Consider the following 72,089-nt stretch of genomic DNA (forward strand, 5'->3'; position numbering starts at 1 on the left):
AATTATCTAAAAAATGTTGCTGCAGAACTCACAAAGACGCTCTTTTCTAAATCGCAGACATGGCCACATTTTTAAGTTTATCTACATAAATTTCATATCGATGCGTTTACAAGGGCCGTGTATTTCAAACGGTGTAGTCGTTGTATCAATTGCATGTACGTTTGAGGATTTATTAAGCTTTGTTTGGAGGCTTAAATCATGTATTAGATCTGTGAATTAAAAGCGTTTGTAATGTTATTTCTTTCTATAAATCACTTTCCTGACCTCAGTGCAATATTCCTCCTCACTGACCTGGGGGGGAGGGGAAACCTATTGAGGGGGGAGGGGCGACCAGGAAGTCAGCATACGCTATACTTTGCAGATAGAGAAAGAAGCTGTGTGTCCTAAAGATAGTGTAGTGGTTATGGTGAATGTCTTTGGCAAGGGGCTCACCAATTAAGCTATTCAGCATTCCCACTCGCATTTTCCTCAGGAAATGCATTGTCTAGTTATATTATATTTTAATACTCCTGCTGCTGCCTCCATGCTGAGTAAAGCTTCATGACCTCTCTGGCACAGCGGATCCACCAACAGCCTCCGCTACAAGCTACCAGACCGGATCTAAACAGCAAGTGTAACTATAACAATGAACCTTATGTTAAACACTGTTTTGCGGCATTTATACTGCAACCATTGGGCTGTCTGCAAGAGCTCATCTGCATTCTCTCTCTTTCTTGCTCTCCCTCTCTCTCTCTTTGTATATATATATATATTGTTGCTTTTGTTATGTTCATTTTTCAACTGTTTATTTTGTGTTCGTCGTGTCTGTGTCGTGTGCTTTAGTTTGTCCTAGGTTACTGTTAAATAAAATAATAGTATAAAATGTTTTTGCTTATTATGAAGTTAAATGTGTTGATGTTGATTTGTTTGATGTTAAGTTAGATGTGTTGAAAAACCTACAAATCTATCTCAAAAAGAAATGAAACATTTCCAAAAAATAATATTTATTAATAAAAACATAATTTCAGATATAACTCTGATTGAGCTTCTGAAGGCGCTCCAGCTTCTCAATATTTTTTAATTGCTGCTGCTCCAGCAGCACATTTTGCTGAATAAGGTAGCGGATCTGGCGCTGATTTGCCTGGATCCTCTGGTGGGTTGTCTTTATCAGCGCGGTCTGCCTCCTCATCTTTCCTGATACTGTTAGGATATAATAAAAAAAAAAATTGGATTTAAAATAACGTTACCAAATAAATAAAATTTTTTTTTTGCTTATTAATCAATCATTATCATGTGTATACACTTGTTATGTGTCTAACACATCCCGGGAGTGCAGAATTATTAGGCAAATGAGTATTTGGACCACATCATCCTCTTTATGCATGTTGTCTTACTCCAAGTTGTATAGGCTCGAAAGCCTACTACAGATTAGGCATATTAGGTAATGTACAACTCTGTAATGAGAAGGTGTGTGGTCTAATGACATCAACACTCTATATCAGGTGTGCATAATTATTAGTCAATTTCCTTTTCTTTGTCAAAATGGGCCAAAAGAAGGATTTGACAGACTCTGAAAAGTCCAAAATAGAGAGATATCTAGCAGAGGGATGCAGCACTCTTAAAGTTGCAAAGCTTCTGAAGCGTGATCATCAAACAAAAGAAGCGTGTGGAAAAACAAAGGTGCAAAATAACTGCCCATGAACTGAGAAAAGTTAAGCGTGCAGCTGCCAAGATGCCACTTGCCACAAGATTGGCCATATTTCAGAGCTGCAACATCACTGGGGTGCCCAAAAGCACAAGGTGTGCAATACCCAGAGACATGGCCAAGGTAAGAAAGGCTGAAAGACGATGACCACTGAACAAGACACACAAGCTGCAACGTCAAGACTGTGCCAATAAATATCTCAAGAAAGATTTTTCTAAGGTTTTATGGACTGCTGAAATGAGAGTGAGTCTTGATGGGCCAGATGGAAGAGCCCGTGGCTGGATTGGTAAAGTGCAGGGAGCTCCAGTCCGACTCAGACGCCAGCAAGGTGGTGGTGGAGTACTGGTTTGGGGTGGTATCATCAAAGATGAGCTTGTGGGGCCTTTTCGGATTGAGGATGGAGTCAAGCTGAACTCCCAGTCCTACTGCCAGATTATGGAAGAGACCTTCTTCAAGCAGTGGTACAGGAAAAAGTCACCATCCTTCAAGAAAAACATGATTTTCATGCAGGACAATGCTCCATCACACGTGTCAAAGTACTCCACAGCGTGGCTGGCAAGAAAGGGTATTAAATAAAAAAAAGTAATGACATGGCCTCCTTGTTCACCTGATCTGAACCCCATTGAGAACCTGTGGTCCATCATCAAATGTGGGATTTACAAGGAGGGAAAACAGTACACCTCTCTGAACAGTGTCTGGGAGGCTGTGGTTGCTGCTGCACGCAATGTTGATGGTGAACAGATCAAAACACTGACAGAATCCATGGATGTCAGGCTTTCGAGTGTCCTTGCAAATAAAGGTGGCTATATTGGTCACTGATTTGTTTTTGTTTTGTTTTTAAATGTCAGAAATGTGTATTTGTGAATGTTGAGATGTTATATTGGTTTCACTGTTAAAAATAAATCATTGAAAAGGGTATCTATTTATTTTTTGGTTAAGTTGCCTAATAATTCTGCACAGTAATAGTAGTCACCTGCACACACAGATATCCCCCGAAAATAACTAACACTAAAAACAAACTAAAAACTACTTCCAAAAAAATTCAGCTTTGATATTAATGAGTTTTTGGGGTTCATTGAGAACATGGTTGTTGTTCAATAATAAAATGAATCCTCAAAAAATACAACTTGCCTAATAATTATGCACTACCTGTATACTTCTAGCATCAATACCATATTATGGTTCTACAATCTGACAGGTGCGCTTTATATGTTGTCCATTTTTATATCTACATTTTGTTGTTGAAATGTTATTAATCATTGTGCACATATTTACCTTCCTGAGCGAGGCTCACAGGACCGCTCTCTTCCTCCTGCTCTTCCGCTTGAGAAGTTGGGGTGGTGGGGGGGGGAATCTCCTCAGCTTGCTCCTCAGCAGGAGCTGGGGTTGGGGAGTGGGAGGGCCCTGGCTGCTCCTCTTCATCCATCTCCTCCTCTGCCGCATCCTCCTCTGCCGCATCCTCCTCCTCCTCCTCATCGGCCTGGCGCCTTCTGCGCTTGGCGCGGATAACTGGCATTGGAGCTCCTATAATAACACAATGTTCATATATTATAAAAATGTTTTCTAATGACGTATGCAAATTCTGTGTACTCTGCTGTATTGTATATGAATACAAATTGATTTATATAGACAGTTAACCAATGGGACAATGTTATATTAAAGGGTCTTGTGGGCACTACAGGGGACTGAGCGTGAGCTGGGATGCAACCATGTTAAAATGAGCTGTTTTTGTCTACTTTGTTTTGTTCAGACCATCTCATGTTAAAAAAAGGGCCTGATGGAGCACACGGGATTACTATAACAACCCCACTCCTAACACAGGAATTTAGTGGTAATCTATATATATAAAACTCAACGTGTGTGTGTGCATAAATGTATGTATGTATGTATGTATGTATGTATGTTCCAGCATCACGTACAAACGGCTAAAGATATTTATATGAAACTTGGCACACAGGTTACTTATATGTCAGCCACAAACATAGGATAGGTGGTTTAAACCTTACCCACCCCCACTTGCCATGGTCGGGGTTTTTCTTTAAAGTCCCATGCAAAGCAATGGGAAAATTATGTTCCCACATAACTTCTGTGTTCCTGTCTGCTGCCCCATGTATTTTTTCAACAGTACTATGAATACCTTGGCCGGTGGTGATATATGTTAGCACAACATGGCATCTTGGTTAACAACATCTGACCTTACATGAATTACATATGACCTTACATAACTGTCACCAAAGGAGCTGCGGTGGCTCCACGCGATTGCCACTGCACCGACAACTGATTCACCTCTGCAGCTAGGGGTTCGGATCCCGCTCTCGGCTACCTGTGAATTGAGTTTGGTGGTCTCAGCCCCGCCCCTGGTGGGTGTGCTATGCGAGGTTGGGTTGGGAGGACCCCCTCACACCCGCCATTGCCAACCGGGGCATGGAGAAAGGTGGCAGATTGCCTCTGGGGGAGGCCTCCCAACTCCTGCAGGCCGGCTCCTCTCTCTTTCGAGTTCACGCACAAAATACACTTTTTAAAAAAAAAACATAACTGTCAACAATAACTTACCTGGATGATATTTAGCCCGAAGACGTCTGACATGAACCATTTGGCGCCTCTTCAGGTCAGACCACTTCTTAACAATGGCCTTGTGGTCATGTTGGCCGCCAAAGTCAGCGATTAGGGCGCTGACCACAGCCCTTTTCTGTGGCTGCCTCCGCAGCTCATCGTATCCTGTTTCCAGGAACTTCTGCAAGATGAAGAACAAAGTATATTGTAATACTTCTGTTGACAGCCTTATGGATATATGACGTAAATGTATGCTATTCAACAATTGGAAGCATTCTCGCCTTATTAATCAATGACAGGGGTAACATGAAAGATTTTATATCCTGCCATTTCGGTCGCCACCTTTTTTGCATAAATATAGCAGCCATTATCATTTGCATAATTATGAATATATTATTAACAACACAGGATACACGTATAGGGGAGATATGCGTTGCTAACTCTTTTCCCTGTCAGGAGCCTAACGCCCCGGGGGGTCAGAGACGGGACCTTTTTCGGAGGACCACTGACGTATGTACCAGTCGCAGTTTTTTGTGATGTCACTCTTTAGGTGTGTGCCCATTTTTCACTGCATCCGGGTGGAGTTTTTGGGTTGTGTTTTGCACGCCACAGGCTTTTCAACAGGAAAAAAACAGCTGGAGGCAGAATGGTTGCAAAACACTACGTGTTTGTTACTTAACTCTGGGTTTCAAGACCAGTCCACCTCCAGCTGTTGCAAAACTACTACTCCCATCAGCCACGGTCTGTCAGTGCATGCTAAGAATTTTACTTTTGCTGCATTTAGGGTGCCACAGTTTAGAGACCCGTGCATAAAGGCCTGAAAAATGGGGGCCTGCAGAACTTACAATACTAGAAGTGCCAGCATTCCCAGGCATGCTGGAAGTTGTAGTTCTGCAACATCTAAAGGGCAATATGTATTCGAACGTCCTTGGGCCTTGAGGACACTGAAGTCAGGACGTTCGCATACGTCCTATGTCCAAAAAAATTTTAAATTCATTATGCTAAATAACAAGGAAAAGTGCCTAAATACACATTTGCCAACCAGGGTGTCTGCAGCTGTCCAGGCATGCTGGGACTTGTAGTTTTGTAAAAGCAGGAGACACATTTTTTGTGAAATACTAATATATGATCATATATACTAACTTTTAAACTAGACTTAAATGCTGGGCTGGGCTGGGACTTGTAGTTTTGTAAAAGCAGGAGACACATTTTTGGTTAAATACTAATATCTGATCATATATACTAACTTTTAAACTAGACTTAAATGCAGTTGAAGATGATGAAATAACAGTGGTCAAAATACTTACACAAATCAGCAACTTTTCCTCAGACTTAGTGAAATTGCTTCCAACCATGTTGCTGTGTGATTGCGCTGCGATCATAAGTTGGAAACTGGCAAGGCTCCAGGAAATGGTCGCGTGTTGTTCGCGTGTTGATTGCGCTGCTTGGACCGAGATGGGTCCATATGGCTTCGGCTGTATGGACCACAGTAACTCTTTTCCCTGTCAGGAGCCTAGGAGCCTAACGCCCCGGGGGGTCAGAGACGGGACCTTTTCGGAGGACCACTGACGTATGCAACCGTCGCAGTTTTTTGTGATGTCACTCTTTAGGTGTGTGCAAATTTTTCCTTGCACCGGGTGGAGTTTTTGGGTTGTGTTTTGCACGCCACAGGCTTTTCAACAGAAAATAACCAGCTGGAGGCAGAATGGTTGCAAAACACTACGGGTTTGTTACCTAACTCTGGGTTTCAAGACCAGTCCACCTCCAGCTGTTGCAAAACTACTACTCCCATCAGCCACGGTCTTTCAGTGCATGCTAAGAATTTTACTTTTGCTGCATCTAGGGTGCCACAGTTTAGAGACCCGTGCATAAAGGCCTGAAAAATGTGGGCCTGCAGAACTTACAATACTAGAAGTGCCAGCATTCCCAGGCATGCTGGAAGTTGTAGTTCTGCAACATCTAAAGGGCAATATGTATTCGAACGTCCTTGGGCCTTGAGGACACTGAAGTCAGGACGTTCGCATACGTCCTATGTCCAAAAAATTTTAAATTCATTATGCTAAATAACAAGGAAAAGTGCCTAAATACACATTTGCCAACCAGGGTGTCTGCAGCTGTCCAGGCATGCTGGGACTTGTAGTTTTGTAAAAGCAGGAGACACATTTTTGGTTAAATACTAATATCTGATCATATATACTAACTTTTAAACTAGACTTAAATGCAGTTGAAGATGATGAAATAACAGTGGTCAAAATACTTACACAAATCAGCAACTTTTCCTCAGACTTTGTGAAATTGCTTCCCACCATGTTGCTGTAATATTGGGAAACTGGCAAGGCTCCAGGAAATGGTCGCGTGTTGTTCGCGCAATTGCGCATGCGCGATCGAAAAATCGCAATCGCAATATGTATTTTGGTTAAAATATCATACATATTCGATTTCAGAGTGCTGCTACAGCAGTTTTCGAAATATCTGCAATAAATTTCGCATTCGCATGTTGCGATATTTCGATAAAATATCAGGAATATTCTGAGCCAATCAGAGCGCTCCTCCAGCATATCTCGAAATTGCGCAATAAATATCGCATTCGCATGTTGCGATATTTCGATAAAATATCAGGAATATTCTGAGCCAATCAGAGCGCTCCTCCAGCATATCTCGAAATTGCGCAATAAATATCGCATTCGCATGTTGCGATATTTAGATAAAATATCACGAATATTCTGAGCCAATCAGAGCGCTCCTCCAGCATATCTCGAAATTGCGCAATAAATATCGCATTCGCATGTTGCGATATTTCGATAAAATATCACGAATATTCTGAGCCAATCAGAACGCTCCTCCAGCATATCTCGAAATTGCGCAATAAATATCGCATTCGCATGTTGCGATATTTCGATAAAATATCACGAATATTCTAAGCCAATCAGAGCGCTCCTACCGCAGTTATTAAAAAAATCGCAATTATTTTCGCATTCGCAATAGCGAAAAATCGCATTCAATTAATTTCGATAAAATATCACGAATATTCGAATTTAGCGAATATATCTCGAATATTCGAATATATATTCGAGATATATCGCGAAATCGAATATGGCATATTCTGCTCAACACTAGTGGATAGGTGGGTTTCCTGGAGTAGGGCGATGTCAGTCTTAAGTCGTTGTATCGGTGGTGTGCGGTAGTAGTTGGTGGTATATGGACAACATGTGTAAAAGAGTGATGGAGCCAAGGCTATCTGAGTATGTAGGTTGAGGTGCAATTGGTGCGCATGTGGTATAGAGCAGAGAAAAATGCGAGGGGAGGTGGAAGAGAGGGGGGTGTTGAAAACATACAAACTGAAAAACACAATCAAGGAACTTCTCTTTTTTCGCATGGAGTCACTGAGTAGGCCAACTCCCAACACAGGACTCGTTACGCTGTAGTCTACCCACAGTGTAGGGAATAAGCAGTCAGCAGCTAGAGTCGTGTGTGGAGAGAGAGGACCAGGCAGGGATGCCAGGGGGAAAGAAATCAAGTATAGGTTGCAACCGTAAACAGTATGAGGCATTCCAATGATACATAAAACAGTGGAAAGTGAAAAAAAAATTCTCGGCCTACCGGGAGCCTTGATGATCGATGGGGAGGAGGGAGCAAGGCTACGATAGGCCTAAGTCCTGGGGTGAACCAGATCGGTCGATTGAAGAGACCGATAGTCCAGTAGAAGCGTGGTTGAAAGTACGTTAATAAGGAGAGAGTCGTTGTTGATCTGGACCAGAGGCTCTGAATCTTTTTGGAGAGTCTTTACGTGGACTTCTGTGTTCCAGGGCACGGTTGGTGGGGGCTGATCTGGGAGAAGGACTAAGCTGTGGGCTTAAGTGTTGCGATCTCAGGAAGGCCTCCGCTGCAGACGGTTCGTGAAAAGAGAGTTGGTCACCGTTGGGGGCTTTAAGCCGGAGAGTAGCTGGGAATGCCAGGGTGAATTTGATTTGTAGTCGGTGTAGCTCTGAGCAGATCTGTTGGAAAGCTTTTCTTTTCTTGGATACTTCAATGGAGTAGTCCGCAAAAATCTGGATCTTTATTCCGTCGACCTGGAGAGATCTGAACTGCCTGAATTTCTGTAGGATAAGAGCTTTGTCCGAGTAGTTGAGGTACTTGGCGATAATGGGGCGAGATGATTTGTGATCGGAATTAAAGGTTCCCGTACGGTGGGCGCGCTTGACTGTGCAGGGGCCTGGGAGGCCTAATGCTTCAGGAATGCGAGCATAGATCCGTAAGTGCCAAAGGTTGTAGCGATTCTGGGATGCCCACGAAACGCAGGTTGCTCCTTCTGGACCTATTTTCTAAATCGTCCAGCTTGTCAAGGATATACCTGTTCGTCTTGTCTTGGGCCTGCTCTGTGGACTGGGCCTGGTACAATTCTTCCTCTATATTAGCAATGTTCAGCCTCATTCAATCTGGAGGCGTGCTCCCCTAACTGGGCCTGGAGCTTCTGCATGCTTGTGCTGATGGCCTTCTCAACAGAGGCCGAGATCATTGGGGACAGAAGAACTGCCACTGCCTGGGCGATGAGCTGGAGGAGCTGTGACAGCCTGTGGGGAGGAGGGGGGGTCAAAGCATCGCTTACCTCCATTGCGGGAGCCGTTTCAGCGGAAGGTTCCGTGCAGGCCAAAGCTGGGGCCTCGATTTGCGGCTGTACCGTTCGCGCCGTTGATCACCGCTTTTTTCCACAAATCGGTCCATCCTCTGGCCAGGGGTTGGCTGATGGTGCTGCCGGTGATCGGTGGTGTGTCTGTTGGCTTTATAGGCCGTTTGAGGGTCTCGCTGCGGGAGCTGAGGTGAGGGGCAGCTAGTCCATGCGGCGCCGGAACCAGAAGTAACGCAAACTATTTATGTATGTACTTTTAACTCAGAAAAATACCTTCTATTGCTTTTGCTCTCAGTCTACTCAAAATCTCCAAATTCATTTTTTTTGTCTTTTTTACCTGCTGTGATCAAACTTCCTGTTAAAGGGTGACTATTTTTGTTCTCCATGGTCCCACTGTATATAGAAGGCAGTCATCCTCTCTTGCTTGCTCCTCAGCTGGACTAGGGACCATGGACTATGGTATTTTTAGTGTGCATTCAGCAGTGCACTTGACTTCGACTAATATGCACTGCTCGTTTCAAACAAACAGAAATGTGAGATTTTGAATCTCACTGAGAAAGTTACAAGGAAAAGATAGCGAGAAATTATTTCAATAAAATTAGATTACATGACCATTAAGAAATGAATGTGCATGGATTACCATTTAGTGTCATTTCAAGCCTTTTTGGACAGGCCGCAATTTCGTAAAGATTATGCAGGCATATTGCATCTGAAAAGAAAACAAAATCGTCTAGTTGTTTGAAATTTAAAAGAAAACAATTGCACAGATTTACAGCATACCTATAAAGTCTTTAATAGGTCCAAAATTCTGAGAGCTGACAGATCACATCTGGAGAAAAAAATGTTCTATTTTAAAAAAGAAAAATATAATTGATTTGAAGTACACGTTTTAAGCCTTTTTGGACAGACTACTTATTTTTAGGTTAAGAGCAGGCAGATTTCATCCATAAATATAAAATTAGTCAAAGTCTTTACAGATTTGCAGCAGGGAATCTACTCTTTATAATGGGATAATAATTTTGAGGCAGGGATTAGGCCTATTTCAGTCAGGAATATTAGCTGAAACATTGTTTCAGACACAGGTCTTAAAAATTGCACATATCTGCAGAACAAAGTATCATTGTTTGTAATTGGAGCTACATTTAGAGGCAGAGAGTTGGTTTGCTTTAGTCAGAAATATGAATAACAAATTTATTTTTTATAAAGACGCTCAATGAAAAATGTATGGATTATATAAAAAAAATAATAAAATGGGAGCTAATCTTGGAGGGGTTATTCCTATTTCAGCATTAAAAAAGGAAATTAAAGTGTATTTTTTAAGACACCACATGTAATGTATTTGGATTCACTTAACAGGATCTTATACTTTTCTATGGGAGATAATTTGGGAGGCAGTGAGTTGGCATATTTCAGCCATAAATAAAGTGAAACTTTTTTCCCAGAGGCACTTGTACACACTTGAAGTACATAATCTCATACTTTAAAATGTCAATTTGGCCAGCAGGGAGTAGACATTTTTTTTGCCAGAAATATGAAATGAAAATGTAGTCCCATAACAAAATTCCAGCCTGTAACTGAGTTTTTATGCTGGGCAGTGGTATGCAACAGGGATGTACTCTTTCCCTCTCACTGTTTGCACTAGCAATGAAACTTTTGCCATTATCAAACACACATATATCAAAGGTTACTTGGGCATTCTCAATTTAAATTATGCATGTATGCTGATGACGTTATGCTTTTTTTAACTCAACCTTTGATATTGTAATCCAATTTGTTATTGGTATTACGTGATATAGCTGCCTTAAAGGGGTTGTCTGTTAAAGTGTCTAAATCCTCTGCAATGCTAATTAATATTACCTCTGCCCAGTGTGAAATCCTTAGAACGCTCTTCCCATTTTTATGGTTGAAAGATGCTGTCTCTGTAGGGGTTATTCTTACATCCAATATTACATCCTTTTACTAGTAACTACTTCCCTGCATGTCACCTTTTTACAATTAGGGGAGGGAATGGAGAACAGTCTGGCCCAAGCATGGGGACAAGGTGCTTTGGGATGTGGGGTGAGGGCATGTGTTCTGGTATGGTTCAGGAAGGGCATGCTCGCTCATCCCCCCTTTCCTGACCTGCCAGGCTGCATGCCCAGATAATTGTCTGGTATGGATATTGGGGGGGGACCCTAAGGGCCTGTTATGTATTGTGGGGTACCTTTGGAGGGCAATTTAAACTGTTCCAATCTTTCTTTGTAAATGTAACTTTTGCAGTAGCACATCCTAAAGCAAGAATGAAAAAAAGTGTGTAGAGTCCCCCCCAAATGCATACCAGACCCTTTGGAATTGGTTTACTCAAACTGGAGTGTGCAAAATCAGGTGCAGTTCTGCACAGAAACGAATCAGCCTCCAGGTTTTGTTTGTCAAAGCTTAATTGAACAAGTTGAAGTTAGAAGCTTATTGGCTAATATGCACAGCTGCACCAGATTTTGCACTCTGTAGTTTTAGTAAATCAATCCCCTTGTTTCTGGTATTCATTTCAAAGGGGCTACCTCATGCAACAAATTACTCTAATTTAATGTATAGTTTTTATTTTATTTATGCTATTTAATATATACTTTTTTGCCTTGGTAGATAATACCACATCAGGAGTTGTTTTGCTGCCAATACATCATACTTCTAAGTAACCCCTTTGTTAGTGGGTGGGTGCATGCATGACTAAATAGTGGTGTGGAATAAGTCCATGGAAGAAAGCATCCAGCATGCTGATTGAAAATCCAGATACTAAAATTTACTAAAGCCCCATATCAGAAGAGCAGGTACTCTGATGTTTTGGGGGCAATGCAGCCCCTCTTTTGAAAGTGACAAGTAAAAGCAATCATATAAATGTTGTGCAAATAAGTGGGTTATGAGTGGGTTATTGCACAAATGAATGATTCTCATTTTCTGGAGTGGTGACTATACCACTCAGGGACCAGAAGTTCACTCTGCCCATGCTCAGATGCCAACTTCCTGTAAATTTTGTGTAAGCAGATCTAGCATTATTTTGAAGGGGCATTGTAATATATGTAATAAAGTGAAAATAAAAAAAAAATAAAAATAAACAATGAGCATGGAAAAAGTACAATTAATTTCATGATTAGATATGAGCCATTTGTATTTTGAAAAACATTTAGAGTGCTTAACAGTTAGAAATATTGTATAGCATCACTGTATATTATGTATGCACTTTTACTGGGCAACTATGTTAGAGAACTAGAAGGGGAAGCTTTATTGTGAAAAAAAGATACAATTTGCTAAGTCAGAGTCAAGAGCCAGAAATATTGCCCTGACACACGGCAAAAAATATAACAATTTTTATTAGGCTGCTGTAGAAGGGAGAGACTAGGAGAGTTTAATCGTGAAATTAACAATTTGGGTGGGGGGCTTTTTTTCTGAGACTTAAGACAGAAAAATAGTACATACAGTAATTATGCCCCCTGGCACAGGTAAATCTAGCCTCTGATGCAGCTAATGTTCCAGCGAAACTGTTTTCTCTGACCTAGACCCCCCTCCTCCTGCCTGTTAACCTTAATATTAATGGACTGATACATACAATGCTGTGAAAAAGTATTTTCCCCCTTTCTGATTTTATTATTTTTTTGCATATGTGTCAAACTTAAATGACTCGGGTCATCAAACAAATGTCATTATTACACAAAGATAACCTGAGTATACATAATGCAGTTTTTAAAAGCTGGTTTCATTTATTAAGACAAAAAGCTGTCCAAACCTGCCTGGCTTTTTGTGAAAAAGTAATTTCCCCCAAAACTTAATAACTGGTTGTCCCACTCTTGGCGGCAACAATTGCAATCAAGCATTTGCGATAACTGGCAATGAGTCTTTCACATTGCTGTGGAGCAATTTTGGCCCACTCTTCTTTACAGAATTGTTTTAATTCAGCCACATTGGAGGGTTTTCTAGCACAAACGGCCTGTGTAAGGTCATGATACAGCATCTTAATTCGATTTAAGTCCGGGCTTTGACTAGGCCACTCCAAAACCTACATTTTGCTTTATTTAATCCATTTGGAGGTGGACTTGCTGTTGTGTTTTGGATCATTGTCCTGCTGCATAAGCCAAGTGCACTTGAGCTTGAGGTCACACATTGATGGCCGGACATTCTCATTTAGGATTTTCTGATAGAACTCAGAATTCATGGTTCTATCAATTATGGTAAGTCGCCCAGGTCCTGAAACTGCAAAGCAGCCCCAGACCATCACGTTTCCACCACCATGATTGAGTGTTGGCATGGTTTTCTTGTTATGAAATGCTGAGAGAGGGGAGTTTTGGGACTTTAAATGAGGCACAATAAATGTACCTCCATCCCGGGTTAAAGTAAATAGCAAAGGAATGCGGGACTTTGAATGAGGCAATTGATTTGTGGAGGTAGAGTGGTTGGTAAACATTATTTTTTTGTAACAATGGTATGAAACAAGTAAAAACGTATTTTTATATATATATATATATACACATGCACACATGGCATGAACATAATAGATACATGTATGTCAGCTTGGCAGCACATGAAAGTTAATAAACATTAGTAAAATATAATACAAGGTATTTCCTATTAACAGGCATTGGTACACCATATAAAACAGAGCTGCTGTAAAACTAAAGAAGAAGGATACACCTACACATTAGTAGTTGCATAGTACTCAATATTTTGATTGTATACAGGATATATATGGGCAGGTGAATAGGTAATGAGCCAGGCTTGACTGAGCACCCCATGGAAACTTGACGCGTTCCATGACTATATGCCATTCATCAGGAATTGGGTACAGAAATACTGTAAATACAAATGGATATGTAGTATTGGTTAGTATGTTCTACCCCATAAGGGGAGAAAAGACCTTGTGGGAAGAAAGAAATCTATACTCACAGGTCGGCTAGAGCACTGTGACTAGTATCAAGAAAGATGGGACCCAAAAATGGTTGTCTGTTCCAGAGCTGAGGCAAGGAACCCCACCCCAGCCAAGAAAACATCCACACGGCATGCCCAATCGCCACAACACATCCCATATATGTGGGGGTGATTGCCAATATAGTGTTCTGGAAAAGATGCATAAAAATATGTGGAAAATTTGTATAAAGAAAGTGAAAAAAATGAAAAAACATGAACATGAAACACCAACGTCATGCACAATGTCGAATGAGACGTTATGCATGACATTGGTTGGGGAGCCGCCCCACACCTGGATTACATAAGCAAATGAGCTTGATTGCCTTAACATTTTACTATGTGGTTTACACCAGGGAGGTAACACACACAGCCCATTCACTGGATACAAACACACGTAAGTTATGCACATTTTTTCTTGGCCCTCTCTTTTTTTGACACATGCAACATACCCATTTATATTGGTGTGTGTTGTGTATATATATATATATATATATATATATATATATATATATATATATATATATATAAACACTCATTACAAAGATATATTTTTATATATATATTTTTTTTCCTCAAACACTCATCATGTTTTTTCACTTTTCCAATTTTTTTCACTTTTCTTTGGATCGACCGTGTGTACGCGGCCTAACATGTGAGAGTTAAGGCCCATACACTCGATCTGACTTTTTGACAAATAACTTCAAAATGACCAGGTTTTTCAGAAAATCCGACTGTGTGTATCGGACAAACTTTTTCAGTTTTCATCGGACAAATGTTCGCTCTGCAAACATACAAACTTTCCGGCAACAAAAGTCAGATGGAACAAAGTCCGATCCTGTGTACAGAAGTCCATCGGACTTAAGTCCAAAGTACAAACACACATGCTCAGAACCAATGCAAAAGATCAACCAGCAATAGCTGAAGTTGCTCAAACGGTGGCACTAAAGAGCAGAAAAAACACGTAGTACGTCAATGTCAGGGAAATGGCCGAAGAAGGACTGGCAATTCCGCCCAAGACAATCATGGCCGCCATGGTGACTAAGGTGGGCGGTACTTCCTCCTTGTAACCTGAACAGATCACATGACTAACTTCCTGGTCTATTTAAGCCTGCTGCTGGAGCTGCTCATTGCTGGATTATCTATTCAGTCTCCTGTGCACCTTGACCTTGTCTCCTGATCCATGCTTATCCGTTGTGACCCGACTTGTCTTAACCTTGCTTCCTGATCTCCTGTGTTTGACCCTCGGCCTGCTTCTTGACTCTGCTTCTGCTTCCTGACCACCCGGCTTGACCCCCGGCTTGTACTTGGACCCTGCTCGTGTATGACCTTGGCTCGCCCCTGTATATGCTCTGGACTGACCTACCTGTGTTTAACCCCAGGCCTGGCTTCTGGTATCTCTGTTCATTTAAATACAAGCTCAGTTCTGCCTGCCTCAGCCATCCCTCAGTGGCTGAGCTCATCAGACTGAAAGCAAGCACCTGGCCTACCGTGCTTCTGTGGGCACCGCTCTTTCTGTTTCAAACTCCAGGGTCATGCTGCACTCAGCCGCAAGGGGAGCCCTCTTAGCATCTTAATCTCTATACTCATTCCTGACAGTCAATTACATCACTACGTTCATGTTTGTTGGCTGAAAAAGTCCTGCCGTGTGTATGCATGCCAAGTTCACGGCCAACACCCTTCGAACAAAAATCCACGGAAACGTTTGTTTGAAGTCCGATCGTGTGTGTGAGGCTTAAGAAGTAACTAGAACAAGACAAAAGTCTGCTGAGGCTCACAAACAATGAACACATGGTCAGACTGGTCAAAAACACAATTTGTAAACCATGCCCCCAAAAAATAGCTTTTGAGGGCCTTAATGCAAAACTATACCAGCAAACACACAAAGCAATCATCCAACCACAGCCTTAGTGGGGTGTGGGTCAGGAATTATGCACATACCCCCCCCCAAAAAAAAATTATATATATATATATATATATATATATATATATATATATATATATATATATATTTATTTGTAAACCAATATAAGCACCGCAAACAAAGATTATGGCCTCTTCTCAGGCCAAACAACCGCCACAACTGCAGGCCTTTATATAACCTTGCTAGGATTGTTAGCACACCTCCACCCACCCAGTAAAGGACACACCCACCAGTGTACCCAACCATTGATTTTGTCTTTTCATGTATGCCTCAAGTGCTCACACCTGTTCATCAGGAACACACACTCTTTACAAATGAAAGAATGCATCAGCATATAAATCTGTGCAGGGTAAACCTAAAAATAACAAAGGCTCTGGCCATGATCAATGATACCAAAAATCTACAAATTAAACTTGTACATTGTTGGGCATGTGGAGGGTACAAAACAGGAAATTACAACTTTCTGTGAGCTGCTTCATACAAATTGTTGACAAAGCATATTCTTCATTCATCATCAGCATACAACATTAAAATATGTGTGCAGGATCACACCAGACTTATACATGCATATATTCCCCAAAACACACAGTTATGCCCTGTACACACGATTGGTTCATCTGATTAAAACGGGCCGATGGATCGGTTAAAAATAGGATCGAGTCCAACGTGGTGACGTAAAACACAACGACGTGCTGAGAAAAATTAAGTTTAATGCTTCCGAGCATGCGTCAACTTGATTCTGAGCATGCATTGATTTTTGACCCATGGATTTCCCCACAGACGATCGTTTTTTTTTTTCTATCGGTTTTTTAACCATAAGAAAAATTTAAAACAGGTTCTATTTTTTTTCACCGATGGGGAAAAAAAACGATGGGGCCCACACACGATCGGTTCACCCGATGAAAATGGTCCATCGGTCTGTTTTCATCAGACGAACCGATCGTGTGTACAGGGCATTATAGATTTGGTGCATCCCTGTGGTGTCAAACAGTCCTAAGTCCTAGGGGTGCAATAAGATAATCAATGCAGATGTCCTGTGGAAGGCCACAGAACCATTGAACAACCTGTTTCTGGCATAAGCCATCTGTTTTGAAGGCTGGGTATGGCTAATTACTGTCACCATGCTGATTATACAACTATCTCTAATTTTTTTGCTTTTTGCTTGGTAAGAGGCTGCAATTAGTGCTGGTGGGGAATTCTTAAGGCTGATTATTGTCCTTACTCATGGTAAACATATGTCACGATTTGCAATGTTGTCGAAACCATCATACACATATGAGCGCTGGACAAACTCTAGCACCTGACGGACGGCAAACGAGTTCGCTTCTCGTGCATACCATGCAAAATTTACCTGCTCAAATGTGAGTTTTTATGCTGTTTTTAATAAAATTTACCTGTTTTACTGGATTATGCGATGTGCCCTCATTCCCTCTTTTTTTCTGTGACACTGCCCCTCTAGTCACTTAGCATCCCCAGCGTGATACACGGGAGAGTCGGAGAGAGAGGTGAAGCAAGACACTGACGAGCTCGCTGCTCGTGGAGATAAGCCCCATATTTTTACACTTTATGTAAGTGCATCTAGCGCTGGTTGCGTGCTAGGCTCCCTGGTATACCAGTATTACACCATCCTGCTGTGTGTTCCTATTTTGCATGTACTGCCCTGCACTGGGACCTTAAGAACAACATCTGTTATAAAGACCAGACCTTCATATGCAAGTGTTTTCTGATCAGGCTATATATGTTAGCCGTTAGGTGAGCTGCTGGGACCACTAGAGGTGTGTGAGACTTCAAGGTGTGTGGCTTGCCTTTCTCACCAGATTTGGTTGCGGGGTCTTCTTCCATTGAGTGCTTTTCTTTACTTCCATCCATCAGTTGAATCAGACTTACCAGGGACTGTGTGGTCTTCCGTTTTTTGGACTTTCCTATTTTAGATCATATGTGTACCACCATTTTATATGTAGACTGTTCATTATATTGCTACCATATTGTAACACTTCATTTGTCTCCAGTCACTTGTGACCTTTTTCCTTTCACATTCTTATATTTTATTATTAATTAATTTTATATTTTTTCACAGCGCAGATACCTTTCACTTGTTTAATATATCACTTTTTGTCTATTAAGGTAGACCTTCCTAGTGTTTTCAGCAGTGCCCCTTCCACCTCCCCTTCCCCTTTTCAATTCACAGACAGCGCAGGAGTTTTACCTTATCCATCATACACATAAATACACAAATTCTGCATTTCTTTGGACATATACAGTATCTCACAAATGTAAGTGCACCCCTCACATTTTTGTAAATATTTTATTATAACTTTTCATGTAACAACACTGAAGAAATCACAGGTGGTGGAATGACATTTGTCAGGAGTTTTGCTTCTTGATTTAATCTGTGATATTTGGTGGTTCTTGGTGTGTGAGTGTATAATAGTGTTGGGACCCTCTAAATTTTGGGAATTACATTTTGATTTCTGATGTTGGTACACATATCACATTTTTTGGAGTAAAATTATGATCATTTGGAAATACTAAACAATACACAAAATTGTGACTCAATTTAAATTTACATCAGCAATGGTATTGTTTGTGGCTTGTGAAGACAACTGTAGGAGTTTTGGATTTGATTTTTGTGAAAAATATATGTTACCAAAACATGAAAACATTTAACATTACTAGCATTCTTAAATTTTTTTAATAAATATGAAGAACATAAAAACCCAGCAAGGACAGTTTATTCTAGAGAAATAACCAGTTCATCTCAAAATTTAAATGTATTATTTTTGTGTAAGTAACAATTGTACAATTATATTCCATGGTTGAAACTTGCATTTGGCTATATAATGCTAATTTTCACGTTCGTGGACGCATGTTTGCCAAGCGTGAATTTGTAAATTTACTATAGCACACAGGAAAAAAGGAATGGGAGTTAAATTGTGACTATTTTGAATGTCTGAGCATGTGCACTTGTGCTGGTACATAGTCGTAGAAAAAGGGGGAATTTATCTCTTCTTATGCCGCGTACACACAACCGTTTTTAGGCCGGATTCACACCTATGCGAATTGGTTGTGGCTTAAACCGCATCCAATTCGCATAACATTATAAAATACATTGTTTTCAACGAGGCTGGTTCACATATGTGCGATGCATTCGCACTGCGCATTGCCAAAAAAAGTGTGCCTTTTCTAGGCATTGCGGTGCGGCTCAGGTGCGAATTCAGGCCCATTATCTTCTATGGGCACGCATCTGATTCGCAGATGTGTTCATTTCTCTTCAGGATTTGTCTCATTCACCTCAATACACTTCCCCCCTCCCCCTCCCCTCTCCCAGGTCTCCAAATTTGCAGCTAAAACGGAGATGATCTGCTGAACAGTTCTCTTATCTCTGCAGAGATAAGAGAGCTGAAATTCACACCGCACTAGTGTGAATCCGGCCTAAATGTAATGGAAAAAACAATGTTTTTCTTGACATGATTCTTGTCAAGCCTGCCTTGCATACGCACGATCGTGAAAAAAAAATGCTCGAGCAAAGTGAGGTGACGTACAACACGTACAACGGCACTATAAAGGGGGAATTTCAATTCAGATGGCGCCACCCTTTTGGCTGCTTTTGCTAATTTCATGTTAGTAAAAGTTTAGTGAGAGATGATTCACGCTTTTCAGTCTTCGTGCTTTTCAGTCTGTTACAGTGTTACGAATGTGCTATTTCCATTACAAAGCTAGTTTTACCAGAATGAGTGCTCCCGTCTCATAACTTGCTTCTGAGCATGCACGTTTTTTCCCATCATTAAAGCCTACACACGACCGTTTTTTACGTTGTGAAAAACGACAAGAAAAATTAGTCCATGTTCTAAATTTTTAATGCCCATTTTTTACGACGATAAAAATGCTCTGGAGCCTACACACGGTCGTTTTTAATGACCAATTTAAAAAATGTTGTCATGAAAAACGGTCGTGTGTACACGGCATTAGACTTTCAATGATATTTCAATGTATACATAAATTTATTCAGCAGTTTAAACGCAGATTATTTTCAAACAACATATCAAATATTTAAGAACCATTTAGGCTATCGTATCATGCTCTAAATATTATTCCCATGTGCAATTCCTATGTTTCGATCACAAATACTGTTTTAGACGGTCTCTATTGTCTGTGACCTATAGTAAGTTAGATTTGGGACTATTTTCTCCCGAGCACTTTTGCAACTACTGTATTTATTCACGCATTTGCAAATTGTCGCTATAGTAAATAAACCCCTAAGTGTTATTTATCAGCTATAATTTATTTATTTGGATTCACCTAACTTTACCATTTATTTAAGATGACAGTCTTTTTTCGTTTATTTATAAGGTTAAGGTACACATAATTTATATATTTTTACAGTTTTTTTTTTTTTTTTTTTTTTAAAGTGTATTTTTGTGCGTGTGCTCGAGAGAGGAGCCGGACTGCAGGAGTTGGGAGTAGGCAGGCCTCCCCCAGAGGCAATCTGCCATCTTTCTCCATGCCCCGGGTGGCAATGGCGGGTGCGTGAGGGGGTCCTCCCACACAGCCCTCCCTACCTGCTTCCGCTTTGAAGCCCAACGGGGCAGAGGGACTCCCTATAAGGGAGTGAGAGGATCTAGCCCACTCAACCAGCCCCATTAGTCCTTAGCCTCTCTTTTTAGAGACCGCGTGGTCAAAGTGCGTGCATGTTAACCCAATTTCGAGTGCGTGTAAGTGTGGTGTTTTTTTGTGGGAGGGGGTGGGTGTACTAAGCGCAGGCTTACCTCGCATAGCACACCCACCGGGAGCCGGGCTGAGACCACCAAACTCAATTCACATGTAGCCGAGACCGGGATCCGAACCCCTAGCTGCAGAGGTGAATGGCTTGTCAGCGCAGTGCCAATCGCGTTGAGCCACCGCAGCTCCCCGCTAACGCTGCTTTTTATTTTTTTTACACCCTGTACACTTTGTAAAGGATGGATTTAAATGATCTGAGGACCGGCCAGGGACAGCAAATTCAGTTGGAGTAGAATGTAGAGGAGTGCCCATTTACTAATCATGTTTAAATGCAGATGCAGGCCCTTTGAACTCCATGTCCTATAATACCCTGGGTTTCTGAACACATCGGCCCGGATTCACATACATTGGCGCATATTTATGCCGGCGTAGTGCATCTAATATACGCTACGCCGACGTCGCGCAGAGAGGCAAGCACCGAATTTACAAAGCACTTGCCTCCCAAACTGCGCTGGGTTCCCTCTGCATAAGCCGTCGTAGGTGAAAGTGGGCGTGAGCCATGCTAATGAGGCATGACCCCATGCTATTGATGGGCCGAGTGCCATACAAGTACTTAAAACGAAACGGCGCATTCGCCGTCCCGTGGACGTATCCCAGTGAGCATGCTCAGAATCACATCGGAACTACTCCCTAAGATACGATGGATCACTACCTACGACGTGAACGTAACCTACGCCCAGCCCTATTCAAGTACTACGTAAACGATGTAAAATACGACGGCTGTGTTCCCTGGTCCATACCTTAGCATGAGTTGCGCCTCATATATGGGGAATAACTTTATGCCGGACGTACGACTTACGCAAACGGCGATTATTATGCGCCGGGCGCAAGTACGTTTGTGAATCGACGTATCTCCCTCATTTGCATATTTGAATACAAAATCAATGGGAGCGCCACATGCGTCCAGCGTAAATATGCGCCCACGATATGCCGGCGTAGACAAGTTACGTCAGTCGGATGAAGCCTATTTTCAGGCGTATCTAGTTTTGTGGGCACGGCGCACAGATGCGACGGCGCATATTTGCACTTACGCGGCGTATCTCGAGATACGTCAGTGTAAGTGCTTTGTGAATCCGGGCCATCAATGGAAAATACGTTCCTATGCTTCCAGGGGCGGACTGACCATTGAGTCCCTCGGGCACTGCCAGAGGGCCCCATGCCACTAGGGGGCCCCATCAGAGTTGCCAGGCTCAGTAAAACCAGGGACAGTATGTAAAAATCTGTGTTTTTTTACATCTGTCCCTGATATGTCTGAAACTGACATGCTTTTGATGTGAAAATCCAGAGATTTTAGCTGCCCCGCCTCTGCACTGCCTCCTGGCGTGGTGGCCATCTGTAAGCCCGGGGGCCCCATAATCTTCTATTGCCCGGGGGCCCCATGAGTTGTCAGTCCGCCCCTGTATGCTTCCTTTCTTTGGCAGCTCAGAGAAACCACAACTGATGAGACAGAGGTGGTTGGGAAAGTGATCTTCAGCCAGGTGAGAAGCTTCACTTTCAGAACCAGCATGCATGCAGCTGGGCTGGAGCTTTATAGCAAGCAACTTCTCCAGAAAACCCAGCTACTGTAGAGCCCCTCCCTAAGGATACCAACGTATTCCAATCTCAGTGGGATAGCTCTTTGTATTTGGGTCTTGGATCTCTCTAGTTGTTCAGTTGCATTTCCAGAGTTCCCCTGGACTTCACTGTGAGGGATGCTGTCTATGAAAGGTAATTCACAAGTACATGAGTTCTGCACTTTTTTCTGGAATAGTAATTCATAGCTTGAATCTTTAATGTTATGGAGTTCTATAGAGACTATGCTATGCAGTCACATGTTACCATGATTGAGTCACACAGAAATTGCTTTGAAATGTCCATGTCATACATTGAAGTGAAGAGTCCATGTCTGGGCAGCTTTCATGTTACAACTTCTTTCTGATCATTTAGCCAATTACTTAGACTAAAAAACATTTAAAAGACTGTTTAAGAAATATGACCTTAAAATATGTGATTAAATGGCCCAAAAAAAAGTAAATGACTTGTAAATATGTATTATTAGTTCAATGTTGCAAAAGAAACACACAATCTACAGTATATAAGTGAACACACACAACTGTTCTCTTATAAGGCAGTAATAATAGGCAGGCTGGTCTGTCAGGTTTTAGGTCCACTGAATGCTACTAAGTCGATATTAAAACATTCCCTTTGGGAAGCAAGGTATGCAACAGAATAATGATGAGCAAATGTCAGATCTTATTTCCAGACTTGTCATATTTTTAATGCATAATATTTAATCTGCTTCTTGTATCATGAATTTCAGCAGAATAAAAGTGATACAGAGTTAATGTGCAGATAATATCAAGAATACGTTAACAATCACTTTTTGCAGTTAATATCTAGCTATGGTACGGCAGTGGTTTTAAGTACTTATTTCATCTTGTGATACCTTTTAGTAATATAATTATTCACATTGGCCATTTGAGAATATCAAAAAAGTGACCAGTACACCACTTAGTGTTTTCCAAGGAAAAATCTATTACAGAAAATCTTTATGGGTAGGATAATATTTTCTCACCAGAGAGAGAAAGGCATGTTGCAGTTAGGGATGAGCCGAACACCCCCCCGTTCGGTTCGCACCAGAACCTGAAAACAGACCAAAAGTTTGTGTGAACTTTAGAACCCTATTAAAGTCTATGGGACTCGAAAGTTTTAAATCTAAAGTGCTAATTTTAAAGGCTAATATGCAAGCTATTGTCCTAAAAAGTGTTTGGGGACCTGGGTCCTGCCCCAGGGGACATGTATCAATGCAGAAAAAGTTTTAAAAACTGCATTTTTTTCGGGAGCAGTGAATTTAATAATGCTTGAAGTGAAACAATAAAAATGAAATATTCCTTTAAATTTCATACCGGGGGGGGGGAGGGTGTATAGTATGCCTGTAAAGCAGTGCTTGTTTCCCCTGCTTAGAACTGTCCCTGCTCAAAAAGTAATTTCTGAAAGAAAAAAAAACATTTAAAATCACTCGCGGCTAGAATGAATTGACGACTCCCAGCAATTCAGAGAAAAGTCATTCATAAAAAAAAAAGCGCGGAGGTCCCCCCAAATTCAATTACCAGGCCCTTCAGGTCTGGTATTGATATTAAGGGGAACCCCGCGTCAAATTTAAAAAAATAAAGACGTAGGGGTCCTCCCAAATATCCATTCCAGACCCTTCAGGTCTGGTGTGGATTTTAAGGGGAACGTCACCCCAAATTTAAAAGAAAATGGCATGGAATCCACAACAGACCCCTTATCCGAGCATGCAACCTGGCAGGCCGCAGAAAAAGAGGGGAGGACTAGAGAGCCCTCCTGAACCGTATCAGGCCACATGCCCTCAACATTAGAAGGATGCTTTGGGGGTCTGTGACCCCTCAAAGCACCATGTCCCCACATTGATGGGGATAAGGGCCTTATCCCCACAACCCTTGCCCCGGTGGTTGTGGGGGTCTGCGGGCAGGGGGCTTATCGGAATCTGGAAGACCCCTTTAACAAAGGGAACCCCCAGATCTGGCCCCCCTATGTGAATTGGTAATGGGGTACATTGTACCTCTACCATTTCACCAAGGAAGAGTAGAGAATTGTAAAAAAAAAACACACACACTGTGGAGAAAGTCCTTTATTAAAAAAATATATATACAGCGGTGGTAATCCACTCTCGGTCTCCACTCCAACACTGTCGGTATCCTGCGACGGATGATCTCCTCTCCGCCAGGGTCCAGCAATGAGAAGATCTCTTCATCCAGGTCCGGGATCCAGCGCACGCATTGCCTGTCTCCACCGGAGACAGCCAGGCGAATGACATGGCTTCAGCCACTGACAGCTCTTATGTAGGTGAGGGCGGGGCCACCCGTCACATGACCCCATCCCACAATGACACAAGGGAGAGCCCAGGCCACGAATCCCTATTGCCTGCACAGAAGCCTGCAAATGGATAAGTAGCTATTGTGTCACTTGTAGTGCTATAGGAAGAACTGTTGCTTATGTTTCACCTAACACAATTGCTATTGTTTGTAAATGTCTCGTGGCTATCAACATACTATGTGGGATATACCCCTTTGCTAAGGATTGTTTGCTAAGGAAGAACTTAAAGGGACATCTACACCCAAATTGCCTAAGCTACATTCACTTCACATGTGTATCTATTAGTTGTTGCTACAACTCCTATTTACAACGTATACTCTTAAAGTACCTGAACTATATTGCCTCTCATTATATCTCAAGTATTAATTGTTACTACAATTCTTATTTACTACGAGTACTCTCAAAGTACCTGAGCTATATTGCCTGTCATACGTAACTATTGGTTGTCACTACAACTCATATTTACTACATCCTGACATAAGTGCTACTTGTGTATGGGCCCATGCCCTAAAGTTGCGGAACATGTTCGCCTAAACTTTCTATGCTAATAATTGACGTATTCTATACCTACTCCCTTAAGTCGCCTAATGCACGTAGCTATGTAATACTCATAATCACTAGCGTACAGTTGTGCATTGCAATCTTTAGAACATAATATAATTTTAAACGCTAAGCTTTGGTCGCATGTTGTAATGCGCCCATCCTTAGTAGATCAATGCATTTCTTTATGTGACAGAGACATGATGTAGAGAACCCCCAGACTACTGTTTGTGAGGAGTGGCGCCTGGGGCCCAATACTGAGTTGTCACATAGAGAAGCGCATTGAAATCCTTGCATCCGCAGTTGTGGTTCACTCCTGTTTCCCTAGTGCCGCTACAGTGTTGGACAATAGTGAAAGCAAGTGTGACTAATGGAACTTCAGGATTTCCTTGATAAAGGCCAGGCTTTAGGTCCATGTGCTGTTGTTGTGTTCTTTATTTCACCCTGCACCTCTTCTGGATTGTGGAAGTTCAGGATCCTCTGGATACTGGCCACACATTGGATCTCAGAAGGTGAGGGCTTAGGAATTTTGGCTCCCACTGCATGCCTGAACTGCAAGAAACAAAAAAACATGGAATTGGGCAACTGAACAGAGACTTTAAAGACATCGGAAGTTGGCAAAGAACCTCTTGGCATTATGTGTTGCAGTACCTTGATTCTATTAATAGCCCATATATAGGGATCTGGTATGATGTGCAAATGAGATAAAGTGGGATTATCCTAAAGAGGAGTATGTGGGGAGTAGGAGTCTGGAACTTTATATCTCACTTTGGCCTGGTGCCAAACCACAAGAGTCGTTCTAATGGGGGTAGTACTAGCAGGATTCGAGCTAGGGCCTTTAATTGGCAAATGACTGCATAAAATCCCAAACAGTGCAGCTTCTACATTCCCTCATATTTATTATTAATGTGTACTGAACTATAAACTGGTTTACAGTTTCACAGTGATACCCATTCCTGTCTTTGATGGCCTAGTTGTGCTATTTTGGTCTGTATGTTGTCAATTTCTGCTGCACACAAGTTGTTAAATTATTTTTTGTAAGTCAACTTTGAGATGAACTTAATATTGTCTTCACATGTAAAAAAAATCTGTGCATGGCACTTTTAAGCAACAAAGGAAGATGGTTGCACGTTGACGGCGCTCCTAACCTCCTCAGAACTGCAGTTTACATATCAATTATTTCCATACTGGGTAGAATAGCTGAAGTCTACCTGACTCCCACCCCCCCCCCCAGCATCTAGGTTACACACACCCCACAACCCAACCTTATGTTTTTATCCCCTCTGCCCCCCCCCCTTTGCTTTTCCTACTTCCTTCCTGTCCCTTTGTTCAACTCATCCTTTTCTTCTAGAAGCCATGTGCCTGGCTGTGAGAGCCCAACTACAGTTTATATTGTTGATGATACCATCACACTCTTTGTGTTCACCACTGTCTACTTTCTGATCTCATGGTTTTTGCTATCTATTAATAGTAATAAACATGATCAGCGCAACTTTCTAAATGAACTGTAAATAAATAAATATATATCCAAATGTGATAAAAAGTGATACAAATAATAAAAGCGATAAAAAAATCCATGATATTCAATGTGCAAAAAGTTATTTTAAAATAAAAGGTAATCTTGTAAACAATGTGCCAAAAATAATGAGTGAACTCTTCTGTGTTGAATCTTCGTGACACCTCAAGGGGTACTATAATTAGTCTTATCGATCTCCTAAAGCAAAGGACAGATATATGGCTCCAGATATCCAGAAGTCAATCCGATGTCCAGGGATGTATTACTCAGAAGGTTGCTTTAAATGATGGTCACAGATTCTAGACTCTCGATCATGCAGTAATTACGAGTGCCTTTAATTCCAACAGACATGACTTGCCCAGGACCTATCTATTCCCTTTTATGAAACATTTGTTTCACATTTACATTCCCAAAGACCTGGAAATAGCCATATTGCACCACTCAGTCCCAGGGGTCACTGTTAAACAACACAATCTGCCTACTTTTTTCTTTATTGCAGCTAAACAGTCCACTTCTAATGCATGAAAGTTGTCTAGAGATCACTGAGCTGAGGTTAAAGGGCATATGACTTTGTATAATGAAAATAGCTCTAGCATACTTACTGAATAATAATCAAAATATCTAAAAGTTTGGGACCCTGGCTCCACTATACCCTACCTTCCCAGGACCCAGCTATAGCTACTTAAAGAATGTTTGAATCCAAGCCCCAGAGGTGGAACAACACCCCTCTTGTTCTTCTTCTATACTCTTTTCTCCTCTCATCTCTTAGCTCTCATCTTCCTCCCTTTCTGCTCCTTCTCTTTTTCCTATTGTTTTCTTTTTGTGCCTAGTTTACCATTAGAACCTAAACAGTAGGCTAACCTTACCACAGGACACTCTAATTGGGATGCCTGACCTGCCTACCTGGGCATGAAATGTGTCAAGGCTTGCATATCTAGTCAGGCTTCATGATGGCAACTGATTCCTGCTTATGATGCTGTTATTTAGCACCTGTGTGGGCAGCATTTCTGTTCTTCTATTTAATTTTTTTAAAGCATAAATGAAAAGATTGCAATAGAATAAAATCTGTGTGCACACACTGTACAGTATATGTGGATCCAAATGCATGAGATAAATGCAAAGGCCACATTTTCAAACCTAACAATATTTCTGGGAAACTCAGTACACTCAGTGGGCCGAATTCAGATAGCTTTTACGCCAGCGTATCTATTGATACATTGCATAAGTGCTATGAAGCACCAGCATATCTTCTTTCTGTATTCAGAAAGCTAGATACGTGAGAATTTCTCTAAGATCCGACCGGCGTAAGTGTCTTACACCGTCGTATCTTAGGCTGCATATTTACGCTGGGCGCTAGGTGGCGCTTCCGTATATTTACGCGATGAATATGCTAATTAGGTAGATACGCCGATTCAGAAACGTAGGTCCACCCGGCGCATTTTTTTATGTCGTTTACGTTAGGCTTTTTCCGGGGTAAAGTTACCCCTGCTATATGAGGAGTATCCTATGTTAAGTATGGACGTCGTTCCCGCGTCGAGTTTTGAAAATTTTACATCGTTTGCGTAAGTCATTCGCGAATAGGGCTGTATGTAAGTTACGTTCCTGTCTAAAGCAATGACGATTTGCTGCGTAATTTCGAGCATGCACACTGGGATTCTTTCACGAACGGCGCATGCGCCGTTCGTAAAAAATGTAAAATACGCGGGGTCACCATTCATTTGGATAAAGCATGCCCACATCATCCCCATTTGAATTAGGCAGGCTTACGCTGGACCACAGACGTTACGCCGCCGTAACTAAGGGTGCAAGTTCTTTCTGAATACGGATCTTGCACCCTAATTTACGGCGGCGTAACGTATCTGAGATAAGTTACGCCCCGCCGAAAGATACTCCAATGTATCTGAATCCGGCCCAGTAACTTTACTAGTTAAATTATGTTCATAAATATGAAATAATTTTGCAGACTTGTGACTATTGAACTTTTGAGTGCCCCTCAAAATGGCTTTGGGTGCTTAAGTGGCAGGGGTGCCTTGGTTTGCTGACCCAGAGATAAAATAACCCATCAACTATCCCTATAAAAGGCTGCTCTCCCATCAGCCTTTTGTCAGTGTGTGTTTGGAATTAGAGTGGATAGGTACAGTTCACAGCAGTTTCAGGGAGAGACAGTTACTGCTGCTGTACACAACAGTGATGCATATCTGTACGGTACCACTTCTACAATACAATGAACTGCGGTGTGGTAGGCTACAATGAGTGAAGTGTACCCCCCTCCAACATACTCACTGTGCTGTTTGGTGCTGTATTACTATGAATTGCATTACTATGTTTACCAACCATTGTATTCACAGTGAGTAAACTCAAAAGTCTTTGTTAGGACTGCCTTTTTTTGTATGTGTCAGCATATAAGAAAAAAAATATATAGAAGATATAAAGATAAAACTATAAAAATATATATAAGAAATATTACAGTGTAATATGTTCAACATGTTCAATTTGTTATATATGGTACATTGAATTGGTAAATGTTTGAACCCATGCCTGCAAAATATAGAACAAAACATTTACAGCTTTGGTACAGTAAGAACAAAGGAACATATAGAGATGTGTCATTCAGATAGCAAATTCAATAGTAGAAAAATATTCCTCTAGTTATGTAAATGTCTAAAGCAGCCCATGGAGGACTCAGTTTTCTTTCCTTTTACAGGCTGGCTGTACCCAAGTTGATTGATGGATTAACTTGATTACAATCAGCCTGCCCATATATGGATCTAGTTTTGGCCAGTCCCTGCTGAACTGGGGATGGGGAAAGTTCATAAATGTCATATTTCCTTATTATTAGTGATTAACAAATGTATAAGAATTCCTCCAAAATCTGCTTAAGAGTCATAGAGGACATACAGTATAAGGATGGTTTTACCTTATATGACTTCATACTATAGGGATGCCATTACAAACTGACCAACTGACTAAGGAATGTGTGCCATCTTCCTTAAAAGGTAATATTACTTTTTCCAAGAGTTATAATTGGTCATTACTTACCAGCTAGTCCTGAAAATACTACATCCAAAACTGTAACAAGGTAGTCCTGTACCAGGGTGAGCATGTGCCCGGTTTGTTTATCACGTCAAGCGACAAAAATGGGGGACTCCTTGGTAAAAAGGCATCTAAAGCTAAGTATTTATGTTATATTTTCCAATATTATTGCATTTGTTGTCTCTCTCTGCACATATTGAAAAACGTAAACTATTACATTACCCTGATAAAACATTTGGTTTCAAAACAGGGATTCGACTTGTATGAACTAAAGATACCAATAATAGAAGGTGTAGTGGCAGGATTGTGCTTGATTGTTTATGCTGGGTTTAATGCAGTGTTTTTGTATTGTAAGCCATAATACATTCAGAAAGTGTTGAAAATGTATAAGTTGCTTAGCTGGGTTAAGAGAAATGTGCCACATTATCAAAATGTGCCATTGTCGAGGATGAATACCTACATTCGAACAGCGGAATCCCATAGCTTGTAATCCCTACCACTTGCCAGGTGGAATGGTTGCGCTATCAAAATGTTCAGTTAGGGGAAAAGGCATTGAAACATGGGCTGCAGACAGTTTCAGAGCAATTAGCTTTTTTGAGGTTTGAAAATGATGAGCAGAAGAATGCAACTGGTAGGAAAAGGAGTAAAACTAAAACCTGTGCTGGTGCCCAGATTGTGATTGCAGTAACATAGGATATGTGTGTATGTTCAAATCTAAACTTTGCGCTGTTTGTGCTGTCTTTGGTTTTTAGCTAGCTATTTATGTATAAATGTTACCTGTATGAAGACATGATGAATGAATGTTGTTTTATCTGTGGTAAATATTAATGGAATTAAGACAGAAATATAACGCAAAGTACGGATGATTTGAAAAAATATGTTTTGCTACTTGTTTGTGGGTTTAAGTAGGTTTAACACTCTAATGTCGCGTACACACGATCATTTTTCAGCATGAAAAAAAACGTTGTTTTTCAGCATGTCCAAAAAACGAAGTTTTCCCAACTTCATCATTAAAACAACGTTGCCTACACACCATCGTTTTTAAAAAATGATCTAGCAAATCGCGGTGACGTACAACACGTACGACGGCACTATAAAGGGGAAGTTCCATTCGCCTTTGGGCTGCTTTAGCTGATTCCGTGTTAGTAAAAGACGATTTGCGCTTTTCTGTCTGTTACAGCGTGATGAATGTGCTTACTTCATTATGAACGGTAGTTTTACCCGAACGAGTGCTCCCATCTCATAACTTGCATATGAGCATGCGCGGGTATGTTACGTAGTTTTTGCCCACACACGGTCATTTTTTACAATCCGAAAAACGACATAGTTTAAAACGACGTTTAAAAATGCAGCATGTTCGAATTTTTTTTTGTCGTTTTTCAGAACCTGAAAAATGATGTGTAGCCCACACACGATCATTTTAACCACTTAATCCCCGGACCTTTAGGCAGCTAAATGCCCAGGCCAGGTTTTGCAATTCGGCACTGCGTCGCTTTAACAGACAATTGCGCGGTCGTGCGACGTGGCTCCCAAACAAAGTTGACGTCCTTTTTTTTCCACAAATAGAGCTTTCCTTTTGGTGGTATTTGATCACCTCTGCGGTTTTTATTTTTTGCGCTATAAACAAAAATAGAGCGAAGATTTAGAAAAAAATGCAATATTTTTTACTTTTTGCTATAATAAATATCCCCCAAAAACATATATAACATATTTTTCCCCTCAGTTTAGGCCGATACATATTCTTCTACCTATTTTTGGTAAAAAAAATCGCAATAAGCGTTTATCGATTGGTTTGCACAAAATTTATAGCGTTTACAAAATAGGGGATAGTTTTATTGCATTTTTATTATTTATTTATTTTTTACTACTAATGGCGGCAATCAGCGATTTTTATCGTGACTGCGACATTATGGTGGACACTTCAGACAATTTTGACACATTTTTGGGACCACTGCCATTTTCACAGCAAAAAATGCATTTAAATTGCATTGTTTATTGTGAAAATGACAGTTGCAGTTTTGGAGTTAACCACAGGGGGGCTGAAGGAGTTATGTTTCACCTAGTGTGTGTTTACAACTGTAGGGGGGTGTGGCTGTAGGTCTGATGTCATCGATTGTGTCTCCCTATAAAAGGAATGACACGATCGATGCAGCCGCCACAGTGAAGCACAGGAAAGCCGTGTTTACATAGGCTCTCCCCGTTCTTCAGCTCCAGGGAGCGATCGCGAGGGGGCGGCTAGAAACGAGTTTCTAGCCGCGCCCTCATCCCGGATCGCTCCCCGACCGCCGCAAGTACCGGGGGGGGGTCCCAATCAGACCTCCGACCTGCGGAAAGGCAGGGACGTACATGTACGCCCATCTGCCTGTACGTGCCATTCTGTGGACGTACATATACATGCTGCGGTCGTTAAGCGGTTAAATTACATTTTTGAAAAACAAAATTTTCTTCATGCCGAAAAATGATCGTGTGTACGCGGCATTAGGGTTATACATACTTAGGCAAAAGTTCTGTAGTTGTATATGGGTTGTGTATGTTTTATATAATCTAAATCTATTGTGAGACACGATGCAGTTTAGATTGTGTCTGTGAAGATGACCCCACCCTTACATGTTTTGTGTGTGTGTGGGAAAAGGAAGAGAGAGAGAGCTTCCAGATTTCCCCCATACTCCTCCACCACTTCGCCTGTACCTGTGAAGCAGGATAATGTGTTCATTTTTGACCATCTGAGAAATGTGTAATATAATGTGTATTTTCAAATATGGGTGATGTGATTTTATAAGGCAAAAGGAAATGTTTAAATATTTTGCAAAATAAAATCTTGGTTGAAATGGTTTGATTTTACGATATCATTGTTAATATCTGAATCAAAGGAAAGAAATGAAAGTGGCTGATTGAGGTTGACACCTTTGAAATTCCTGAAGAGTCAAAACAGCAAAGGCAGCCATGATTATTAAAAAATATAAAATGCCTAGCTCTCCATCCAGCCTACTGGGAGTGGAAAAGGAAGACGGCGTGGAGTACAAATTGAGCACCATCCTTGACAAAACTGTGTTGCTTTTCCTTTAATGGCAGTCATTTGCACATGTTAGACTAGTAAAGTTCAGCATAACATCTATGTTTGTGTCTATGCTAAGAGTAACAGTTTAAGATGGGACAATAGTGGATGATCACACTGATTGAACATGTATCTGATTAATGTGTCTACTTTATTGTGTACTTTAGTATGTATTATTGTTATTAATTTATATTATTTACTTTAGGTGTCCTGTGTTGTAATGAAGTGTAATATTGTAGAATATAACACTAAAGCCATGTACACACGATTGATTTGTCTGATAAAAACCACCAGATGGACTGTTTACAAACCGATCGTGTGTGGGCCCCATCGGTTTGTTTTCCATCGGTGAAAAAAATTGAACATTTTTTAGAATTGTACTATGGATAAATAACCGATAGAAAAAAATGATCGTCTGTGTGAAAGTCCATCGGTCAAAAATCCATGCATGCTCAGAATCAAGTCGACGCATGCTCGGAAGCATTGAATGTCGTAGTGTTTTACGTCACCGCGTTGGACACGGTCGGATTTTTGACCGATGGTGTGTAGGCAAGACTGATGAAAGTTAGCTTCATCGAATATCAGACGAAAAAATCCATCGGATTAGATTCCATCAGATATCCGACCGTGTATACAGGGCTTAATAGTTTTCAATTTTTTTCCTGTTAATACTGGAGGAACCTGTCAGGTTTCTGCAGCAAGGAGGCCAGACATGTAGCTGCACGAGATCAAACAAACAAGTATATAACCTTAAAGTGATCTGCATTTACATTGAAACACAGCAAACCATGAACACAGCAAACAATAAACATGAAAAACCTCAACCACAATAACCAAATCCCACTGACAAGAACTGGTAAACTTGAACAACTAACTATATACAAAAACCAAGGTTGCAAGGAAGGGGGGATTACGACAGTGTACTCGAACAGGAGCAAGGCAGAGGTAGGCAGGAACAAGGCAGAGGGTTACTGGCTGGATCATGCTCTCTGGCAGTCACCATAGTCCAACTGGGCGTGGGCCCAGGAATCAGCATAGTCCAACTGGGTGACACCATGGGAATCAGCATTGTGCAGCTAGGCAGCAGCCCAAGAATCAGCATAGTCCAGCTGGGTGGCAGCCCTGGGATAGGCATAGTCTATCTGGGCAGTAGTATGGGTATTAGCCGTGGCAGGCTTGGCAACAGATTGCAGGTCTCTCACGGCGGCAACATGGAGGAAAGGACACCATCAGCAGGCGGCAATATGGAGGACGACTGGACACCATTGGCTGGCGGAAACATGGAGAAGGGCTGGACACCATCGGCAGGCGACAACAGCATGGAAGAGGATGGGATTGCATTGGCAGCAGTCATCAGCATGGAAGAAAACTGGATTGCATTGGCAACAGTCACCAGCATGGAGGAATGGATCTCATTAACCATAGTCAGCATTACATCAGGCTGGGTAGCCGGCACCGAATCAGCAGATTTGGCAGATTGGATCAGTGGGCACAGGATCAGCAGGCAACATGGATAGTGGCATAGTTGTAAGAACAGGAGAATTTGTTTGTTTCTTTTTCTTTTATTTGCCTTAGATACTGGAGTCCTGCACATAGTTGCATTGTGCTGACCAGAGTGTACAACTGATGGAGAGGTAGTAACAGTAATGGGAAGAATAGAGGGAAGAGTAGCAGAAGTACAGGAAGAGGCCTGAGGCGTTGCTATGGGTAATAGTACTGCAGGGGGAGCCTTCGATGGATTGCATACAGAGGAAGTGTGGTTACTGGTGGCAGGATACTGATCTACAGAAGGCAAAGAACACTCAGTAGCAGCTGTGGTTGCTAAGGGTAACAGAGGAAGAGATTCTTGATTTTTAGCAGCAGATCTGACCTTATGTGACTCATCTTGCACTAGAGATATGATCTCTGACCAAGCTTCTAGCAGAGGTTGAACTAAAGTCAGCACAGCAAACAATAAACATGAACAACCCCAACCACAAGAACCAAATCCCACTGACAACAACTGTTGTCTGAACAAATAACTATATACAAAAACAATTTTAGGGACAAGGGTACAGAGAATGCAAGATTACAAAGAAGGTGGGGATCACTACTGGATACTCGAATAGGATTAAGGTAGAGGAAGGCAGGAACAAGGCAAAGGTTTACAGGCTGGATCAGGCTCTCTGGCAGGAAGGAGGTGAACAGACAGCAAGTAAGGGACCAACATTGTGACAGGGGATGGGAGGAGCAGCCTTAAGTAGTCCCCCGGCAGCTGAACACTAATGTGACTGATTACTACAACCTGCTGGCTTCTGGGAGACACCCGCTGGTGGACACTGGAACTGCATCCAATGGTTATGGGAGCCACAGTGCCACCAGAAGATGAGTCCTTTCCTGACAGAACCAGATATGTTCCTAGAAGTTTAGAAGTGTCCAAGATCTGTATAGTTGGAGTTGGACAAGAGATTGAGATAGTTACCTCGATATGGATATAGTGATGTATAATCATTGTGCACAAATGTGATGAATACACTATAAATGTTATTGTTAATGTCAAGTAACCATGGTGAATTATTGACAATGTTTAATCGACATCCTTTAATGAAATTTACCTTGATCACAAAGAATACATGTGGTGTTATTTAATTAAATAATTAATATGAGCTAATTAAATATTGACAATAGAAAGTGCACTCATAAGTCATAAAAACAATGGCCATATGTTTTGTGTATTGTGTTTTGTGAAATTTGTCTTTGTGTAAAGTGTTTTTGGAAATGTGTTTTTTGGTTCTAACCATTCGTTTATTTCTAGGAGGGAAATGTAATGATACCCCACTAAAATCTTTTACTATGTTTAGTTCCTAAATAATACTAAATGGCATCAATCAACCTGTCTGATATAGTTTGATGTAACAGAACTTAAGATCACAGCCTTAATGGACAATTTGCGTCTTTTTATTATTGTTGTTATCTTTTTACGGAACATGTGAATGCAATGATATCAAATGTAATGAAAGGTTCTGTTAAGACAGATTGTAAAACAGAGCAGCTTATAATCTTGATGCTGCACAATAGGAGTTTTCCTTTGATTAAGGTAAATATGAAGCAACAATAGAAAGAAAACAACTGGAGTATGATTTTTAACAGTAATATTGCATTACATTTGGGATGGTATACTTATTTTTTACGCTTTGGAGGGTGTATGATTACAAACATTTGCACTAAAAATATTGTTGTACATCTTCCTGTACTTTCCTTTCCTGTGCATGCTCTATTTAGACTATAGCATCTATGCCATAGTCATTGTAGTGGCACTGCAATGCGCAACCATTGGTGGAGAGTGATTACATTGATAGTAAGATTTAAAAACAAAATCCACAGTATGTGCAGTACAGGGAGAAAAGTGGATACAAGTAAAATCTTATAAGTTTAAAGGTTTAAACATTGGTCTTATACATAAATGGTGTATGCTTTAAAATAGATTTTTAGTATATGATTGAGAGATTGAATTTAAGCCAAATCGTATTATTCATTAATGAAATTATTGATAATTGTTGGTTTTGGCTTATAATATAATCCCTATCAAAGATACTAATGTTACTGCAATGGTTTCACGTTTTAAAGTGAGTCCTACAAGATAAAGTACTCAAATATATATGTTCAGTTATGTCTGACCCTAAGGCCCTGTACACACGAGGAGACATGTCCGATGAAAACGGTCCGCGGACCGTTTTCATCGGACATGTCTCCTGGGAGCTTTTGGTCTGATGTGTGTACACACCATCAGACCAAAATCCCCGCGGACAGAGAACGCGGTGACGTAGAAGACACCGATGTTCTCAAACATGGAAGTGCAATGCTTCCACGCATGCGTCAAATCAATTTGACGCATGCGCGGGATTTCGGGACGCTGGTTACACGTCATAACCAGCGGACATGTCCGATTAGGTGTACTAACCATCAGACATGTCCGACGGACATGTTTCCAGCGGACAAGTTTCTTAGCTTGCTAAGAAACTTTTGTCCGCTGGAAACCTGTCCGCTAGGATGTACACACGGTCGGACATGTCCGCAGAAACTGGTCCGCTTACCAGTTTCAGCGTACATGTTTGACCGTGTGTATGCGGCCTCAGTGATCCTTTGGCCATCACGTTCAATACACTTAATTGAGTTTTCAGATACATTTTTTAGGTGAACCATTATGAAGTAAGGTCTCAGGTTTTCCCTCAATTCTCACTCATTACTTTTGGGATTGGCATGTATGGTATGGTGACAATTTGCACACACATACTGGGGCCAGGGAAGACAAGAGCCTTATCTGCAGGAATGATCAGCAGTTGAACACAGTCCCTGTCACCCATTATGTCTTTTCTGCTTTTTTACAGGCGTTACCACTGTTTTAGAAACCATTTAAATGGTCTCACTGCTTATACTGACACTCAGCTAACTTTTAGGTAAATAATCTAAGGCCCCTTTCACACGTGCGGATGAAAAAGGGACATACATTGGTCCCTATGAGATTGCGGGTGTCAATGGACGAACATCCGCTGACACCCGCAATGATCCGATGGGGAGAGCGGAGAGCGGAGAAAAGTCAGGGCGGTCCCTGCACAGTGTCATCAGACGGATCAACTGAGTGATCCCCGCTGAGCATACGGAGCATACAGAGGCAGATCATTACTGATCCGCCCCGTGTGAAAGGGGCCTAAAAACATTTTTTTGTGGTAAATGATTCTCACCTCATTTGTAAGAATCAATCATCTTTTATGACTTTGGCCTGTATCTGTGATTGGTCTGGTTTTGATCCCCCTCTCCCCAATTCATGGGTCCGGGATCGAAGTTCGGGAAAACAAAAATGCGCGGAGGTCCCCACAAATTCAATAACCAGACCCTTTAGGTCTGGTATGGATATTAAGGGGAACCCCGCCGTCAATTAAAAAAAAAAAACGACGTGCGGTTCCCCCTAGATATCCATAACCAGACCCTTCAGGTCTGGTATGGATATTAAGGGGAACCCGCTGTCAATTTAAAACAAAAATTACATGCGGTTCCCCCTAAATATCCATAACCAGACCAGTTATCCGAGCACGTTGACCTGGCCGGCCGCAGAAAAGAGGGGGGACCTGAACCGCACCAGGCCACATGCCCTCAACATGGGGAGGAAGTCCCCATGTTGATGGGGACAAGGGTCTCATCCCCACAACCCTTGCCCGGTGGTTGTGGGGGTATGCGGGCGGGAGGCTTATCAGAATCTGGAAGACCCCTTTAACAAAGGGGACCCCCAGATCCTGACCCCCCCTGTGTGAAATGGTAATGGGGTACACTGTACCCCTACCATTTCACGAAGGAAGTGTAAAGTCTTGTAAAAAAAAACACACACACACTGTAGAATAAAGTCCTTTATTAATAAAAAAAAAAAAGGAAAAAAACTCCAGCGGTGATAATCCACTCGTTCCCGGCTTCCTGCTTCAACGTTGTCCTGATCCTGCGACGGCTGCGGGTGATCTCCAGCGATGAGAAGATCCTGCGACGGGTGATCTCCGCTCCAGCGATGACAAGATCCATTCATCCGGAGCGCAGCATCCCCGACCTCCTCTTACCGCTGGACACAGCCCAGCGAATGACGCGCTGAAGCTGTGACATTACTTACGTGACCCCGCACCCTCTGACGTACCCTCTGCTACGTCACTGGGGAAGCCCAGGAAGAGGGAATGACATCCTCCACATGTTGAGGGCATGTGGCCTGGTGCGGTTCAGGAGAGGGGGGGCCGCACTCTGTCCCCCCCTCTTTTCTGCGGCCGGCCAGGTCAACGTGCTCGGATAACAGGTCTGGTTATGGATATTTAGGGGGAACCGCATGTCATTTTTGTTTTAAATTGACGGCGGGGTTCCCCTTAATATCCATACCAGACCTGAAGGGTCTGGTTATGGATATTTAGGGGGAACCGCACGCCATTTTTTTTTTAAATTGACGGCGGGGTTCCCCTTAATATCCATACCAGACCTAAAGGGTATGGTTATTAAATTTGTGGGGACCTCCGCGCATTTTTTTTCTAAAAGTCTGTGTCCCATTGACTACAATGGGGTTCGGAGTTCGGGTTCGGGTTCGGGAACTTTTTTTTTTAAGTTCGGGTTCGGACCCGAACCCGAACATCCAGGTGTCCGCTCAACTCTACTTATCAGTTCCTAATTGGGGACTGATAAGAGAAGGATTCCCCATTTGATCATCACTCTATAAATTCAGCCTATGGGGGAATCACAGACAGGGTGCTTAGTCACAGTCAGGGCGGTTTTTCCAGTGTGAGTGTTTTTTTTCTGCAGGAGTGATCAGCAGTTGAGCATAGCAGTTGAGCATAGCAGTTTAACTAAAGTAGGATAATGAAAGCAACAAGAAAATACCACAAGGAACTCTTCTCCTCTCTGGACCAACCGCAAATCACCACTCTAGAAAGCGTTTCTTACAACTCCCATTCCAATTCCCTCTACCATTTAATATTCCCCCTCTACTCTTCCTTCTCATACTAGTATCCTCGATTTTTCCAATTCTCATTTCTTCACCTCTCTTCTCCTCCCACAACTTGTACATACAGCATCTCACAAAAGTGACAACACTGAAGAAATTACAGTTTGCTACAATGTAAAGTAGTGAGTGTACAGCTTGTATAACAGTGTACATTTGCTGTCCTCTCAAAATAACTCAGCAGACAGCCAATAATGTCTAAAACTCTGGCAAAAAAATGAGTACACCCCTAAGTGAAAATGTCCAAATTAGGCCCAACGTGTCAATATTTTGTGTGGCCATTATTATTTTCCAGCACTGTCTTAACCCTCTTGGGCATGGAGTTCACCAGTGCTTCACAGGTTGCCACTGGAATCCTCTTCTACTCCTCCATGATGACATCACAGAGCTTGTGGATGTTAGAGACCTTGCGCTTCTCCACCTTCTGTTTAATAATGCCCCACAGATGCTCGATAGGGTTTAGGCAAAGAGAAAAAGCTGCGTGAAATATATGAACCTGTGTTGCAATAACCAACCATACTGATATGAATGCACTCACAGCAGATAGAAAAAATAAAGAATATAAACTCAAAAAATTGTGTCAAAAACTTATCAGTGCCAATAAACTTCATTGAGTTACCACCCCAAAAAAAATATAATCATCAGTGAAAAAATATCAATCCGTATGAAAGAAAAATATAAATATAAAGAGGGAACGAAAAAAAAACACACAAATACCCTCAATATTATAATAGCAAGCACAGTGCTGGTGACTGGTGATTACAAAAAGTTATGATTTAAATAGTCCATAAATATCCACGGTGACAGGTAATCCACAACACCTGTGAGTAAGTGAGGTCATGAAAGTGCCTCCACCTAGGTACACACTGCCACTTACTGGATGGGTATGATCTATTATTACAGGAGATCAATGGGCGCTTATGGCTTATAACCCAGCCTAGGGTCTCTGTGCCGTGAACCAAACGTCTCAGTAGTAATGGTTCTAATAGAAGTATGATAGGTTCAATGTGTCCCTATATAAAGACAAAAAGGCTGGTATAGTGTAAAACCCTTTTAGATTTAATAAAAATATTCAAGACAAATGGTCACGCGTTGAAGTCAGAAAGTCGTTCCCTCCTATCAATAGGGTTTAGGGTGCATATTTACGCTGGCCGCTAGGGGAGCTTCTGTAGATTTACGTGTAGAATATGTAAATGACCTAGATACGCAGATTCACGAATGTACTTGCGCCCGCTACGCCGTTTACGTAAGGCTTACGTCTGGCGTAACGTTACCCCTGCTATATGAGGCGCAGCCAATGTTAAGGTATGGACGTCGGAACAGCCGTTGAATTTTACGTCGTTTACGTAAGTGGTACGTAAATGGGGCTGTGCGTAGGTTACGCTCACATCGAAAGCATTGAGCTGACGTATCTTAGGGTGTATATGCGACGTGACTCTAAACATGCGCGCGCATGCGCCATTCGTTCGTGAAAACATTTACATGGGGTCACGGCTAATTTGTATACAACACGCCCACTACCATCCACATTTAAATTAGGCGGGCTTGCGCCTGCCTATTTACACTACGCCGGCGCAATGTATGGCGCCAGACCTTGCAGAATACCGTTCTAGGCTCCCTGATTTACGCCGGCGTAGCGCATATTAGATGCGCTACGCCGGCCAAAAGGTACGCCACTGTACCTGAATCTACCTCATACTCTTTATCATTAGCACTCCAAATCTCCTTGTCCTTACTACCAGCACCTACAAACTCTGGCAAATGGTAGATGTGCATATCTTCACTAGTCTCACAATTACAATTTAATGTCAACAATTCGATTTGATTTTGCAATGCATCACACAATGCATCACGATTACTCCACATGCTTTTCATCAAAAATTCAAGCAGTCAGAAGAACTTTTTATTTCATCTGCTCTTAAAAAAAAGGACACTCCTTGCATGTAACAAAGTCTGAACACAGCAGACAACAACATTATTTATTTAGAACAGTAAATACTAAAAGGCACAGCCCCCTTTGAATTTCACAGCCCTCCTGCGCATTCCACAGCCCTCCTGCACATTCCACAGCCCCCTTTACAGTCCTAAGCCCCCCCTGCACTCCCAGGTAGGGGTGAGCTTCGAGTTTGAGTCAAACACATGTTCGACTCAAACATTGCCTGAGTCAATTTGGGGTGTTCTCGGCAAATTCGAAAAGCCGCGGAACACCCTGTTAAAGTCTAAGGGAGAAATCTAAAGTGCTAATTTTAAAGGCTATAATGCAAGTTATTGTCCTAAAAAGTGTTTGGGGACCTGGGTCCTGCCCCAGGGGACATGTATCAATGCAAAAAAAGTTTTAAAAACGGCTGTTTTTCCGAGAGCAGTGAATTTAATAATGCTAAAAGTGAAACAATAAAAGTCAAATATTCCTTTAAATTTCGTACCTGGGGGGGGGGTGTAAATAAGCATGTGAAATAGCGCATGTTTCCCGTACTTAGAACTGTCACTGCACAAAGTGTCATTTCTGAAATAAAAAAAGTCATTTAAAACTGACTCGCGGCTATAATGAAGTGACGGCTCCCGGCAATTCAGAGAGAATTCATTCATAAAAAAAAAAAGCGTGTGTGTCCAGTACATAGTTTAGGGAGAGGTTACAGCTATTTCCTATAGGGACAGCAATATATAGGTGACTCTCTGTATATTTCACCAGCACTGCACCTGTCACCTGTGATATACTGTGTGTGTCCAGTACATAGTTTAGGGAGAGGTTCCAGCTATTTCCTATAGGGACAGCAATATATAGCTGGAACCTCTCCCTAAACTATGTACTGGACACACACAGTATATCACAGGTGACAGGTGCAGTGCTGGTGAAATATACAGAGAGTCACCCATATATTGCTGTCCCTATAGGAAATAGCTGGAACCTCTCCGTAAACTATGTACTGGACACACACAGTATATCACAGGTGACAGGTGCAGTGCTGGTGAAATATACAGAGAGTCACCTATATATTGCTGTCCCTATAGGAAATAGCTGGAACCTCTCCCTAAACTATGTACTGGACACACACAGTATATCACAGGTGACAGGTGCAGTGCTGGTGAAATATACAGAGAGTCACCTATATATTGCTGTCCCTATAGGAAATAGCTGGAACCTCTCCCTAAACTATGTACTGGACACACACAGTATATCACAGGTGGCAGGTGCAGTGCTGGTGAAATATACAGAGTCACCTATATATTGCTGTCCCTATAGGAAATAGCTGGAACCTCTCCCTAAACTATGTACTGGACACACACAGTATATCACAGGTGGCAGGTGCAGTGCTGGTGAAATATACAGAGAGTCACCTATATATTGCTGTCCCTATAGGAAATAGCTGGAACCTCTCCCTAAACTATAAGATGCAGATCTCACAGAAATAAACAGTGCTTGTGTAGATTTCTGAAGCAGAATACACCTCTCTGACACTGTCCCTCAATCAGCAGCAACCTCTTCCTACCCTAGCTAAAGCAGAGTGACGAGCCCTAAACGATAAGATGCAGATCGCACAGAAATAAACAGTGCTTGTGTAGATTTCTGAAGCAGGATACACCTCTCTGACACTGTCCCTCAATCAGCAGCAGCCTCTCCCTACCCTAGCTAAAGCAGAGTGACGAGCCCTAAACGATAAGATGCAGATTGCACAGAAATAAAGAGTGCTTGTGTAGATTTCTGAAGCAGGATACACCTCTCTGACACTGTCCCTCAATCAGCAGCAGCCTCTCCCTACACTAGCTAATGCAGAGTGACGACTGTGCTGTGTGCCTCTATCTGATATAGAGGCTGGTCACATGCTGGGTCACATGCTGCACTGGCCAATCTCAGCCATGCCATTAGTAGGCATGGCTGTGATGGCTTCCTAGTCACACTAGTAAAACAAATGATGATTGGCTGCCGTGCAGCGCGCCATAAAATAGCCAAACTCCGAACCCGAACCCAAACTTTTTCCAATTATTCGGGTTCGGGTGAAAAAAAAAACCAAAGTCCGTACCGAACCCGAACTCTACAGTTCGGGTTCGCTCAACCCTAGTTCTAAATGTTCGCACGAACGGTCGGTCTGTTCGAACGTTCTGGTGCGAACCAGCGCGGGTATGTTTGGCTTATTTCTAATCTGAAGATAGCATTGAGATAGTTGCTCTAACTCCTCATAGCCAAATGGTAAGGATATGAACGGCACAAGAAAGGAAAGGGACTGCTCTATGCAGGATACAGAGGGAGAAGGTGCATGATCAGCACTGTAAAAAAAAATAGAGCAGAAGGAGAAGGAAATAAATAATATAAAAAAATGTTTTTAAATCAGAGCAAAAGTTTGAAGATAATGGAGGAGATATAAAAGGGGGAGACAAGTGGTGCATTAGCAGGCTCCCTTTAGCAGGTGCTATTCACCCTTAAAGTTATTCACCCTTTTTTTAAATAACAAACATGTCATACTTACCTCCACTGTGCAGCTTGTTTTGTACAGTGTGGCCCCAAACGCCGCTTTCTGGGGTCCCCCGGCGGCTCCTCCCCGCCTTAAGATAACCCCTTTTGGGAAGCGTTCTTCCAAGGGGGTTACCTTGCGGGTGCACTCCCGAGTCCTGCATTCGGCGTCCATAGCTGCCGACTGCAGGACTCTGCCCCACCCCCCGCGCTTGCGTCATTGGATTTATTTGACAGCAGCGGGAGCCAATGGTTGTGCTGCTATCAATCTATCCAATGAAGAGCCAAGAACATTGTGCAAATATCCAGCGCTTTCTCGACACAGCACTTTCCAGGGCTCTAGTAAGTAAAAGGTGGGGGGGGGCGGGGGTTGGGGGGCCGATAATAGTCAGATGTTTTTTCAGTAAGGTGAAAAAACAGGAGGGTTTACAACCCCTTTAAGAAAGAGAAGGAAATGGGCCAGGAACTTTCTGCAAGATTTTATGAGAGGGTTGCAGCGCAAAGTACTTTTATAAATAACAAAAACAAATGGTATTCTCCCTGCATGATCCTGAGAAAAATAGCGATTTTATGCAATAAAGGGGTTCTTACTATAATTGCTTCTGGTACACTTTCTGTAGAAAAGCATAAAAACCATTGGCCTATCATGAAAACCATTTTACACATTTTATTCTGATAGGGTTTTTTTTTAAGTCGTATTTCACTGTACTTAATTGTAGAGTTTTTGGGCTAGATTCTCAAAGAGTTACGCCGGCGTATCAGCAGATACGCAGACGTAACTCTGAATCTAAGCCCGTCGTATGTTTAAGTGTATTCTCAAACTGAGATACACTTAAACATGCCTAAGATACGACAGCCTGCGCCGTCGTATCTTAGGGTGCAATATTTACGCTGGCCACTAGGTGGCGCTTCCACTGCGGTCGGCGTAGAATTTGCAAATGAGTCGTTACGCCGATTCAGGAACGTACGCTTTCCCGTCGCAGTAAATTTACGCTGTTTCCGTAAGAGATACGCGGCATAAAGATAAACATGCCCCCTAGGTGGCGTATCCAATTTTAAGTATGGCCGTCGTTTCCGCGTCAAAATTTGAAAATGTTACGTCGTTTGCGTAACTCGTCCGTGAATGGGGCTGGACGCCATTTACGTTAATGTCGAAACCAATGACGTCCTTGCGACGTCATTTAGCGCAATGCACGTCGGGAAATTTTAGGGACGGCGCATGCGCAGTACGTTTGGCGCGGGAACGCGCCTAATTTAAATGATCCACGCCCCCTACCCAGATCATTTGAATTAGGCGGGCTTGCGCCAAAGGATTTACGTTATGCCGCCGCAACTTTACAGGCAAGTGCTTTGTGAATCAAGCACTTGCCCGTAAAACTTGCGGTGGCGTAACGTAAATGAGATACGTTACGCCGCTGCAAAGATGCGGCGATCTACCAGAATCTGGCCCTTTGTTTTCTTTCAACCAGATTACCTGTCTTGTTCCCCATGTCCTGTTGCACAGAAACAATGGATCATGCTATTAAAAAGCCTAACATGGTTGAAACAGTGCTTGAAATTGGCCACACATGGTTAATTTTTTTCCCTCTTGTGTCAGTGTATTCTGACAGAGGAGGAATCAGCTTGACTCCTCCTCCTCAGGTGTCAGAATACACTGATCAATAGGCTGCAGCGCTGATTAAACTAAAGCTTTCCAGCAAGCCCATTCATGAGCAGTCGATCTGTAAATTGTCTGCTTTCGATCAGCATCAGCCATAGATGGATTGGAATTTGGCTGGTGCTTGCTGAACTAGACACATTTTGATCCATCTATGGCCAGTTTTAGCATATACTATCAGTTCCTAAAGCACTTTTGGATATTGGGAAAAAAGGCTGATATGTATGTGTCCTTCCAATATCCTTGAATAGGAAATAAACCACTTTTTTAGATTTGTGATGTATGTAATAACATGGAAATACCTTCCATTTAAAAAGGTGGTCCTGTTCTTAAACTCATCAAATACTCCTTTACAACTCAGGTTTATCTCTTTGTGTCCTTGTTTTAAAGTTATGCTCCAGATCTTATTTTTTGCTGTAGTTCAGTAAACAGTACAGCAGATGGGGCTTTATGATGAAATTGGAAGAAACATTTTGTGGTGGAAGCAGCATTATAACAAAAATCAAGCATGTAATTATGCAAATATGTATGCCTTTATAATAATCAAGTTTCATTGTAAATGGCTGATGCACATCAATTTGGTCCTGTAGTGCTGCTTTAAGTGCAGTTTAAGTGGCTTTTTAGAGCACCCAGAGGCAACGCAAATGCATATCTCGAATATTAATAAAATCCTCAATCTCTGAGACACCAACTGGAACATCATTGTTTAGATGATTGAAATTAAATGCTAATCCCTTCTTAAAAAAATAATAAAAAAGAACATTTCTTTTTGTTATTTAAAACATTGATACAAGTACCAACTGAAAGGGCACTTTATTTTATTATTAGTTTGTAAAAATGTAGTTAAAACAATGCCTAATCAAATATATCTTTGCTCTATATTACAAAAACTATGCACTTGAGAATAATTAATTTACTCTCCATATATGTAAAAGTCAATTTCTGTTGCTCTGTCAATTTACCGTATGGTGTAACAATTTAGTAAATAATAAGCCTTTTTTTATCTGTTTATTTATAAGCATTCAAATGCAAATTAGGAATAAACTGTGTTAAAAAAAAAGAAAAAGAAAATAAATTTATTTTGTTTAACTATAAAAACATCAGTCAAAAATGATAAAATTCGTTTTTGGTTACAACTACCATATTGTGCTACATTTGGATTGCACTGGCTACTAGAAAAATACTAATTAGTATGGCAATTTTATTAAACTGTTAAAGAGTAGGGATCAGTTTTGGGTTTGGATTAAGGTTGAGTTTTGCTGGGAAACCAACCCCTTCATGGTTTGAAAACATGGCAAGCTAATATAGCCATTCACTGCCATAGCAAATAACTACTAATAATTTCTCTTCCTGGCCTCTGAATTTTCATCATGAAGCTTATAACGGACAGTAATTAGGACTTTTTTTTTGTAATGTGCCAGACCTTGACTATAAAAAAAGCAGGGTTCCCAGCAGCCAGAATGACAATGTGATGGGCTTTCCAAATAAATTATTTTCAACAAAGGCAATCCATTCATGTTGAGGGTTATGGCAGATGTGTGCAAGCTGTTTCAATTTAAATATCTGTGCACATTTGTCTACCATCTGCAGACAGATGGTCTGGTCAAACACTTCAACAAAACCTTAAAAATTACGCTTAAGCAAGTGATACAAAAGGGTAGCAAAGATTGGGACTGGTTTTTGCCTCCTGGCCTTCTAACTCTCTAAAGTTTTTATATGGATGAAGACATCAGGTGTTTCTTGACCTAGTGAACAATGAATAGGAAAGTGAGTCCATTCCTCACAAAAGTATTCAAGACTATTAGCTGGATTCAGGTAGATGGGCGCATCTTTCAGGCGGCGTAGCGTATCGTATTTACGCTACACTGCCTTAGGTCAGAGAGGCAAGTACTGTATTCACAAAGCACTTGCCTCCTAAGTTACGGCGGCGTAGCGTAAATGGGGCCGGCGTAAGTGCACCTAATTCAAATGAGGATGAGGGGGGCGTGTTTTATGTAAATGATAGGTGACCCAACGTGATTGACGTTTTTTACGAACGGCGCATGCGCCGTCTGTGTACATATCCCAGTGTGCATTGCTCCAAAGTACGCCGCAAGGACGTATTGGTTTCGACGTGAACGTAAATTACGTCCAGCTCCATTCACGAACAACTTACGCAAAAGACATAAAGTTTTCAAATTTTGACGTGGGAACGACGGCCATACTTAAAATTGGCTAGGCCACCTAGGAGGCAGCTTTATCTTTACGCCGGCGTACCTCTTACAGAAACGGCGTATCTTTACTGCGATGGGCGCACGTACGTTCATGAATCGGCTTATTTAGTAATTTGCATAGTCTACGCCAAACTCAGCGGAAGCGCCACCTAGCGGCCAGCGTAAATATGCACCCTAAGATACGACAGCGTAGGAGACTTACGCGGCTCGTATCTTAGCCTAATTTAAGCATATCTGGTTTCCAGAATACGCTTAAATTTACGACGGTGTAGATTCAGAGTTACGACAGCGTATCTACTGATACGCCGGCGTAACCCTACGTGAGTCTATATATGTCTCCCAAATGCAAGAAAGGATTGCAAATATTGATCAAGGAACATTTGCAAACTACCTATGAGACACAATGGGCCTGATTTACTAAGCTATGTGCGCTGCGCTGGTTCATGCGTTAATTAGTACTCCGGGTGGAGGCTTAATTGGGCGCATGAACCAGCGTAGCAGCCGGCGCATTGAAACTAATATGTAAAGCCGCGCCGAACTCCCTATAGAAGTCTATGGGAGAAATCAAAAGTGTTCATTTTAAAGGCTAATCTGCAAGTTTTGTCCTAAAAAGTGTTTGGGGACCTCAGTCCTGTCCCAGGGAACATGTATCAATGCTTTTTTTATTTTTTAAAACGGCCGTTTTTTCGGGAGCAGTGAAATTAATAATTCTTAAAGTGAAACAATAAAAGTGAAATATTCCTTTAAATTTCGTACCTAGGGGGGGTGTAATGTCAGCATGTGAAATAGCGCATTTTTCCCGCACTTAGAACTCCCCCTGCACAAAGTGACATTCAGAAGGAAAAAAGTCATTTAAAAATTCACACGCGGCTATAATGAATTGTCGGCTCTGACAATTCTAAAGGGATTCATTCCCGCTCCTGGGGCCCGCCCCCCTCTGACGCCACAAGTAAACTCCTTAGAAGGTCATGTGCGTCAGAGGGGGGCGGGGTCACAGAGCGTCACACAGCGGGGGAATTCAATTTCAATCGCGCCGCCCGGAGAAGAAGTTCCCGCCGTGTCACACTCATGTGACCCCGCCCCCCTCTGACGCACATGACCTTCTAAGGAGTTTACTTGTGGCGTCAGAGGGGGGCGGGCCCCAGGAGCGGGAACACGGCGGCCCAATTCAAATTCAAACGCTGGGTCCGGGGACGAGAAGGCTGGCGGACCGAGAAGAAGACCGGAGAAGACACAAGATGCGAGGAGGCTGGCGGAAGGACGGAGAAGAAGACAGGACAAGACAACGGGCAAGATGCGTGACCAGAAGGCTGAAGGACGGACGGAGAAGATAGAAGAAGACGTCGGGCAAGATGTGGACGAGAAGATAGAAGCAGCGGAAGAAACCCGAAGGAAAGAAGAAAAGAAGATTTTATTAAAAGATTTGTCAAAAACCGGCTACTGTCATTTTTAACACTTTGACATTTTTTTTGGGGTGAAATGGTAATGGGGTACAATGTACCTCTACCATTTCACATAGGGGGGGGGCAGGATCTGGGGGTCCCCTTTGTTAAAGGGGTCTTCCAGATTCTGATAAGCCCCCCGCCCGCATACCCCCACAACCACCGGGCAAGGGTTGTGGGGATGAGACCCTTGTCCCCATCAACATGGGGACATCCTCCCCATGTTGAGGGCATGTGGCCTGGTGCGGTTCAGGAGAGGGGGGGGGGGCCGCACTCTGTCCCCCCCTCTTTTCTGCGGCCGGCCAGGTCAACGTGCTCGGATAAGGGTCTGGTGTGGATTTTTAGGGGGACTCCACGCCATTTTTTTTTTCAATTTGGGGTGGAGTTCCCCTTAAAATCCACACCAGACCTGAAGGGTCTGGTATGGATATTTGGGGGGACCCCACGCCATTTTTTGGGGTTTTTTTTACGGCGGGGTTCCCCTTAATATCCATTCCAGACCTGAAGGGCCTGGTAATTTAATTTGGAGGGACCCCCTTTTTTTTTTTTTTTTTTTTTAATGAGCAATGACTCTATTCTTTATAGCCATGAGTACTTTAACCACTTGCCCACCGGGTTAATTCTGGCACTTCTCTCCTTCATGTGAAAATCAAAATTTTTTTGCTAGAAAATTAATCAGAACCCCCAAACATTATATATTTTTTTTTAGCAGACATCCTAGGGAATAAAATGGCAGTCATTGCAATACTTTTTGTCACACCGTATTTGCGCAGCGGTCTTACAAGCGCACTTTTTTTGGATAAAAATCACTTTTTTGAATTAAAAAATAAGACAACAATACATTTTGCCCAATTTTTTTATATATTGTGAAAGATAATGTTACGCCGAGTAAAATGATACCCAACATGTCACGCTTAAAAATTGCGCCCGCTCGTGGCATGGCGTCAAACTTTTACCCTTTAAAAATCTCGATAGGCGACGTTAAAAAAATTCTACAGGTTGCATTTTTTGAGTTGCAGAGTAGGTCTAGGGCTAGAATTATTGCTCTCACTCTAACGATCGCGGCGATACCTCACTTGTGTGGTTTGAATACCGTTTTCATATGCGGGCGCTACTCGCGTATGCGTTTGCTTCTGTGCGCGAGCTCGTCGGGACGGGGCGCTTTAAAAATTTTTTTTTGGGTTTTCTTATTTATTTTTATTTAGTTTTATAATTTTTTACACTGAAATAAAAAAATAAAAAAAAAATGATCAGTTTTCTTCCTATTACAAGGAATGTAAACATCCCTTGTAATAGGACTAGTGTGTGACAGGTCCTCTTTATGGAGAGAGGCGGGGTCAATAAGGCTGGAAAGCATGGTATTGAAAAAATAAATAAAAGATCTCATGCTTTCAGCTGCAATCATGTTCGTTCACCACAGTGGTGTAGTGTATAGCACTTTGACCTAGCAGCAAAAGAGTCGTTGGTTCGAATCCCGCCCGTGACAGCATCTGCATGGAGTTTGCATGTTCTCCCTGTGCCTGCGTGGGTTTCCTCCCACAATATAAAAACACGCTGTAAATCGGATCCGGTCTAAATAAGCCCTAATATGCAGTAGTATATTTAGGTTTGGTTCTGCCCTAGGCCTGACTACATATCTGCACCTCCTAATAGAAAAATGACCCACCCCTTCCTGTCAAGGTCACACCCTGTTTTTGTATAACCCCGCCCAGTAATTTTCAGGGGACCCACACACTAGTTCTGGGGGGGCACTGGATTCCCTTAACCACTTCCATACCAGGCACTTACGCACCTTCCCGCCCAAGCCAATTTTCAGCTTTCAACACTGTCGCACTTTGAATGGCAATTGCGCGGTCATACAACACTGTACCCAAACAAAATTGGCGTCCTTTTTTCCCCACAAATAGAGCTTTCTTTTGTTGTTATTTGATCACCTCTGGGTTTTTTTTTTGCGCAACAACTAAAAAAAGACTGCAAATTTTGAAACAAAAAAAACGTTTTTATTTTTTAAGGTTAATTTTTTTGTAAATACGTTTTTCTCTTTCAATTACGGGCACTGATATGGCGGCACTGATGGGCACCGATGAGATGGCACTGATGGACATCGATGAGGTAGTACTGACGGGCACAGATGAGGTGGCATTGATTGGCGGCGCTGCTATGCGGCACTGATGGGCACTCATGGGCGGCACAGATGGGCGGCACTTATGGGTGGCACTGATGGATACTTATGGGTGGCACAGGTGGGCACTGATAGGTGGGCACTGTGCATGGATGGGCACTGTGGGGTGGCACTAATGGACACTGTGGGGTGGCACTGATTTTCCCAGTCAGTGCCCATTTGTGGGCACTGATTGGCATCTTTTTTCTTATTTTTTAATGCTTTTTGTTTTTTTGTTCTATATTTTTTTTCTTTTTGCACACCCTGGTGGTCCAGTGTGGTGATCCGAGGGGGGGCTGCGCTGATAAACAATCAGCGCGAACGCCCCCTGTCAGGAGAGGCGCCGATCGGCTCTCCTATACTCGCGTCTGTCAGACGCAAGTGAGGAAGAGCCATCGATGGCTCTTCCTGTTTACATCGTGATCAGCCGTGATTGGACACGGCTGATCACGTGGTAAAGAGTCTCCGTCTCCGTGAGAGACTCTTTACCGAGATCGGAGATGCAGGGTGTCAGACTGACACCCCGCATCACCGATCGCCGCGCTGCGTGCCCCCACAGGCGCGTGCGGCATGAAATCCTGCAGGACGTCCTGTCAGGATTGTGTAACCACTTCCCGGACGTAAATCGGCCATAGGCTGGGCGGGAAGTGGTTAATTTGCATAGTTTTTCTCTCACTTCCTGTTTGGCTATGGGGCAGGAAGTGAAGGCAAATCTCCCCAATTGGACACAGATAATACAAAATAAACTGACAGGGCCTATAACCCTCCCTCACTCTATCCAAAATTAAAGAAAATAAAACTTGTTGATTATAGTTCTTGTCAGGGGCGGACTGACCATTGAGTCACTCGGGCACTGCCCGAGGGCCCCATGCCACTAGGGGGCCCCATCCGGGTTGCCAGGCTCAGTAAAACCAGGGACAGTATGTAAAAATCTGTGTTTTTTTTAGATCTGTCCCTGATATGTCCGAAAATGACATGCTTTTAATGTGAATATCCCAAGATTTTAGCTGCCCGCCTCTGCACTACCTCCTGGCGTGGTGGTCATCTGTAAGCCAGAGGGGCCCCATAATCTTCTATTGCCCAGGGGCCACATGAGTTGTCAGTCCGCCCCTGGTTCTAGTTTAAGCACAAATTTCATAGAGTTTTATTGAGAGCCCTAAGAAAATATAACCATGCCAATAGGCCAGGATAGAGCGTTGCTAATATGTAGGAATGTGTGTGTTAGAGCACCCCACCCAATGTTAACTAAAAAATTATTAATTTGCAAATAAGTATTATCTGCTCATTTTTTTGGGGATGTCTGCACCCCTGATAGTGACAACATTTGTGAGGTGTCTTCACCCTTTCTAATTCATTCACTTCCTGTCACATAGCCAAACAGGAAGTGAGGGTAAAACCTTACTAATATCTTTTCTTGGGGACACAGAGATCAATCTAAATAGTTTCCCATTATGTAAATTGCACTCTAGCATTTTGCTGTGTACACCCCAAATTATTAGGGATCGTGGACTTTGGGGTCCATTTACTAAAGGCAAATCCACTTTGCACTACAAGTGCAAAGCAAGGAAGAAAGAAAACAAAACAACTTTGCTTCTACAGGATTGGATGTTAAAACCATCAGTGCTTCCTCTCTGATTTTCAGCAACTATGCTTGTACTGCAGAGTGGCTTTGCCTTTACTAAACCCCAAACTAAATAATCATTTGGGGCAGGGATCCTCAAACTACGGCCCTCCAGCTGTTTTAGAACTACACATCCCATGAGGCCTTGTAATGCACTGACATTCACAGACATGACTAGGCATGATGGGAATTGTAGTTCCTGAACAACTGGAGGGCCGTAGTTTGAAGACCCATGATTTGGGGTGTACACAGCAGTGCTGGAGTGCAATTTGCTTAATGGGGACACTAGTTAGATTGACCTGTGTCCCCAAGAAATGACACTGGTAGGGTTTTAACCTCACTTCCTGTTCAGCTGTGTGACAGGAAGTGAAGCCAATTTTAAGAAAAGGGACACAAAGCTCAACACAAAAATAAAAACACAAAGCAGGGGTTCTAACACTCACTTGGCTTCCCTCAAACACCCACAATTTGAATAGGATTGCCTTGCGCTAGATTTAAGCACAGTGCTGTAAATCAGCACGTCAAGCCTGTCCACCAATAGCAAACCCCCCCCACAGGCCATGTTTGCAGGTTTTCCTTCATCTTGCACATGTGCTTTAAAATACAGTCTGGACAGCAATTCTTGATAAGAGAAATCCACAAAACATGTCCTGTCGGGGGTACTTGAGGGCTGAGGACCACTGCAGAAAAAATAAAATACTTACCAGTTTTTGTCTTTAAAGTCATGGGGAATAAACATGGCAAACATTTCATGATTACACACCAGGAAAGAAGCTTAGACACACATAATTTGTTAGGCCCAAACCGATTTCAGCTGCAGCTGTCAACATATGTAGCATGAAAAAGTAACAAAAGACAAACTTAACAATTTTAAAGTAATTTTTATTGGTCAACAAAACAAGGAAAGCGAAAAAAGACAAACAAACAAACACAAACAAAAATACATTTCAAAATTCTAAACAACCATAGCTTCACACATTTTTCATAAAATAAGGCCACATAGACAAATACATCAAAGTGAACATCATTTAAAAATAAACCAAAACCATTGGCAATATAAAACAAAACCCATGCAACAAACCACATTTGTGTTTAGCAACAGCATTTCTGCCAGCCTGCCCCTTCTGAGGGCAGCTGAGGACTGATCGATCCAAGCTTTTTATAACAGTGCTAGTAATGAAGCAATTGAAATCACATGAACAAATTGCAGTCTCTAGTTTGGGTGAGCTTGTAATTGGGCACACCTGCAATTAACCCAAACCACGCTCTATGAGCATCCAAGGAGTGTTTTTCACCTTTTAAAAAGAAAGGATAATTTTTTTCTAAGTGTTTGAGCATGCTCAGTTCATCACACATGTAGGAACCAAGCTGCAATGGAATGAGAGCTTTTTTTTGTTTTGTTTCCCCTGATCTGATGCTTTCCAGCCTGAAGGGGAGGTGTTAAAGACAGAAGTAAACACGCACATTTAATAATCTATTTGTGGGAAAAAAAAGGTTGCCAATTTTGTTTGGGAGCCACGTCGCACGACTGCGCAATTGTCAGTTAAAGCGACGCCGTGCCGAATCCCAAAAACTTGCCCGGTCATTGACCAGAAATATGGTCCGGGCTCAAGTGGTTAAAAATTAACAAAACACAAAAGTGAGCCCAATTTTTGGGGATAATGTGAAAGATGATGTTACACTGAGTAAATAGATACCTTACATGTCACGCTTTACTATTGGAAACACTCCTGCAATGGGGCCAAAATGAATTCCGTGAATATCCCCATAGGCGACCTTTTATTTTTTTTTCCAGGTTACCAGTTTATAGTTACAAAGAAGGTCTAGTGGTAAAAGTATTGCTCTCGCTCTAAGGCACGCGTCAATACCTCACATGTGTGGTTTGAACGATGTTTATATATGTGGGCGGGACTTGCGTAAGTCCCGCCCACATATGTAAAAATTATTTTTACTTTTTGCTATAATAAATATCCCCAAAAATATATATTGTAAAAACTAAAAAAACCCTCAGTTTAGGCCGATACGTATTCTACATCTTTTTGGTTCCAAAAAATCGCAAATAGCGTTTAGTGTTTGGTTTTTGCAAAAGTTATAGCGTCTACAAAATATTTTTTTTTTTTGTTTTAACTAGTTATTGGGGCGATCAGCGATTTTTATCGGTACTGCGACATTATGGCGGACACATCGAACACTTTTTTGGAACCATTGGCATTTTTCTAGCGATCAGTGCTGTAAAAAATGCATTGCTTACTCTAAAAATGCCACTGGCAGGGAAGGGGTTAACACTAGGTGCGAGGGAGGGGTTAAATATGTTCCCTGGGTGTGTTCTAACTGTAGGGGGGGGGTGGGACTGACATGTGTAAATGACAGATCGCTGTTCATGAAGGGGAACTCCAGACCCCCCCCAAAAAAATAAGGTGGGTTCCCTCCAGGTGCATACCAGGCTCTTAGGCTTGGTCTGGAACATAAGGGGTTAAACCCGCGCAAAAAAAAATAGCGTGGGGTCCCCCCCAAGATCCAAACCAAGCCATTATCCCAGGCACGCAGTCTGGTCAGACAGGAATGGGGGTGGGGACGAGCGAGCGCCCCCCTCCCTCCTGAGCCATACCAGACCACATGCCCTCAACATGGGGGAGTGTGTGCTGTGGGGGAGGGGGGCACTGCCCCCCCACCCCAAAGCACTCTTGTCCCCATGTCGATAGGGACAAGAGCCTCTTCCCGACAACCCTGGCCGTTGGTTGTCGGGGTATGCGGGCGGAGGGCTTATCAGAATCTGAGAGACCCCTTTAATAAAGGGGTCCCCAGATTCCGGCCCCCCACCCTATGTGAATGAGTATGGGGGTACATTGTACCCCTACCCATTCACCTGGGGAAAAAAATGGAAAAAAATAATACACCACACATGAATAAATTAATTTATTAGTCAGCCGGGGGTCTTCTGCCGGGGCCCCCCACCACCACCCCATTAGGCCCCGGGCTTCGCCATCTTCTGCCGGAACCCCCTTCACCAGTGAGGCTCCTGCCTTTGGGGGAGGGTCCCGGGCTACTACGACGGTTTCTGCGGGGGGGGGTGCACTGGCACCCCTCCCCCGTCTTCAGCGACGTAATTCACCGGGACCCCCTTCACCAGGGAGGCTCCTGCCTTTGGGGGAGGGTCCCGGGCTTCCACGAGGGGGGGGGTGCACTGGCACCCCTCCCCCGTCTTCAGCGACGTAATTCACCGGGACCCCCTTCACCAGGGAGGCTCCTGCCTTTGGGGGAGGGTCCCGGGCTTCCACGACGGTTTCTGCAGGGGGGGTGCACTGGCACCCCACCCCCGTCTTCAGCGACGTAATTCACCGGGGGACCCCCTTCACCAGGGAGGCTCCTGCCTTTGGGGGAGGGTCCCGGGCTTCCACGACGGTTTCTGCGGGGGGGGTGCACTGGCACCCCACCCCCGTCTTCAGCGACGTAATTCACCGGGACCCCCTTCACCAGGGAGGCTCCTGCCTTTGGGGGAGGGTCCCGGGCTTCCACGACGGTTTCTGCGGGGGGGTGCACTGGCACCCCACCCCCGTCTTCAGCGACGTAATTCACCGGGACCCCCTTCACCAGGGAGGCTCCTGCCTTTGGGGGAGGGTCCCGGGCTTCCACGACGGTTTCTGCGGGGGGGGTGCACTGGCACCCCACCCCCGTCTTCAGCGACGTAATTCACCGGGACCCCCTTCACCAGGGAGGCTCCTGCCTTTGGGGGAGGGTCCCGGGCTTCCACGACGGTTTCTGCGGGGGGGGGTGCACTGGCACCCCACCCCCGTCTTCAGCGACGTAATTCACCGGGACCCCCTTCACCAGGGAGGCTCCTGCCTTTGGGGGAGGGTCCCGGGCTTGTACGGTGTCTTCCGCCGGAGGGCGCCACTCTCCGGGCTTCTGCGATGCCTTCCGCTTCTGCCTGTCTCCTCCGCGGAGCACAGGGCTTGTCTCCGCTGTCTTCTCCCTTCTCTTCCATTCGATGTTGACACGACGAGGTCCGGCGCTGGAATGCCGTCTGAGCAGCGGGCATGGACTTATATAGGGCAATGCCACCATGTGACCTCAACCCATGTGACATCACATTCCCATCATGCCCAGGGAATGTGATGTCACATGGGTTGAGGTCACATGGTGGCATTGCCCTATATAAGTCCATGCCCGCCGCTGACACGGCATGTCAGCGCGGAACCTCGTCGTGTCAACATCCAATGGAAGAGAAGGGAGAGGACAGCGCAGACAAGCCCTGTGCTCCCGGAGGAGACAGGCAGAAGAAGGAAGAGAGAAGAAAGAAGACGGAAGAAAGCCCTGGCTCCGCGGGGGAGCCAGGCAGAAGAGGGAGCAGAGAAAAGACCGGGGAGTTGGCGCACCCCCGGCAGAAGACCAGGAAGACCGGAACCCTGGCGGAAGGCACCGGAAAGACCGGGGGATAGGCGCCATCCCCCGGCAGAAGACCCCGAAGTCCGGATGCCCCTCCCTAATGAAAAAGAGCTTAAATGGGGTGGGGGCATCCGGCGGAAGGCTCCGGAGAGGACCGAGGGATGGCGCCCTCCCCCGGCAGAAATCACCGAAGCCCAGGGTCCCGGCAGAGCATCGGGAGAGAAGAAACCCCCCCTTCTAAGAGAGCTAAAGAAGAAAGGGGGGGCTCCGGAGCAGATTAATAAAATATTTTATTGTGTGGTGTTTTATTTTACTTTACATTTCCCCCATGTGAATGGGTAGAAGTACGATGTACCCCATACTCATTCACATAGGGTGGGGGGCCGGCATCTGGGGGCCCCCTTATTAAAGGGAGCTCGCAGATTCCGATTAGCCCCGCCCGCATACCCCGACAACCAATGGCAAGGGTTGTCGGGAAGAGGCTCTTGTCCCTATCGACATGGGGGCAAGAGTGCTGTGGGGTGGGGGGGCAGTGCCCCCCTCCCCCACAGCACACACTCCCCCATGTTGAGGGCATGCGGTCTGGTACGGCTCAGGAGGGGGGGGCGCTCGCTCGTCCCCGCCCCCATTCCTGTCCGGGCCAGACTGCATGCTTGGGATGAGGGCTTGGTTTGGATCTGGGGGGGACCCCCGCGCCGAATCGGCGCGGGTTTAACCCCTCACGTTCCGGACCAAGCCTAAGAGCCTAATGTAGCCCTGGAGGGGGACCCGCGCCGATTTCAAGTTTGAAATTTGGCGCCGAGTTCCCCTTCAGGGCTGAAAACAGCTCGGAGATTCCCGTGCGCCGCGTCACGCAGCGCATTCACGGGTACGCCGCTTGGTATTTACCAAGATTTTCATGGCGTACTGACAAGGCGCACGGGAATCCCTGACTTTTCTCTCTGCGCATGCCCAGTATGCAAATGAACCTCCCGAGGTTCAGGCGCACTGTGCAAGCGTACGGGGATCTGTTTTCAAAAAACACTTTCCCTTTCAATTCGGCCCGCCAAACACTTCAAAACACATGTCACTTCACTTCCCCTGCATCCCCCCACCTCCCCCCCTAATAAACTCCCGCCCAAACCCCCGCAATTTACAGTTTAATGTGCCGTGCGCCAGGTCTGTACTGGTGCACAATGCACCCTCTCCTGGGCGCACGGAGCACATTAGTAACTAGGGAAATACACTGCACTAGCAGCGTATTTCTTTAGTAAATCACCAAACGGCTGCTACTCCTGCTTTTACTCCATGAGTCATGGAGTAAAGGCTTGGTAAATCAGCCCCCATGTCAGGTTTATAATAAGTCAGCTAAAGTAAGGCACTTTCAAGCGGAGGATCAATGGCGGTGCCGATTCCCACAGTGGAAAGTGAGTCAGGCAAAATTCCTTATCTTTTTTAATTTGTCATATAAATTTGTTAAAGCTCTGGAAATACAGGGAAGGACATGGCTGTCCTGGCAGGTTCAAGTCCACGTTGCGATCATGCTGTTAAATACCCACATCCAAGAAGGGAAGTATTTTCATCAGGGGAACCATAAGCGTTTCTCTGGATGTTATTAAATATAATATCATGATGTCATTACGTATCTGGGTGTCAAGGTTTGGGTCAGGCTTTACCACATCCCTGATGCTCACAGTAATGTTGAGTAAGATGGGATGAAGAAAATGTTGACACAACAATAATAAAGCAATAATTGAGCAATCATAGAGTGAGTATAGTTGTATTGGCTCCCAAGCCCAATGGCACTCTTTGGTTCTGTAGTGTTTCAAGAAGCCTAATTAAATGTGACAATTATCCTATGCCTTGGGTGGACAAGCTCATTCAAAGACTGGGCCCAGTCTAAAATATCACTGCTTTGAAACTGAAAAAGGTATATTGGCAGATACCTAGGTTGCATGGGAGAGAACAGCTTTCTCCACCCCAGATTAACACAAGTACAGAATTATACCTTTTGGCCTTCAGACCTCTCTAACCATGGACTCCATCAGAACTATGTCTCAGTATATTTAGTTGATATTACATTTTTGTTGTGGATATTGAAAATCTAATTTACTCAATGTCCAGGCAGTATTAGACTCCTTGAGGAGAGAATGATTTACTGTGAACCCTGAAAATTTTCCTTTGGGAATGGAGGAAGTGACACACCTGGGGTGTATGAGCTTTACAGTCTTGACCCCACCCTTCCCCAAAATGTAGGTGGGTGTGTTTCCATGCATAGTGTGGTAATACCACTAACAAGCTCCTCTGAAGGATGCAACAAAATAAGGGTGACCCAAAGGTTGCTGGGGCTCCAGGAATTCAGGTTTCAAATGTTCCTCTGGGATGGGACAGAGGGGAGATATGTACTGGTCTAAAGGGATAGTTCTCGATGACAGCTATTTATTTCCCTTCCTTGCTACTAAGGTGATGGGCAAGGAGGTGGGTGGGATTTTCTATCCCTCTTGCATGGTTCCCTCCCAGTGTTGTAGACATTTTAGGGAGCCTGTACTGTTTTCATTTTGTTAATTTATAAAATGCCACTAGACCTTTTGGAAAAACTAAAAACTTGTGTGGCATCCCCTGTAAAATTCATAAATAATCATTTTTAGAGGCATGCAGTCTGGGAGGCCAGGAAAAGGGGAGGGGGCACCTGCTCCATACCCAGTCACATTCCTTCAATATTGTGAGGGTGTCTTGCAAGGGGTGTGGCAAAGCCTTAAGTTAAGGGATACATCCCCACATCCGGTCCTATTTGTTCTTGCACCACTCCCACCAAGATGTCAGTGGAAGTGCTTTACCAGGAGTCGATCTCCTTTTTGGTGTTTCTGCTGGCTACCTCTTAGTCCTGGGTGGGTCTTCCTTGGCTTCAAAAACATTCCCCAAAAATCGACTGGTCAATAATTTGTTATCCTGGGGGCCACCTGTCACACCAAATGTGCCAAGACCCTTCCTGTGACATCTGCTGAGGTTTCTACCCTGGTAAAAAGTTTCCTCCCACAGATCTTACATTTATGTCATTGACCCAGTCCCAGATTCTAGCATCCCTAGAGGTTGAGTATATCCCCTCAGTCTCCCAGGGACAAAAGCCATGTCCGAGTATGTTACAGAGAATCTCCAAAATGAATTTATGTAAAAAAAAAAGATGGTTCTCTTCGTCCTTTATTGACTACTGGGGGTTAAATCCCATTATGGTTAAAAACTGCTACCCGCTGCCTCTACTGAGTTGATTGATTGACCTTGTGGGGTGAAAGTTTTCATGAAACTCGATCTAAAGGGAACTTATAATCGATGGAGATGAGTGTAAGACTGCTTTTAACACCAGGGATGGCCACTATGAATATCTAGTGATGCCCTTTGGACTGTGTAACACTCCTGTGATTTTTCAGCATTTCATCAATGAGATCTTACTGTATGCAACCTCCTCTATGTCTGTATAGTAGTCTATCTGGATGACATTCTTATTTTTTCCCCCAGATCTTCCTACACACAGATATAATGTCCGCACAGCTCTTCAATGCCTCTGAGAGATTTTACTTTATGCTAAGGCAGAAAAATGCCTCTTTGAACAATCTCAAGTACCTTATCTGGGCTACATCGTCTCTAGAGATGGTTTTTCCATGCACCCTGAAAAGGTTGCCACAATTTCCAATTGGCCCTGGCCTGGGGGTCTTAGGGCTATCCAGAACTTTCTGGGCTTTGCAAACTACTGCTGGCAGTTCTTACCTAGAAGGATGCTGATCCCACGAACTGGTAACCTAATACAGTATATTAGGATTGCACCATGCTGCACAGATATTAATTACCATCCACTCAGTGCGAAAAAAAAATCATTTGTATAAGTGACTATGATATACTTTCCTGTCTCTTATTTACTAATTCTAGCAGTGTAAGGATTAGAAATAGTCTATGTTGACTGAGAGAGTAAAGTTCCACTTTAAGTACTAACCGTGTTCACCAGAGCTCCTAATGGTGGAGGTGGGTTTTGCTGCATGTTAGTACCAGGATCGTCTCACTAGGAGGTGAGCAAGCAGGGGTAAAATAGTATATATAGCAGGTAGGGATTAGGGATAAGCCTGTGGTTCGAACATAAGTTTGCAGAATACCGAACATTATGGGGCGTTTGCGGGAAATTTGAGCACCCGATGAATGCGCCATAATGAACAACGAGATTGTCAATGCACTGCGCATTGACAGCTGCTGATTGGCCAAAGCATGCACCTGACCTGACCTGCTGTGAGAGCCCTGATTGGCCAAAGGCAGGGTGCCCTTGGCCAATCATGGCTCAGAGGGCTGAGTCCATGCCCAACACTATGTAAGGCTGCTTATACGGCAGCCATACATATTTTTTTGAATGAAAGCAGCAAAATTACATTTCTAAAGGAAAACATGTCATTTAAAACTGCTTGCAGCTGTAATGTATTGCCAGATCCTGGCAATATATATAAAAATCATTGAAAAAAACAGCATTGGTACCCCCCTCAGTCCATTACCAGACCCTTAGAGTCTTGTATGAATATTAAGGGGAACCCTGCACCAAAATTTAAAAAAAATGTGTGGGGGTCCCCCCAGAATCCATACCAGATCCTTATCCAAGCACGCAGCCTGGCAGGGGGGGAACGAGAGAGCTCCCCCCTCCTGGCCCATACCAGGCCACTTGCCCTCGACATGGGGAGGATGCTTTGGGACAAGTCCTTTATTAAAAAATAAAAAATAAAACTGTCCCGCAATGTCCATTTATCTTCGATCACAGCGTCTGACGACAAACATTTGTCAGAGTGTATGTGCCCGACCGGTTTCGTCTGCTGAGACTTTTACTGGGGCATACCCTGGGGTATACACTGGCCTCAGCCACTTCCATACTGTGCCAATTTTCTTATAAACCTTTTATGATATTTTTATGTTTTATTTTGGATGTGTTTTTTTCTCTTTGGAATTTCGATTTAGTGCATGAATTTTTGAATTTTCCATTGAATACATTTTTAGCTTTTTTACACTATGAGGAGGTGTTCTCCTTGTTTTCTTTTTTCTCCTATGCTTGGAGCCCATTATGTTCAGTGAAAACTGACATTACTTCATTTCATCACTGGAAGTGGATTTGAGATAGCTACCTGGGGGCTAATTTATACAGCTATCCGTTACAGAGATCTATGCCTTGACAAAAAGCGAGAAGTCTGACAGCGGTATTGACCAGACCAGGCATTCGACCGTCTATGCTTATTTGACCCATCACCGTATGGTGTTTCGGGTCCACTTCATCCGGTAAGAGTATCCAATCCATTTCCTTGTTTTGATGGGGAATGACGGTCCTGAGGGGAAACCTTCTATGTTGATATCACAGGGGATAACATTCCACCTTTGATGTACAGTATGTTCACCATCACCATTTGGACAATTTTCATGTTGTTTATTGGTCACTTGTATTTTATTTTTATCAAAGAGTAGTGTGTCCACACATTATTTTTTATGTTTTGAGCTTAATGTTTTGAGTTTGCATCTCTTAGAACTCTTGTTATTGGCGCTGCACTTTTGTTCTTATATTTTGTTACAATTATCCTTTTGTTGTGTTGGCTGCCCACTATAGATATTTTGGGAGAAGCGCAGTATTTTACATTTTTATATATATATATATATATATATATATATATATATATATATATATATATATATATATATATATATATATATATATATATACACACACTAAGAGGGATAGAGGGAAATGGGATTATCATGGTGACAGCAAAGAGAAACCAACGTTAAGAAATACAATTGAATATAAAAAGTTTATTAAATACAAAATGAGATAAAAAGTCTCTTTAAGCACATGAGCAGTACAATATGAACATGGGAGCAAAACTTCATAATACAGACAAATGGTGAGGTCTTCCCGACTAGTTTCGCCAAACCATTGGCTTCATCAGGGGATTATGACGGGACCAGCTCAGTGAATAGCTCTAGAAGAACAAAACAGAAAATTGTTTTCAGTTTTTCAGACAGTATATACAAATTCATTAAATACATATAATATGGCTAGGATAGATGGCAGAGAAATAAAGGCCAGAATTTCAAATAAGGTCCAGAGAAGCCAACCCCCCAAATAGTCCCACATGATGCAAATATACATCAAAAACCCCAAGGGAATAGAAGATGGTCAACAACCTACCCAATGTTCCCACAGGGACCAATCTGGAAACACAGACCCCTCGAGAAGTGAAGTCGGATCCAGAAAGCCCACTGTGTGGCTGTAGAAAGCTGATAGAAAGGGGGGCTCAAGGAACATACCCAAAAAAGACTGAGAATTAAAAGAAAGGGCCAGGGCGCTGCTATTGATTTGGATATGGATTATCTAAATGAATAAATGAGAAACAAAAGTGGTTCAATCAAGGATTATATAATTAATAAATTCAAATTAAATAAATAATTAAATAAAGAGTGCATTAAAACATAGGCCTAAAAAAAGACCAATATTGCCAAATTAATATGGAAAACAGGGTGGAAAAAAAAAATATAAACTCACAATGTAAAAGGTGCTGGGATAATTGACTAGGAGAGCCCCAACAAAGAATTGCACATTAGAGCTTGTCAATAATGACAAGTATTGTGTCCAAGTCTAAGAGAAAGAAACATAGAATAATTGTGGGTTAAAATCAAAAAAGGGGAAAAGCCAGATAGTGCCAAGAACATAAATGATCACACTGAATTACCAAAGAACTAAGCCAAATACAGCATCAGCGCCCCCAGTAGGACAGCGATGCTGCTCCTATGGTCAGACCTTTTAAAGCCCCCCAGCATGGTGACGCAGGACGCTGGCCGGGTGGGGGGCTTTAAAAGGACCAATGACGTCAGCCGCGCATGCGCATAAGGCGTCTAAGGCGCCTACAATGCCCATAATGCCTTGCAACGGCGCAATCACGTTATCCAAATTAGGACACACAACGATCACACAGAGCTTGGCAGATATAGACAATCACCCTGCAGAGGGGGGGAGGAGAAATGTAACAGGGACGCAAGGACAGCCAATGCGAAGCACGGCGGGCGTAGAGCGGGCCAAGTGTGCGCGCACACAGACTTTACCCTAGGGTGACCATACAACCACAGGCATATGGGCCCGACATCTAACCAAGGGCAAGGGTCCCCAAACGGATCCATGCAGGGAAACAAAGCCAAGGGGGAAAACAAGGGAATCAGAGGGGAATGTGAACAAAGGAGGACCAAAATAGAAACCAAATTGGATTATGTCGAGTTCCCACTAACAAGACATACATCCTGATAGGCACAGATGCTCCGCCAAATAGGAGTAAGAAATACAGAATTGGCATAAACATGAAAATGTAAAAATTGCAAATTAAATCAAATAGTACATTACACAGCATTTTAATCAATATTACATAACAAATGTCAACGAATTAAGCATGTCAAAAATTGTGGTAGCCTCCTGGGAGGCAAATCAGTAACTAGCCTGAATATCGTATACCCCAGATGTTGAAGAACGGGGTATTCTAGTGCTAGGGGATGGTAGATGGCCAATATAAATGGGGAAAGGGACAAGATGGAACAGTCAGGGGGAGTAAGGGTAGATGGCAAAACCACAGTTTACATCAAAATGGAGACATATCCCTGGATGCCGTAACATAAATTATTTTTTAATTTCCTATAAAAAGGATTTGAAACTAATATATTCATTTAAACCTGGGAATTTAACGGCATCCAGAGTATGTATCCATCTGGTTTCTAGTTGTAGAAGATTCTTATAAATACCTGTATGTATGTATGTATATATATATATATATATATATATATATATATATATATATATATATATATATATATGTATATATATATATATATATATATATATATATATACAGGCTTGTATATATAAATAGTCTAGCCAAGCCTATACCTGACTGTAGGCCATTCCTGGTGTACGTGTTCAAAGACACTTTCAGGCAGGCAGGCAACTCAGTGAGCTGCAGTGCATAAAATATATATATACAGTCTCCTACACACTGCATTCTAGTCCAGCCAAGCCTATACCTGACTGCAGGCCATTCCTGGTGTACTGTTTTCAGTAAACTTCAGGCGTTGTTTTGCTAATCTAATTGTACAGTATGTCTGGAAGGTCACCAAAGAGAGGCAGACGCTCACAGGCCACTAAAAGAGGGCAAGCAGGCTCTGTGTCTACAGCCAACAGTGCTGGTCGTGGACACAGTGCATCCTCAGCACATGGCTGTGGGACACGCTTGGCTTGTTTTTCAGCCCCAAAATGCAGAAGAGTTGGTAGAGTGGATGACCAAGCTGTCCTCATCCTCCTCATCCTCTGTCATCCAGGCTCAGAGTACTTTGTCTGCCAATGCAGCTGCCAAAGAGGCCTCTTCCATCGGCTCAATGTCATCTGTCACGCCTTCCCTAGCCCCACCATCATGCCTTGAGGAGTCCCCCAAACTGTTTGAACACAGTGTAGGGAACATGCTGCAGGATGATGCGGAGCATTTTGAAGGCTCTGATGATGGTACCCAGGTTGAGGATGAAGGCAGTAACGTGAACCCAGAGAGAGGGGGTGCCCAAGAAGGACAAGAAAATGGCAGTCATATTCCCCCAGCTGCAGCATACTGCCAGGTTTGCTCCAGTGGCGAGGAGGGAGGGGATGATAAGGTCACTGACTCTACGTGGGTGCCTGATAGAAGAGAGGAGGAGTCATATCTCCAACAAGGCAGGATGCCCTCCAGGGGCCAGTTTAAGGGCAGCCAACCAACTGCATCACACCGCAGAGTTCCACATTTGCAGGGCGCTGCTGACTCTACACGTTTTTTCAAAAGTTCTTTCGTGTGGGCCTTTTTTGAGACGTGTGCAGCAGATCGCACCATTGTTATTTGCAACATATGTCTGAAGTGTATCGAGGGTGGCCAAAACAGCAGCCGCTTGCGCACCACATGCTTGATCAGACATATGTCGAGCTCCCATGCAGTCCATTGGCAACAGTACTTAAAAGACCCACACCAAAGAACAAGGCAGACCCCTCCTTGCTCCTCATCAGCTGGGATCTCCATCCCCACTATACCTTCAGTCCTCTCAGAAACCTGCACTGAGAGGAATGAAGGTGTAGAATTAGGTGTCCCAAGCACTTAAGGGCAATCTGCTAGCGGTACACCTAAATCCGATTGTAGCAGGCAAATTTCCCTACCCCAGTTGCTAAACTGTCAAAAGAAATTCGGTCCCAGACATCCACATGCCCAGCGGCTGAATTCTAGCCTGGCTAAATTGCTAGAACTCCAACTGCTGCCTTTTCAGCTGGTAGACTCTGCCCCCTTTCGAGAATTTGTGGAATGTGCAGTACCTCAGTGGCAGGTTTCAAAATGCCATTTTTTTTTCTCGGAAGGCCATTCTGGGTCTCTACTGCCATGTGGAAAGCAATGTCTTGGTCTCATTGGACAGGGCGGTCAGTGGTAAGGTGCATATTACCGCTGACTCATGGTCCAGCAGGCATGGACAGGGATGTTACCTTTCTTTCACGGCGCACTGGGTAACTCTGCTGGCAGCTGGGAAGGATGCAGGACAGGGTGCAGTATTGTTGGAGCTTGTTCCGCCACCATGCTTCCAAAATGCTGGTATTGGTGATTCTGCCACACCTCTCTCCTACACCCCTCTTATTTTTCCTCCTCTATGGCCTCTTCCTGTGCAGATTTGTCCTCGGAACCAGCAGTGCTTCATAGGCATTCTAGGGGCTACACAAGCAAAAAAATGGCATGCAGTGCTTGAGTTGGTCTGTTTAGGGGACAGGAACAACACTGGGGCAGAGATTCTGTCAGCTCTGCAGGGGCAGGCTCAGAGGTGGTTGACACAATGCCAGCTTTAACCAGGAATGGTTGTTTGCAACAATGGCACCAACCTCCTCTCCACCCTCTGACAGGGACACTTGACCCATGTGCCCTGTTTGGCTCACGTCCTTAATTTGGTGGTGTAGCAGTTCTTGTGCAGGTACCCGGGCTTACAGGATCTCCTGAGGCAGGCCAGGAAAGTCTGTGGGCATTTCCGCCGGTCATATAATGCCAGTGCTCGGCTCGCTGACCTCCAAAAGTAATGCAACCTGTCCAAGAACCGCCTCATCTGTGACATGCCCACCAGGTGGAACTCAATGTTGGCAATGCTGCAGTGGCTGCACATGCAGCAGAGGGCCATCAATAAGTACCTGTGCGAGTATGGCACCAGGACAGGGTCAGGGGAGCTTGGCTTTTTTGCCACGCCAGTGGCTCATGATCAAGGATGCATGCACTGTCCTGTCACCATTTGAGGAGGCCACGAGGATGGTGAGCAGTGACAGTGCTTGCATCAGTGATACTGTCCCTCTTGTCTACCTGTTGGAGCACACGCTGCATGGAATAATGGACAGGGCACTTGAGGCAAAACAGAGGGAGGAACAGGAGGACTTCTTTACCTCTCAAGGCCCCCTTTATCCAGACAGTTTTCCTGCGGGCCCACCAATCTCACAGGAAGAGGAGGAGGAGGGTCAGCATGGAGGTAGAGCCTAGCACTCAACATCAGCAGCAGTCTTCAAGGGATCATTTTCAGTACTCAGAAACCCATGGACTTGTACATGGCTGGGTAAGGTTGCGGAACTTATTCAGCCTTCGCAGAGGGCGCAGAGGATGAAACATCTTCGGGAGGCCTTGCAGAAAGGTTTGTGCAATGCGTTTACAAAGCCTGGGAGGTTACGATTTCCTCGTCCTCCTGGACAACGTATTGCTGATGCTTTGGTCAGTCACAGAAGGAGAGGTGGAGAAGGTGTCCATCTGACCGATGCGTTCAGACAATTTTTTTCTCCGCAGCCCCAAGGTCTGATTGGTTCCAGCAACCATCGCCAGCGTCTGCTTTACATGGTGCAGGAATACCTAGAGGCAAGATCAGACTTGGAGACCTTTCCAATCGAAAATCCACTGGATTACTGGGTCTTAAGGATGGATCACTGGCCAGAGCTTGCACAGTATGCAATTGAGCTACTGGCCTGTCCTGCATCCAGCGTTCTTTCGGAACGCACATTCAGTGCTGCTGGAGCCTTTGTAATTGATCGCAGAGTGCGCCTGTCCAGAGACTCGATTGATCGGCTCACCTTCATAAAAATGAATCAGTCTTGGATCACCAGCTAACAAGCTCCTGATGCTGATGTAACCAATGCATTTTTTTATGAATGAGATCCCTTGAAGACTGCCTATGCTGATGCCAAGTGACTATACTGTTATGCTGAGTGACTATCCTATTCCTCCTCAATGTTCATGTTGATAGTGTCTAAGAAATTTTTTTGGTTCTAGGCACCACCACCACCAGTGACTAAAGCCCAATTTTTCTGCCCCTGTTTAACAGGGGCGTGTAATTTTTGCTGTAATATTTTGCAGCAGGGCTCGTTTCTGCGCTCAACTAAAGTATCTGTGAGGGGTTGCAGTGTTGTGGCACCACCACTGCCTAAGGCCCAATTTTTCTGCCCCCGATTAACAGGGGCATGTAATTACAATTCTTGATATACTATTTCACAGCAGGGCCCATTCCAGCCCCCACCAAGAGTAACTGTGAGGGCTTACAGTGTTATGGTACCACCAACACCTAAGGCTCAATTTTCTGCAGAGTATATGGGGGAGGCTGTATAGTATATACAGGCGGTCCCCTGCTTTCAAACATCTGACTTACAAACGACTCCTACTTACATACAGGGGGAGACAATATGTAAGAGTTAATATGGGAAAAAGGTGTCTCCACTGATGCTTTATCACCAATAGGGATGAGCTTTGAGTTCGGTGAACAACGAACAATTTGGGGTCTTCGCAGCAAATTCGAAAAGCCGTGGAACACCCTGTTAAAGTCTATGGGAGAAATCTAAAGTGCTCATTTTAAAGGCTAATATGGAAGTTATTGTCCTAAAAAGTGTTTGGGGACCTGGGTCCTGCACCAGGGAACATGTATCAATGCAAAAAAAGTTTTAAAAAGTGAATTTAATAATGCTTAAAGTGATACAATAAAAGTGAAATATTCCTTTAAATTTCATACCTGGGGGGGGGGGGTGTAAAGTATGCATGTGAAATAGCGCATTATTCCAGTACTTAGAACTGTCTCTGCACAAAGTGTAATTTCTGAAAGAAAAAAAAAAATTAAAACTGACTTGCGGCTATATTGAATTGTCGGCTCTCGGCAATTCAGAGAGAATTCATTCATAAAAAAAAAAAAAAAAGCTTGGGGTCCCCCCAAGTTTAATTACCAGGCCCTTCAGGTCTGGTATGGATATTAAGGGGAACTCCCCGCCAACTTAAAAAAAAATTACGTGGGGTTCCCCCAAATATCCATTCCAGACCCTTCAGGTCTGGTGTGGATTTAAAATAAATGGCGTGGAGTTCCCCCAAAAATCCACACCAGACCCCTTATCCGAGCACGTAATCTGGCCAGCCACAGAAAAGAGGGGGGACATAGAGCGGCCCCCACCTCCTGAACTGTACCAGGCCACATGTTGATGGGGACAAGGGCCTCATCCCCACAACCCTTGCCCGGTGGTTGTGGGGGTCTGCGGGCGGGGGGCTTATCAGAATCTGGAAGACCACTTTAACAAAGGGGACCACCAGATCCTGGCCCCCCCTATGTCAATTGGTAATGGGGTATATTGTACCCCTACCATTTCACGAAGGAAGTGTAAATACTTGTAAAAAAAACACACACACACACCGTAGAAAAAAGTCCTTTATTAAAAAAAAATAAAAAATCCAGCGGTGGGAATCCACTCTCGGTCCCGGCTCCCCACTCCAATGTTGTCGGTATCCAGCGACGGGTGATCTCCTCTCTGGTCCAGCAATGAGAAGATCGTCCGGGATCCAGAGCACAGCATCGCCGGCCACTTGTCTCCACCGGAGACAGCTCGGCGAATAGCGCTGTTGGAGCTAGTGACATGTCTTTTATTGGTGAGGCAGGGCCACCCGTCATGTGACCCCATCCCCCTCTTACGTACCCTCTGCTACGTCACTGGGGAAGCCTAGTCTTCCCCCTTGCGTCAGAGGGGGCGGGGTCACGTGACAAGTGGCCCCGCCTCACCAATATAAGAAATGTCACTAGCTTCAGCAGCGTATATAGGACTTGCCTCTTCACGGCACCTGCGCAGTCAGCTCCGATGTCTGTGCGCAGGCGCCGTATAGCGCCGTGAAGAGGCAAGTCCTATTTCGGCTATCTTCGGGAAGCATGACGCGCCATAGCCGGCCATCAATCATCTTCCCTGTGCATAGGAACGCCCATTCCCCGCAGGGAGTCTGAAACTTCATTACGGCAGTAAACTGTGAGTACGGCGCAAAAAATAATAAAAAGAAAGGCATACTGTAGCTCGCGCTAGTATGCTTGATGTTATCATAGAAACTTGTTTTTTAGGGTGAAACACCGCTTTAAGAACAAACCTACAGTGCCTGTCTTTCTTGGGACCGCCTGTATACTGCTGTTCAGAGTACTGTATGTAGGGCCTGGAGGCCCCACACCTTTTCTTTTTTTAATTAGAGTGCGAGGTTCCCCTTGGTTGTATAGTGTTTATAAGGCTTACCTGTAGGTAAAAAAATATATTTTCCCCTCGCAATGAGCCGCTGACTGCAGCGGCGCATGGACCAGGTGAGTTACAGATGCCTCGTTCTAAGGTAAGTATTTCATAATGAGCTGGTATGCGGTGCATACTAGCTTTTTATGGCTTTTGCCTTACAGGTGACAATAAAAATTAAAAAAATTTGACTATACAACCGCTTTAATATCCATACAAGACCCAAAGGGCCTGGTAATGGGTTAGGGGGAGGGGGGTACCCATGGCGTTTTTTTCAATAATTTTCATCCATATTCTAGGGACCCAACATCACATTACTGCCACAAGCAGTTTTAAATGACTTTTATTCCTTTAGAAATGTCATTTTGTGCAGGGACTGTTCTAAACGCGGAAATCACGTGGCACTTCACAGACATACTATAGACACCCCCCAGGTACGATATTTACAGGAATATTTCACTTTTATTTTTTCACTTTAAGCATCATTAAAATCACTGCTCCTGAAAAAAATGAAATTTTTTTAACTTTTTTTTTGCATTCATACATGTCCTCTGGGGCAGGAGCTGGGTCCCCAACCCCTTTTTAGAACAATAACTTGCATATTAGCCTTTAAAATTCACACTTTTGATTTCTCACGTTCGAGTCCCATAGACTTTAACGGGGTTTGAATGTTTGCGCAAACTTTCGGTCTGTTCGCAGGTTCTGGATGCAAACCGAACCGGGGGTGTTTGGCTCATCCCTAGTGACAAGTTCTAAGGGAGGCGGAAGAAATGACAATATCTAGGTGTACAGAGGAGTGGTCTGACCAGGTTATGGGGTTCATTTCGGAAGAGAATGCAATTTTTTGCTCTGATGAGTTTGTGGAACGATTTGGTGAGGCGATCAGAGGTGGATGGTGTTGTGGATGGGAACAGTATGTGTCTGTCCTTGCTGGGAGACATGGTCATATTAAAGTCCCCGCCAATCACCAAAAAAGGTTGGGAGAATTTGTCCAGGGTGTCAAACATGGTGGTAAGGGAATGGACTTGCCCAGAGTTAGGAGCATAAACATTGACTATAGTAAGAGACTGGGAGAGAAACAAACAGTCCAGGATAATAAATCTGCCATGGGGGTCCAGGTAGGAAGATTTATCTCGTAGAGGACAAGAGCGATTAATTAAGATCGCCATGCCTGCTTTCCCAGACGGGTCGAAGGCCATAAAAGATGTTGGGAAGTGTTTGCTGGCAAATTCTAGGGATCCCCCAGGACGGAAATGAGTTTCCTAGATCAGGATTACATCAGCTTTGGAAGCTTTAAACTCTTTCAAAGCCAGCCACCTCTTTTGAATAGAGTTTAAACCTTTGACATTACAAATAAGAAACTTTAGCGCCATAATAACTTAACCTGATGAATAAAAGTATGATAAATTGCATAGTATACATTAGGTAAGCTATTCCATGTGCAGGAGTGAGTATTAGGCAACGTAACAACATTTAGAATATCAGTAGTATTGTAACATGAACATATCCAGTTCATGAGGTGTAGCATCCTCAGGTCAGAAAAAAGGACCCAAGGAAAAAATAGAAAAAATACAATT

This window comes from Rana temporaria, chromosome 7 (assembly GCF_905171775.1).
Source record: "Rana temporaria chromosome 7, aRanTem1.1, whole genome shotgun sequence".
Taxonomy (NCBI): Eukaryota; Metazoa; Chordata; class Amphibia; order Anura; family Ranidae; genus Rana; species Rana temporaria.